At 42.3% G+C, this 60948-nt stretch overlaps 2 protein-coding genes across 4 annotated transcripts in view; both read right to left on the minus strand.

Moving 5' to 3' along the window:
- Positions 1 to 2493, minus strand: part of LYSMD2 (LysM domain containing 2) — a 12736-nt gene extending 10243 nt beyond the window's left edge. The window contains exon 1 of one of the 2 annotated variants that reach the window (XM_017805138.1): positions 2164 to 2493. In XM_017805138.1, coding sequence (XP_017660627.1) covers positions 2164 to 2361 — 198 coding nt within the window. In that variant the 5' untranslated portion in view covers positions 2362 to 2493. The remainder of the gene's footprint in view (positions 1 to 2163) is intronic. The other variant, XM_017805139.1, reaches the window with a different exon arrangement.
- Positions 2494 to 26479: 23986 nt separating this feature from the next.
- On the minus strand, positions 26480 to 60069 carry LOC108492618 (tropomodulin-2). 2 transcript variants are annotated; one of them, XM_017805137.1, is made up of 10 exons: positions 59973 to 60069; positions 49341 to 49549; positions 47473 to 47629; positions 36881 to 37003; positions 36261 to 36347; positions 33481 to 33611; positions 32746 to 32853; positions 32328 to 32471; positions 31862 to 32006; positions 26480 to 29939 (listed from the first exon to the last, which is right to left on the minus strand). In XM_017805137.1, the coding sequence occupies exons 2-10, from the start codon at positions 49464 to 49466 to the stop codon at positions 29905 to 29907; spliced, it is 1056 nt and encodes a 351-aa protein (XP_017660626.1). In that variant the 5' UTR covers positions 49467 to 49549; positions 59973 to 60069; the 3' UTR covers positions 26480 to 29904. The 2 variants fall into 2 exon arrangements, with proteins under 2 accessions (XP_017660626.1, XP_017660624.1); XM_017805135.1 differs by lacking the exon at positions 59973 to 60069 and adding an exon at positions 59671 to 59732.
- Positions 60070 to 60948: the final 879 nt, after the last annotated feature.

Below are 60948 nucleotides of genomic sequence, written 5' to 3' on the forward strand. Positions count from 1 at the left end.
CACTGATCTCTCTCCCCCAACGTGACATTTTCATCTGTCCTGCACTGTCTCTGCCAAGTCATGCCAAAGCAGGCATTGGACAGGATGTCTCTTGCTACAAAGTAACTCCCAGAGAGGAAAACCACAGGGGAAACTTCTAAAAACAGTGATACTGGAGGCAAGGGCAGCCAAAGATAATTCTGATGTTTTCATTACAGCAACTCCCACTCCTAGCCAAGGATACATGATGCAGGAAGCAAATGGAATGACTCTTTAGGGGAAGTGAGTCCTTGTCATTGTGTGCAACCACGATGTTCTTCATTTTGCTAAAAGCAAACACGTTTGCATACATTCCTACCCTGGGCTGAAACCCATTAAAACAGAAACACAATGGCTAATTTCACCAAACTTGGCACTGCTCTTAGGGACATTTCATGTCAGATTAACCTTTCTCAACTGAAATCTATAATGATGCAGCTCTGGTTTCTTAAGCACAATACTTACCAACACTAAATTGAGTAACCAATGACATGTTGGGGGAAAAAACCCCAATATTTATACTTTAAATGCATCATCAACACAGCAAAAACTTATTAAACTCATACTATAAACAAAGTTTATGGTTCATAACTTAAAGTTATTTGTACAGGTTTGATCCACAACTTCACTTTAGCTGAAAGGGGGTTTTAAATTGTTTAGAAATGACTTTTTTTCTGGAAAACTACTCTTTTAGTAATGTTTATATTTTTCACTTCTGAATGAGGGATAACGTGGCTAAATCATTTAGGCCAGAGACTTTATCCATAATGGAAAGTGCTGCCAAAAACAAAAAAGAAATCAAACATCCAATGTGCTGCTTTGCCTTCTTAGTGAGCAAAACTTCATTTTAATGTGGACCAGTGTAAGTCCAAAGTGTCATTAGCCCCGTTGCCAAAAAGAATCAGTCAAAAGTGGCGTAATCTTTCAAAAGGGAAGAGAAATAGACTTTTAACCCGTTCCACAACAAAGGTTGAATGCTATAAGGTGACAGAAGGCTTTAGTAAATCTTGCAGACCAAGAGAAGGAAAAGAAACTGTTCCAGTCAGAGCCTATTAGTTTGGGACTGTATTGTATCTCTTCTAGAAAGAGCCAACTGGAACGTGCTGTTTGCAGCTGATGTGAGTGTGACACACTGTGTACCAGTGCCATGCTCATCAGCTGCTTGGCCCCAAGCAATTCTGCATATTGGGACTACCAAAGATGCATATCAGTATAAGGGCCCCAAAAAAGCAGAGATGAAGGCAGAGTAGGTGAACTCTGGTCTGTCAGGAATGGTAGTGCTGGTAGACCCTACTGGACTCTGCATGTCCTCAGCTGCCATAAGCCTTTCAGCATTTTTCACAGAAATAAACTTTCTTGCTCCTTAGAAAGTAAGCAGAAAAGCAACACTTTCAAACCAGTGCCACTTGAGCCTCACCTCTGGGCTGGGAGGCAGATCACAAGGGAGGAATGTTTAGCCCTGAAGCTACCAGAAGAAAGTCTTTCCCCTTGTCACAGCCTATGCGTCAAGCTCAAAATAATGATTCTCTTCAAGATAAATTTATTTCTTTTTTAATCTGAAGCGAGTGTAGTAATGAATAGTTGCGTGGGTATAGGTTTCCTGGTGGAAGCAAGTGTGTGTCCTTTCCCAGGGATCTCTGTCCCATCCCGGGATCCCGGTGCTTGTCAGTTTGGAGCCGTGTCCTGGCTGGGGAGTGCGAACTTCAGCCCTTCGCCGGGTGCTGACCCCTCCGAGCAGGCCGTGAACTCAGATGTCACCATTTCAAATACCGAAACTAAAGCCAGAGCCGTACCACGGGGAGAACACCATTTTCTGCCCGCTGTGGGGGGGAAATGCTCTAAGGGACAAGTTGCTGTCCTCTCCCGGCTCGGGGCCCCACCACCGCTGCGGAGCCGGGCTGAGAGGGTGCTGAGGCACGGGCTGCCCAGGGATGCTCTGCACTCCCCATCCCTGCAAGCGCTCAAGGCCTGGCTGGATGGGGCTCTGAGCAACCTGGCCTAGTGGAAGGCACCCCTGCCCACGGCAGGGGGGTTGGAACTGGCTGATCTTCACGCTCCCTTCCAACCCAAACCATTCCATGGCTCCAAGCGCCGCTCCGGGCCCCTCCGCCCCTGTGTCGGCGCCAGCGGCGCTCCCTCCCTTACCGTGACGCCGTACTTGAGGGCGATGCCCTGCAGCGTGTCCCCGGCGCTCAGCCGGTGCTCCACGTACCGCTCTGCCAGCGGGGCCGCCACGCTGGCCGTGCTGCCGTACGAGCGGGCCTTGGTGCGGGCGAGCCGCTGCGACAGCTCGGCCTCCGACTCGGGCCCGCCCGGCGGCTCCTGGCGCAGCGCCTCGGCCATGCTCCCACCCCGCGCTCAGCGCCCGCGGCCCCGCGGCCCCGCCACCCCGGGCATCGCCCCGGCACCGGCCCGGCCCGGCGGCACCGCAGGACACGGCCCCGGCTCGGCCCGGAGGAGGCCCCGGCGCGGCCCCGCCCGGCGGGGAGAGGCCGCATGCGCGGGGCAGCGCCCGCCCAGCGGCGGCCGGGCCGGGCCGGGCCAGGAGGCCCCGGCGCGGCCCCGCCCGGCGGGGAGAGGCCGCATGCGCGGGGCAGCGCCCGCCCAGCGGCGGCCGGGCCGGGCCGGGCCGGGCCGAGAGGGAGGAGCGGGGCGAGGGCAGCGAGTGTGAGGGGCTGGCCTGGGTTGGGCAGTCTGCGTCACTGTGCAGAAACCCTCCAGAGGCACTCCCCGTTCGTCTTTGCCCGTTTGTGAAGGGGCCAGCGCAGAGCGCTGCGGGCTGTGGAGACTCCAACCCGCTGGAGTCTCAGTAATGCGGATTTTGTCATTGAGTCTGAGATGCGAAGAGAGAGTAAAAAGGAGTGGCTTCGGGCATAAGTGCGCAAATATGAAAGTGTAACTGAATGCTTTGGGTTGGAAGGGGACCTTGAAAATCGCTTTGTTCCAACGTCCCTGCCGTGGGCAGGGACACCTTCAACTAGGCCAGGTTGCTCAGAGCCCCGTTCCACCTGGCCTTGAACAGCTCCAGGGATGGGGCATCCACAACTTCCCTGGGCAACCTGTTCCAGTGCCTCCCCACCTTCCAGCTGCCTGTGCCTCACCCACCACTACAGTAAAGAATTTTTTTCCTAATATCTAATCTAAACCTACTCTCAATTTGAACCCATTCCCCCTTGTCCTGTCACTACGTGATCTTGCCTCATCTTTCCTGTAAGGTCCCTTCAGGTATTGGAATAACATTTTATATTAAAATTAATGTAATGACAGTGTTTTAAGTGGGTACTTCCCACCAAGAAACCTGTGTAAATTTTCTTGGAAAGCTGATTCTAACAAAAACTCTGTGTTACGTACGGATGGTGCACATTTGTGCATCCTGTACAGGCACGATATATACCAAAATACCAAGAATTGTCCAAAGTAACCTGCTCCAGGTGCCTGTGTTCGGGGCTATTGGTCAAGATGCCCCTCAAAGGTCACTTCCACATTCAACCAGGCTGGGATTCTGGGAAGTGTGTAGACGGAACATCTACTGCGGTGTAATTTTTTTTTTCTGGGAAGTCCTAGAAGGATAGACCTCTCTCTTAAACCTAAGCAAAAAAGACATGCATGTCATAACCTCAGCATTCCTCAGAACAGTATGTATTCACATAAGTGTTTCCAAAAATAAAATTCTTCAACCGACATAATATCTAGTTGTGGGGTTTTTAGATTATGTTCAGTGGGTGACTCATGGAGTTTCTGTAAGGAATACAGTGCAAAAATCCAGGCAGAGCTCACAAACGTTGCTACTCTGGCCACAAGTTTCCAGGCATAAATTAGGAAAATACAAAAGCTGCCCTGCAAGATGCACGAGTTGCTGATAAGGAATGACACATCAACACCCCATTATCACATGACAATCATGAACAGAGGAACTGTAAGCAATGCATAGGCAGATCAGGGAAGTACAAGAGACTCTATAAACTGATGGCAAGAAAATGTTCACTTTAATTTTTATGCAGTCTACAATAGATTTGGGAAGCTGGAGGCTCCCCTAGGGATGTGCAATTGAGTTTATATCAACTATAGAAGGAGATCACCCAACTGTGACACCTCAGTGCTTTCAATTCCTTGATCTGCTGAACTGGATCAGCAGTTCAGCTGTGACCCACCTAGCAAAAGAGCTGAGCTGCAGGTCAGCATTTATTAAAAATGTCTACTGTGTGTGCAGTGTGGAGCCATGGATCAGCTTCAGCCTTACGGCTGATTAATGGAAGTTGCAAACATCTGGATGCCTGCCTAGAGCTGGAATAACTCAGAAGAGTTGCTTCAGCTAAAGTGGCTTTTAGTAAAGGGGAGCTGCAGTTCAATAAAATGGAAATGTTGTGTAACATTAGTGATACAATGAGTTGAACATGCAATATCAATTAGTTTGAAAATGTGCTTGAAAGGTGCACTAATATTAGACAGTATTATTCCCTCTAATGTTATATTAAACTCTATATGCCAAGTGTGTGCAATACACTTTAAATCAGCTGTCACAACTCCGAGAACAGCAGAAGCACCCCTTGCATTAGTGTAAAGATACCATGGATATTTTAATGTTGAAAGATTTATTTTAGTAATAAACCTTTTCAAGGATATATGAGATTTTTTTTTCTTCCGGAGTTGCTGGACTGTCTTTTCCTTGCATCAGCAAATTGCGGAGATGCTTGTTTATTATCTCAAAATCCATATTATAGCCAGAGAGACATTTGGATCCTGGGATGTTGCCAAGATACTTGATCTGATTAGCTGTCTGCCTTTTTTCTACATGAAGTGAATACCTTCTGAAACAAACATTTAATTAGAAATTTGAGCCAGAACTTAAATTAGGTAACCCATCTTTTACCCGTATCTTTAATATGCATTCAAAATGAATTACAGAAGAAACTAGAAGTGTCTTGCTAATAACACTTCATTTTTAAGGAAGAAAATTGCATTACCATTTAAAATGTGGTGTCTAGGCTACTGAAATATCTTCATGGATTGGTCTGTGAAATAGTAGCTTCCCTGGGGTGTATTGGCCCTGAGTTGTGAGTTGCCAGCCCCCTGTCTGATCTTGGTAGAAGCTGGAGCTCACTTGCTTCACAGTGTCCCACTAAAAAGGGACGGAGTTGGTGTGGTGCAGACTGGCATTGTGCCAGCACTGCCAGCTGGGTGGGCTGCTCTGTGGCTGACTCCAGAGCAGTGAACAAGCTCCTCTGGCAGCCCCCAGGAGGGAAGGGTGCAGTGCTTACCTACTCCTCAAGGTGTGAGCATTCAATATCACAACATCAAACTTGCCACATTAGAAACAGTCCCTGCTATAACTGGGATTCTCAGTTCCCTGGAGCAATATTCCCCCTCCTGAACTCTGAATCAGCAGCTTATTGTGGGTATAAATATGTGGGTATTTCCTGATATGCAGGGGGGTTACATGGCAATTAGTTTGAGTTTATTGGTTTAATGGCTGATAATGACCTTCCTTGTTCAAGGAGTCTCTTGGCACTACTGACTCCCCTTCCTTTCTTTTTGTTCTTTCCTGTCTTTGCTGTTTCCTTATTACTGCATCTGTGACCTCTTTCCCCACAGTAGCTTCCAGTCTCAAGGAGCTGTACTTGCCCAAACTCATTTCTTGCTTTAAAATCAGTAGTGCAAGCATTGAAGTCATGTAACTGGGGGTTGGACTTGACACTCATCAGACTCACATGGGACAGAGGAGTTCACTCCTCTGAGTCATTGTCCCAAGGGTGGCTGCAGACATTGTAGCATCTGTTACTCACTTTGCCTTTGGGAGGTTATTGCTGCAGCTATAGTAGCTAGAAACATACTTTTAGAAATGAAAGCTTTAATCTCATAAAACTCAACTAAGCTTTATGGAGTGCTTGCCTGACCCAAGAGTTCCTTAGAGCTGAATCTGGAGAAGACAAAGTCCCTCTCTGCATTTTTTTTTTCCTTGGGGACATATTCGGACCTTGATAATACTAGTTTTACATTCTTACATAGAATCATTGTACAGGAATTGGATAATGACAGAAATGATGCATGGGAGCTAATATTATCGTATTTACTCATGCAACAGTGGTTAAAGGTAATTCTAATTAATTTTTCAGTTCAGGAATTGTCACTGCCTCTTCTGTCTTTATGAACTTGTTCTGAGGATGAGAGCTTTCCTTTCAGTAATGGTGCATGATAAATCTTCTAAATAACCAACAGTATTTGAGTCTGGACTACTTCTAGTTAGTATTGGATATCTAGCTGCCATTTTATCATTCAGAATCATTCATATCTAGATCAGTAAGTGCACCATGATCTTGATTTATTTTAGATATTACATGGTCAAGAGATTACAGTCAGCAATCTTCTAAAATAGAGATCAGTACCAAGTCAGTCTGGTTAAGGTGGGCATATGATTTAATGGCAAAGTAAGTAGAGAAGAGAATGCCTTCTGGCTAAATAAGCATTCTGTTAATGGTCACAGCTATTCATCACCTACTTTGCCAGTAAAGAAACTCAACTTGCTTACTAAAGGATTAAATGTAACAGCCAGCATTTCCTAACTTTGATGTTTATGATGATGCACGCCAGGGACATTACCATTTATAATAGTTGTACTGATGTAGAACAGGGATGTTTTAATTTCAGGAACAATAAAAAAGCTATCCTTGTGGGCTATATGTGTGGGCAGATTTGCACTAATTAGGATAGAACAGGGAAAAAGAAGGCTACCCTCTGGTAATGAGCCGTGCATCAAGCTCAACCGTCCACCTCTGCTCGTGTTGCAGCCTCTGACAAAAAAGAAGATGTAACATAGGACAAAGATCAGAGGCAAATCTTGCCTTTTAAGAATAATAGCCCTGGGTTCTTCAATTAATTGCAGCAAAGAGAGAGGGTCTTGCATGAATTTCAAAAGGAAAGTAGGATCATCTGAACTGATGAACGTTCCTTAAGCTGTGCACATCTTCCTCATCAAAATAAGCCCATTAAGTAGCAGGAGCAGCTGGGAGCCATTATTAATATTTAACGCTCCTAGCAGGGGTTACTGTGGGTTTCTGTATTAAGGTTACAAGACAATGTTGCAATATCATATGCTGTGGGTTTGCATTCTCAGAGCTTTGTTGGCTTTGTATAAAGCGCCAGTGAAGTTTTATTTATTCCTCTTCCCTGCCATTTGCAGAGGCTAAATATTTTTCTAATCAGGATTGTAGTGTGTGATTATCCATTCTTCACTGCCTCCAGTTTTACTTATACATCACCTGCTGACTTGGTAATGTGTGTTGCAAGTCCCATCCTGGTAGAAGCAACCTTGCACAGGAAAGGATGAAACTAGTTTGGGTCTCATAGCAAGGCCTGGCTTGTGCTATCACAGGTGTGTTCTGTTTCCTCCAACCATGTGGTTTTTGATGTGACCGCCTGGAGAGTGATGATACCAGTCACCCTCTTCTTCCTAACCACATCTTTTGACTGATACTTGTTTTCTACCTGTGCATGTTTTAAGGGCAGATAGTTATTGAGCAATTCACAGTTGTTTTCACTGAAAATAGGTGAGCCAAATATGCAAGATGGAATCACCATGTTCTGCACATCTGCATCTGAGGGGGCACTATCCATGGATGTGTTAGAACTTGGGAATGGGGCCAGCAGGCAGTGCCAAGCACAACATGGGGACATGGCAGACAGGGAGTTTCTGCTGACATTGCTTTAGAGGAGTGTGGGACAAGTTCTCCAGTGGCTCCTCAGGGACAGCCTCTGGCCTTCAGGCTTTCTTTTTGCTTGTTTTTTTGTTTTTACCCATTTTATTTTTTATCAACATTTTTTTCCTTGAAGTCATAAAATCCTTGAAATCAAGTTGTTTACAGCTCTATCTGGTTAATAAGTTATCAGGCAGTGAAGTCAACAGTACAGGAGGAGGAAGCATTTGGAGCATCATCATCACATATATCCTTTAACATCATAAACTATATAAAACACTATGAAACAGTTGTTAGGAAGGTGCCCTGGTACAGTATCTGCTCTCCTTCAATGACTTCTGGATTAAATGTATTCAGTTTAGAACTAAAATGTCAGGCTATAGCCTTCCTTAAATTCATGCCTTGCTGATCACATGTGCAACCTGAGATTATGTGTGGCAGATGGCTGGGTGTTGATCAACTTCATAATGCCTCAACTTCATAATGCCTCAATAGCACGGTCCCTTTTACGCTGTTTATCCAACATATTAGTGACAGCGGATATTGGCAACACATCTTTTACCTCCTAAGCTGGCTTATAGATTTGCAGGTGGAAATGCCTTGTGTTACTTAACTGTTGTTTGTGTAAACCCTGCTGCAAGATGATGGCAGCACATCATGCTCATTTTGGAAGGGGAGGAGTGAAAAATACTGCTGAAAACATGGAGGTAAATATGAGTGAGAACAGACAACTTTCTGAGTGACTCCTTTATCATTGGACCTCATGATACTATAGTTGATTTCAATTTCCAGGCTGAAATTAATGTCAAATTGGAATATTAGCCATTAGCTAAAGCTGGATATGCAGGATCCTCACCACTATTGCACTCTGCCATCACTGCTGAGCCTTCTGGTGCCAAGTTAAAAATAGCGTCTTCCTGTTCCTGCTAAATTCAAATTCACTGCAATTAACCTCTGCTTTAGCCTCTTTTAATTAAAAAAGCAATGAATACAGTAAATCTGGATGTAATAAGGATGTTAATGGCACCTTCACTGATGTGTAAACCCAATAATGAGCGTAAGAAAAACATCTCTGTTGTTTGGGAGAACTGTGCAGAACAGCCAGAGGGATGGCAATAAGGAAGTGACTTGTCTTCACCCCATTATGTCTGTGAGTGGCTTTTTTCCTGGCTGGAGAATATTTTATTGGAAAATCTGTAAACAGGTGATTCACCCCTAGAAATAGTTTATTCATACAGATTTAAAAATAAATAAAATCAATATTTATTCATCAGTGAGTGTTTTTTCTTTAAGTATCATTATGCACCTCATTTTGCCAAAATAGTTCCAGTCACATCTCTGTCTAAAGCCAAAGGGAACTTTCTTAATTAAGTGAAGAACCATAGAAAAAAAGACTGCTTTACTTATATATGTTATTACAATTCCCTTTTTAAGCTTATTTTTACCAACAGTTTTATATAACCTGTTCTAACAGGTCCAGAATGACTTCTTTATTTTATACATGCCTTTAGATTTTTTTTAGCTCAAGAAGACTTAAAAAATAATCAAACAGCTGTTTTAAGCCTTCCTTCAATCTTAGGATTCAGTTCAATAGCAATCAACTAGTGATTTCAAAGAGGTCTGTCCTTTATCAAAGTGTACCTCAAACTGCTTCAATAGGAAATCCAAAGAAGTTGTCCAGAAATTCCCCAAGAACATGAATGAAGTCATCTGATGTGCAAAAATCCAGATCAGAATATCAAGCTTTTCATCTCCATGTCTGCCTACTAGACTATACTTATTCTTCCTTTTCACCTGCTTATTGATCCTATTTCTCTTAACTGTCCATCAGTCCTCATTCTATATTTCCATCCTTTTGTTGCCTTTTCTCCTTCTTCAGGTTGGACCTGGCTTCATCTAAGGAGCTGAAGTAATCTAAGACAGAATCTGGGCTGCCAGTAGACTTGGTCTGTCATCTAGACTCCGGTTTGCTTCAATCCGTGGAGTCACTGGGGTGATTAAGAGCATAACTTTGAAACTCAAGCTGCAAATCTTCAGCCGCCTGCAGACATCCCAACAGTCCCCTGCCCACTTGAAAGACAAGTTAGGAGAAGCATATGGGTGCTTGCTTTTGCAGTGTGTGCTCGCAGGGTATTTGTGTGTCTGAGGAAAAAGAGCAGCGCTTCAAAATAAGGGGGAGAGGGCTCTGTTTGTGAATATTTTCCTTCAACGTAAAACAAAATTTAACTCTTGTCTGGGAAAGAGCGACTCAAAGGAGATTTTTGCTGTGAGTCACTTCTAAAATTACCTGTCTTCACTGAGTGCAGAGGCTGCCTCAAACTACAGCATCCCCAGGCCTGAAGGTGGTGGCCCTTGTGACGCTCCTCTGAGAGCAGCCTGTCCTCAGTAGAAAGGAAAGCTGCTCTGGAATAAGAAGACAAAACAACAACAAGGGTGCATTTGAAGCTGTGTCGCAACTTTCTATTCCAAGACTTCTCTTTGCCTTCAAAACAAAGTTTACTAGTGTTTATTTTCTTCCTGTGGGTACATATTAATATGACCTAATTGGCCCCGTAGCTCATATTGTCATTCAGTGTCCAAAACTGGAGTATGTTTTTTGCCTGTGATTATTTTTAGCTGGTGTAAATAGGGCACTAAACCTACAGCATTCATTTTATTACAGGCTTCTCGCTTTGGTTGGTTGGCCTTAGAAGTATTACAATGCTCTTATTGGAAGTAAGAAGGTGATGATGGACCAAGTAGGTCATTGTTTTGTGTCCTGACAGTTTCTAGGTGCTGTTCCTTAGCTTTTAAAGTGACAATGTACAAGAACTTTCTGTGATCTGATAGAAGACAGTTGGCTGATCTGAATGGAAACTAACTTTTTCCCCTTCTCAGGTAAATTGTTTCCATTGGAGGAGGGTGAGAGACTAGAATGTGGGTGTGTCTGCCTTTCTTTTTGGTACCTAAGACATATGCAAACTAAACTGTACATATCTGTACAGTCTCTGCTCAGATTTATCTGGCATTGACCTCATATTTCTTCACCGCTTACGCTTCAGTACTCTGCCACTCTGTTTAAATACGTACAGAAAGCTTTGAGATCAGCCTGCAAACAAAATCCTCGTGGTGAGCTGGAACAGTCCGGCAGTTTGATGTCCTTCATTTTCGTTCCGTCTTTTCTTTACTGAAATGCTGCCCTCGAGTGGCGACCAGCTGATTGATCCCAGCTGGAGGTCTCCAAGCTGTTAGTCCTGCCTGGCCGGTGCCCTGCATGCCCCTTTGGGAGGTAAATGTTCCCGGTGCCCGGGTACCCCGAGCACAGCGAGGCTCCAGAGTCAGCATCCAGCTGAAGGCACCTGCTCAGCCTGTTCTGTGCAGTAACTGATCTGAAGTTTCCAAGCAATGCTATGGCACAGCAGCTTGAACTCCCTGGCACCAACAGTATCCTCAGCTTTTACAAGAAAATGGAGAACTGTGATTCTGAAGGAAATGTAATCATTCAAGATGTTAATCTGACCACAAGACCTCTAAATTTAATTTATATGAATATTTCTTCCAATAACTCCATCTGTTGTGCTGTTTCTCTACATTAGTTCAAGGTTTTAATGTAGAAACTGTTTACAGAAGAGTGTTTGTCTGTGACAGGGTAAAGATCTCTGAGCTTGTCTGAGCAGTATCTCCACTGTGCTCTCTGTCCTGTATGAAGGTATCCTCTGAATGAGCTCCAGAGCACCCCAACAGTGTATTAAGTTAGAATATAAGATGAGAGGTTAATAAAGGGATAAAGTTGGCTTGTGGGAAAGCAGCTTGGGGCATTACTGCTTTGAGTTTTACTCTGTGTCTCTATGCCAGGGGTTACAGCCCTTATAGCAGCGTTGCTAGAAGCATAAGGACGCTGGCTCCTCAGCAAGTCATGGCTTAGTGTATTGGTATAACTAAGATGGTTGTTTTTCTGGGCCACTGAAAAGTGTGTCAGTATGTGACTTGTTTTACCTGCAAGGTAAAAAGCAAAAACAAAAATGAGGAAGGTTTTTTTTATGTGAAGGGAGCTGTATCTTTTAGGAGGACTTTGTTCTTAGCATTCCCAGGGTATTTGAAGAGTACTCCATGTTTCCATGCTTCACTGTAGACTAATTGTCCAAAGGGATATATAATCCTACCTGTATGTAATTAACTCTTCTGGCAAGTACCACGTGTGTCCTATTGGGAATAGTCTCATGTTCTCATCTTTTAAAAAGACAGAACATAGTGCTTTTCTTATGTACTGTAAATTTCTATCAACCTGCACAATATGCAAATACCATAATTTCTTCCTTCATTAACACACCTAATTAGGGACAGACTTGGTTGTTCAAGCATCAGTACGGTTTGCAGACTCAAAGTGAGTACATAAAGTCATGTACTTTCAGATGCAGAGTCCTTTCTAGGGAGTCCTTCAGGACTGGTTATTTAAGTGCTCGAGTCTCCCCTACTCCCCTACATTCCTTCAGAATCCCTTTAGGTTCCAGTTTGAGTGATTTTTCAGCTAGTTTCCCCCCCTGCTGCTCAGTCCTCATCCTATGAAGTACTTGCTGCAATGACCAGCTAATTCTTGCTCACTGTCCTTTGGGTGATTAGTCTTGTCAATAGCTGTTCCTATGTGTCTATGGATATATGAGTGTATGAAGGCCTCTGAGAGCCTCTGTGTGAAATATCTGTGTCAAATATTGTCAGTAAAATTGTCTCCTTGATGACTTGGCTCCGCTGAAGACTGCCTGTACTGAAAAGCTCTCTCAGAAATGATTTACATCTCTATTTCTAGCTGCTGAGAGTTCCTTAATTAAGATGCTGGTACAAGCCATAAGATGTGATTTTTTTCAAATGATCATAATAGCACCTCATCTACTTTTACCCAGCACTATCTGAAATCCCATCAAAACAGAGTAAAGTGTGGGAAGACTATCTGGGACAGTATTACCACAGGCAAGAATACAGCAAGGAAATGCCCAGAATATTATGGTAGTAAACCATAATAAGTAAGTATTACCATAGTAAGTATTAGTTCATGCTCTGAATTTGCAAACAAGAATGCCAGACTTGCAAGCTGATGTTACAGGCAGCTGACTCTAGAGTAGAAGTTAGTAAGCTCGAGTGCTTGAAGCAGTGGTTATCTCTAATATTAAACCAGTGAGATACTAAATGTCAGTGCCTGGGCTGTACATATATAGAGGTCTGGACAAGTATAGTTCCTGGAAACAGTTACTCTTCACTGGACTTGCAAATGAAAGTAGCCAGCTGGCCAGAGCTGCAACTAAAGGAGGCAGAGTCTCTCTTTCAGCTAGACTGTACTAGTTACATTAGGTTTCACATTTATTTACACTAAACAAGAATACATTTTGATACATTTAATCCATTCAGGTGAAACCTGACTTGAATAGGGACCCACTGATTTGCTTGCTGCTTCCATCAAATAATCTTTGCTTCCCTTGAATTTCAAATTTGGTCTTGTATCCTTGTAAAGGTAACTGGAATGGAAATTAAGGGAGAAAAATGGAGAACATCAGTTAAATAGGAATGCTTGCTCCCTTCAATTCAATGCAGAAAAGCATTTTTTCTTCCTTTTCCTGGCTGAAATACTCCATATACTTTTGGCTTTAGTTTCCAAGCTCAGTCCAGCATCCATTTTTTACCGTGCAGCGAATCTGTGTATGACACTAACTAGACATGGCAGCTCTTTTCTAAAATAGACCGTTCCAATCTGTCACTTTATTCTTTGGCACCAGGGATTTTCATTTTCCTGAGATGAACTCCGCTGCTGGCCATCAACCTGAGTGGAAGAATTGCGGAACAAACTGCTGCCATCAGCTAATTCACCTGGACAGAGCAGTGTGTGAGGCCTGCCTTGTCCTGTGAGAGTCCTGTCACTTGTAGCAGCTCAACAAATATTTTCAAGATGGCAAATGAGCCAATGGGAGGAATTACCTGAAAGAGCCCAGACATTTTATGCAAATACCTGTGCTGTTGTTAGTCATACAAATTTGCTGGAACTTGCCTCACATCAGCTTTCCTGTTAAGCAATTATTTCAAGCTGCTCTGAATCACTTCCTAACTCCATGCATGTGAAGACCCTGAAAAGGCATCTTCAGTTTCTCAGGATCAGTCTTCTGATGCTTCCTGGTGAGCATCCCTGGCAGGTTTTTCATTTAGGAAGCAATCATGGAATTAATTATCATTTAGTATCAAGGTTGGCTTTCTTGTAAAATTATGTAAACCCCCAAAGTATACTTGTTGGTTACACTGGTCACAGCTGCCACATTGCATTTCTCCATCAAAAAATGCATTGTGATCACTAACACGTCACCAGTAAGTGATGCCTTTGTTTAGTGTGTATTGCTCAGTATCTTGCTTCTAGAAAAGGATACCAGATGAAAAAGGAAAGAAAAGGTGAGGGACATAGGAGGTAAAGGAATGTCATCAGCAGAGCAAGGGGATCAGAAGTTGTATCTTGACCTTGTTTGTAGAAAACATGGAGCTCACTCACCTCTACAGCTCCATAGCTGGGAACAGAAGCTCAAGGACTTCAAGCACATGTCAGGGGTAGAGTCAGAGCAGCCATCTGGAGCCAGGGTCTCTGCAAAGCTGTGTCTGTGCCTCTCCAATGACTTTGTAAGGAAAAAAAAAAAAGGTTATTTTCATGCTTTGGGCCTCATCGTGCTTGGATGCTGAGGGATTAGGATGTCATTGTGGGATGGGTATTCAGACCCTTTTGTTGCCTCTGTTCTCTTCTGCAGCACAATGTGAGATAATTTGAATCTGCAAAAAGAGCTGGCTGGAGTCCAGGTATTTAGTTGTATAGATCAAACTCTGCAAGCTGACCACCAGTATTTAATGCATGAACTGAGGAACAAGAAGTACTGAATATATTAATCTCTTAAGTGATGTGACCTAGTTGCCATCTGCCTTCATTACTTACTGTTTTAATTGTCTGTCAGGGTAAGAGGTTAATTTTCCTTCATTAAAATAGAATTTCATACTAACAGTACATTTCTGCTCACTCATGTGACTGATTTGTATGAAATGTAAAGTGAGCACAAAATATGCAAGAAAGAAAGACCTTCTTTAGAGTAGAATATTACATTCTAATTGCTCTTTTGGTTGATGGAGATGTCTATTCATGTAATCAGTCCAAGTGAGTGCTGAGAAATACATGAAATGTAAGGAAAAAAAGGCTGCTAAAACCCTGTTTCTTGCAGAAAGATAGAACTATGGACATCAAGTGGCTCTGAGGGCATAATTTTTTTGAAGTTGTAGGCTTTTCACCTGTCAAGTGCACTTACTCATCTCTGTGAATATTTGTACAAATGGCTTGAACAGCATGGAAACTCTTGTAGTAAACAATTATATGCCTCCTAGGGCAATAATGAGTGCCTTAAAATTAGCAACAGTAGTTCTGAGATGCTGGCTGTGAATTAGATTCTAAAAAGGGAATCTTATTTCACAGTTTTGAATAGGAAAAATCTGAGTTTGAACAAGAACTAGGGGTTTTGGGGGTTTTTTTGGTGGTTTTTGGGGGGGTTGTTGTTGTTGTTGTTGTTTAACTGGCAAGAATAACATGCTTGAATGAAAAGGTGGTGTGAACTACACTTCAGCTGCCTTGGTTATGCAAAGGTTCTTCAGCCTGTTTTACTGAAATAAATTAATAGATGTTTAATCGTCCTGTGAATTGGGATCATTATTTTAGTGTAGTCATAACTACAAAGGAAAACGGTAATCACTGAGATTGGATTATGCAGTGACCTTTTAAATCCATGGTTGTTTGCAGCTATTAGACCTCCTTCAAAGTGGGAGTTGGAAAGCACTTTTAGTTGTGGGCCTCTTAGGAATAATTTAAATGTTTCTGTCCAAAAAATAACTACTCTTCCCCAAAAATGCTAATTTCTAGTTACTGATTTTTTTAATTCTTCATATAATCCACACCATGAATACACACGATGTTCTCTAGTGCCTCAGTGTCTGAAAAAAAAACCAGTTTTCAGCTTTTGTTTATAAACTTGTAAACTTCCTTTCTCCTTGGTTAAAAGGACTTGATATTTTGGTTTGGTATTTATGTTCCATCTGAAAGTGGAAACAAGAAACCCACGCTCTTTTAGGCAGATCTTTCTCCCCGGTGGGACTGCAGCTGCTTGTGAGTTGTAGTTCAGTGGGTGTGAAGGTGCTGGTCACCTGTGTGGGATTTCTGTGGGGAACACACTTGCAAACAAAGAAGAGTTTGTGTGGAGGGCAATGTGTGCCCAGGAGATGAGGAGTCCTTGCTCTGCTGCAGAGGCTGAGTGAGATCCCTGGGCACTCTGTCACGCCTGGGCACTGCTCCAGTCTGACTGCAGGGGCTTTCAGAGGTTCCTGGGCTGGAGGTCGCTGGAGAGACCAGAATACACAGAGGTAAATGCATCTGAGATTCTATATATTGGGTGCAATGGAGCCAGACATGTGTTTGTAATTTTGAACTCTGGAATAGAAATAATAAACCTGCTGGTTTAGTTTCTAATCTTTGTGCAATAGTAACTATGCTTTTGCTTGATATGTGGGCTCTGCATGGCACACTGGGGCCTCCCACTCAGCTGAGGCTGCCAGGCTCTGTAAATTATAAAGAGCTGTTACAAATGCACATGCATCTTTAGAGCTAGTTTTGTAGCTTTTAATTGACCCCAGTGATTATCTAAGCTACAGTGAGAGCACTACCTGAGCTGTTCCAGTGCAAGGCTTAGACTCATCTTCTTAAAAGCCTTTTTATGAATCATAACTCTTTCTGTCCTTGAATAACTTAAAATATAACAGCATTGCAAATCTCAAGATTAACAGTCCAAACCTCTTAATGATGGTTGGTTTTGATGCACATCTGAGGAAGCAGGTACCATTACTCATCCTCACTTGGATTATATCCCTAGGTCCATTTTGTAACATCCTGTAGTTCTGTCACGAACTCCTGACCTGTTCTGTAAACAGGCAGGCTTCTGTTGTTGAATGTTAAATGTAGCAAACAAGTAAATCAAGTAGAATGTGTACTCAGAGCTGACATTTCAAAGGTGAAGCCTATGAGGTTTAGACTAAGATTGAGTTTATTTTCACAAAAGTGATTACACCAAAACTTACTTGCACTGGATGATGTCATGCCATACTGGTAATTCACCCCCTTTTCTAACTGCACTCTCTAATCAGGAATTCTCTTAGCAGATGTTTTTCTTGCAAGGATTTCTGCTCATCATCTCTGTTACCAATATATTATCTTTGCACAAAATCTACCTTAGCTTCACTGACAGACCATAAAGTTTCATTTCAGGGTATCAGCTATTACATTAGTATATCAATGTTGGTCTCTCATGTTGTCTGTATTCTCTCAGGCTCTCTAGTCCTCATAAACCCACATCTTGGCAGAGTAGCAACATTTCCTTACAGAGACCTGAGTCTTCCTTGCATGTGGGTTTGTTTTGTGTGATTACAACTGGTTTGGGGATGAGGCTGCTGTTATTTCAGCTGTGCCATTACACAGAGCAGCGTAGTTGCTCCTGGATGGTGGTTTCTCTTTATGCTGACTTTTAGAAGGCTCAGGCCAGTCTGTCACCATGAACAGCATTGGGTTTTATCTATTTTACTGTTTCATCTCCTAACAAGAGCATGAACTCTGATTAGTCTGCGGTGTGACACAAAACAAAGCTTTCAAGTCAGTCTGAACTGTATATGTAAATGGGATGGAATCAAAGCAATGAAGGTTCCATCATCTTTATTACAACTGGACTGGTCATTTTGAAAAGCAAGTTTGATCTTCCATGGGTCATTCTGGTAACAATCCCTGTAAACAGGTTAGTTCTCCCTCATTAGCATCAACCTCCCTGTGTCTCAGGTATGAAATGCAGGACAAGAAAATGCCCTCTAATTGCAGAGAATATTTTATTAGTCATGTTTCTCCCCTGTACTTAAACAGATTTTTCTCTAGTACTTATTCAAAAGAAAGTGATGTTCTGGAGAAAGAATGTGTCCTGCTTCTTCCTGAGTCAAACTAAGTCCCCAGCACTTTAAACTTGCCTCAGGAATTTCTTCTGGGTAGTTTCATTCATTTTGTCCTTGTAAGGCAAGTTCATCGGGAGCCCTAAACCTTGAGTGTCTTCTGTGAGACAGAGTCAACGGCATCTGAGGAGTGGGGTAGAGGGGGAAGTCCAAATGCTGATTTACATCACTTGGTGCTGAGATTAAAATAGGGAGCTCCTCACAAGTCAGAGCTTTAACTAAAGGCTTAGCTGTATCTGGAGGCTTTTGTGTTATCTACATTATGGGCAAAGCACTTCAGACTTTGAACCTTGAAGTCAAATTGTAAAGTCTTGAAAGAAAAGAGCTGTGTTTGTATCCCCCACACTGCCGATCCTTTCTTGCTGTGGACATCTGGCAATTAGGGGGACAATGCTGGTCTCATTCTTCTGCTTCCAATTGCACACCTGATATGTACTAGCAGTACCATTTATTTTTAAACCTATTTTACATGTGTAAAGCAGATACCATCTTGAGTGCCTTTAGTTGCAGAGAAAATGGAGATTCTCAATGCAATGCAATTTACTGCTGTTAGCAAATCTGCAGCCCCTTGCCTGGCAGCATAAAAATGGTTGGGAGCAGCAGGCCTTGCATGGAAAGGCAGTGCAATGAGTTAGTGAGGAAATCTGGGCTCTGTAATATGACTAGAGACATCTTTTGTTCATGTGTCTGAAGATGGGATGAGCATCAGTGACCACATGCATATAGTTGTGGTATATGCAATGACCTTGTCGTTAAGAACAGATTATCCATCTTTCAGCTGTTAGAAATAGTCATCACCGAGCAGCCAGTCCTGAAAGGCTGTAATGGAAACTGTGCCAAGGCTGTGCACTCAGGGAAGGGTGGTGTTGCTCCACTCAGCTGAGCACAAGGTACAGCTGAACAGCTCTAAACTTACAATAAGTAAGTGCTGTTCTCACGACACAGTGACTTACAGATGAGTTTAAAAATGCTTAAATCAGACCTATGAGAATGTAGATTTTCACACCTGAAAAAAAAAAGGCAAATTGCTTCATGTTTTAATTTTATTGTTTTCCGAGTATTTTTTTTGTCTTCCTTGCACATTTAGTTATTCAGTCCATAGAATTCACAGGGCTGGTCTGTTCCTCCAGGCTGTGAATTTCAGTTCCTCATCATTAAAAGGGGATCATTATAGGAACTGTTGTATACCTTGTCCCAAGTTGATTTTTCTTTTTTAAAAAATTACTTTTAGCATCCGCTCTGGATTCATGTCTTCTCACATTGCATACTGTGTCTGGAATTTCCTTTGTTATACAGCACTTCAAAAAAGTATGAGGGTTAGCCTTCCTGTTGCCTTTGATTTTGCATCTTTTTTTTTTTTTTTTGTGAATGATTCCTAGTATAGACTTTTACCTAATACTGAAACAGTAAGAAACTCCCAGTATTTCTAACTATGTCTTCAGTTACTACTCTGTACTACAGTGGTTTCTAGCCTATGATCTTTGGATTTCTGAAGGTTACTGACCTGCTGTCCATCTGCCAGGAGACGTAAACCTGTTTGTGGTAGGTCTCAGTCATCCCACAGTGAGGAGAGGGGACAAAGCCTGACCTCTTCCTCCCATGATCAGTGATACAACCGAGGGAATGCTTGGGAGCTTCTGATGACAAGTAGATGTTTTCCTCCCTTGCTCTGACGCTGAAGGACTTTCTCAGTGTTAGAGGCTGACAGATGCTGGCAGTGAATCGTGGTCTTCTAGTGCTGAACATGTGGCTCTAGGCAGATATACCTGGTGTCCATCACCTTGGAAGTGCCCTTCCTTGGGGTAGCTAGCAACTGCACCCAGCCCTGTTTCATCAGTGCTCCTTGCAGCTCAGGGCTTTCCCCCATATGCTTTTTGGACCAACTGTTGTCTCAGCTGTTTGCTGTTTGTTTGGAATCTTTCAGAGGCTTGCCTAGGGAGTGCAGTAAATATTACAACTGTGGAAGAAAGGAGGGAGCGAGAGTCAAGCCATTAATTAAAGGCTGCCTAGTCTGAGTAACCCCGTGGTTAGAGCACAGTTGCCATGGCAGCACTGCCCCTGGATGCTCCAGCCTGAATCACGCTCCTCCTGCTCCCTGTGCCGTGCTGGGGTGCCTGGCTGCCGGTGTGCGGGGAGGGTGACGCTGCTCTCGCTCCTTCCCAGACAGGGAGCCAAGGCTGAGTGGCTCACGGCACAGTTCAGAGGGAAAGAAGCATTACTGCAGCCCCAGTGAGATCCACTGAAAACCAAATGCATGACTAATAGATGAATCTTCACTGACAGGCTGGTGGATCAGGATCTGTAGGAACTACTACAAAGAATATCAAGGGACATCTACTTTTAACGTTCTGTTGGGTGACTGGGAAAAAAGCATTGAATGTATCTGTGGCTCAGTTTCCACCTCTGTAGTGCTTGAAGGATATGTGCAGTAGTGCCTGTTTGAGTACTTTTCAATGTTTACACCAAAACTGTTTGGCAAAATGCAGTGAACTATGATTTATTAATGATTTGAAGACGGTCCAGAAATTGAAATGTCACTTGTACCAGTCAAAGGGTGAGTGCAGGTGATAGCCAGCCCTTCTAAAGCAGGTAATTACAAAGACTTGTTTTAAAGTGTAAAGTTGACATTGCAGGGGATGTTCTGAACATCAGTATCCTGAGGGGTAGTCATTAATGCCCAGTTTAGAGAAATATATAAAGACACATCACCCCAGCAATATTTATGTGCTTAAGATATTCCTCAGTTTTGCAAAAGTAGTGCATTTATAATGAGGCCCACACATTCAGCCCAGATCTCCTCCTGCCTCCCTTCCCTCTTCAGTTAACCATCCTGTGACTTCTCTGTTACTGGAGGCAAACCTGCTGTACCCTGTGCCTCTGGCAGAGCAGCCACCAGAACTGACCTACCCAAAGCCATGGTGGGAGAGAGGGGAGCTGTGCCGTGCAGGGCACTCCACTGAATGGCAGCACTTGTTTCAGAGCTTGATTTCTCATCCTGCTGCTTGTAAAACTTGCTGAGGGAAACGTCATTTGCCTTTGCAGTAAATTGATGTTAACTAATAGTAGGTGACTGTGGTGTTTCCAGCACAGTGCCTGCGTTTTCTCTGTTAAAACCCAGTTAAATAAACCCTGTTTTGTGACAATGAGCGGACAAGGATGAGCAGTAATTTGCTTGCTGCTTGCTTGGGCTGTCCCTCACAGTGTAGGAATACTGTTCGTGTTCTGTGCTGCAGATAAGAGAGGATTTCCAAATATAGCCCAGCCTAACAGCCCTGCTTATTCTGAGCTCCACCAGGTAGACACAGTCTGCTTAGGCACCATCAGCACACTGACAGTGCTAGGCATGGTCTGAGGGAAAGCAGCTGAAAAGTGCTTGCTGACTCCACTGGTGATGAGGTTAAACTCTGGCTGTCAGTGCCAGATCCGTTGGAGCTGGTGTGAGTTTTATGCTGTGTGAACCCTTGTGGTATCTAAATTCTTCTGGAGGTAAATCTCTCTTTAAGTTCAGGGCAGCTTTATTCAGGGGAGGAGATTCAAAGGGTCATCCAGAGGGCTGATTAGCTTGGCATGGGTTTAAACATTTTCAAGTAAATTAGCCTGCTGAGATTTCTTTGTTAAGTTCCAAGCAGAACAAATGATTGGGCTCAATGTGAACATCCGGAAAACGATGCAGAAGGTTGGTGCCAATGCTTTTTTAGTATCTCTGGCAGACCTTGTGTGCCAAACTGCATATGTGTCCAGAGGTAAACTTAATCACCAGCTCTGAGCTGATTCCCTCCACCCAGCTGAGCTGACGGAGACCTCAGGCTTTTCACTTCCTCTGTAGCAGGTGGATTTTACATTCAGCACATGGAAAATATCTGCATATGTCACACCTAATTCATTCCTGTCATTGCATCACTTACTCTCTGGAACACAGTTCTAGTGTCAACATTTTTCTTTTATTCTATATGATGCAAGGACTTGGCCTGATTAAATTATAGGCTGGGTCGTGGCATGCAATTTAAGGATATCAGATACACAAGAGGCCAAACTAGGTGACCCCATAGTCCCTGTCATGGAAAAATGAGACCCAGTGGAATTATTACAAAGCACTAAACAGTTTCAAAGCAGCAGTAACTCATGGGCAAAGCTGTGACCTGTCCCACCAGGTGATCAGACACCCACATGGCCTTTGTGAGGGCTTATATGGCACTGGTATGAGTGGCATAGCTGGATGCTCCAATCACTGTGTGCACCAGTGGAAAAACAATAAGCAAAACCTTTTGCAAGTGTCCTCTTGAACACCTAGATCTCCTTGGATGTTCTTGCAGTGATTCATTCTGACTCCAAGCTATCAAGACAGCCTAGTGAGTCCTTCACTGACCAGGGATTGCTGCCACTCTCAGCACTGGCTGTGTGCAGGTTTGAGTCCCTGCTGACTCCTCAGCGTGCAGGATCCTGCTGCTTCTCCTTGGAAATAGTTTTCCATTGTACAAATACTAAAAGTAACTTGTTATGACTTGTTCATTTAATCACGGAGTCAGTTTGAAAGCTTCAAAAGAGCAAAGGGAAATCATATTTTTAATTGGATTTTCTCACTGGTACGGGAATAGAATAGGAAATAACTGGAAGATATTAAGTACAGCTGTCTCATTTTAATGAAAAATGTATACAAAGTGAAAGCAAATGCATTTTTATTTAAATGTCATCACATATTTTTTTTAAACCTTCAGTCTTTCTCATCACGGAAATGATCTTTCAAACCCCATGAATCTCTAGTGCTGGAAGGGACTCCAGCTCTTGGCAGGTGGCATAACCACTTATGTCCCTGCTGGCTGGGTTTGTCACAGCTGCTGAGCACTTCTGTCCACTTATGACAATCAAACTTCCATTTCCCTTCTGTCAGGCACTCTAGTTTTTATCCACAAATGCATATGAGATCAGTACTCTGCAAAAAAGGGGGCAACTTAAATGTGAGGTAGCCAGGTCCAGCTTCATTAAAAGTGCTCTTGACTTTATTCCAGGCTCAGAAGAGATGCCATAAACTTCCCTTTGGTGCATTGAAGATGTCACAGTAGTTAACCTGGATCAACCAGCACATTTGGAGTGTAAAGGCAGAGGGAGTTTAACTGCAGCTTTAATCAGCAGCCACAGAGCAATTGGTTCTGCAGAACAAAATTTTAAGGAGATTCTTTTGAGGGGCTATCCTTATTTTCTAGTGAGCTTGATACATTCGATGACACCTTCCTTCTCCCCAGCCCCAAGCAGCCTAAACACATGCAGGAGAAAATGCAGGAATGGAAGAGTGACTGTGCTGCCTGGTGCTGCCGCCGGCGGCAGGGAGGGGGGAGCCTCCAAGCAGCTCCTGTTCCTGAATGCAGCGTAATGTGAACTGTTATAATGACAAGAAAACACATTAAATCTCTAAGCAACTGAGTCAATGTGGGTGATGAACACCGGTATGTGCAGTGTGCCGACATTGCTGAGCACAAACAACCAAGAATGCCAACGCCCCAGTTCACCAGACACTCGTACACAGTGACCTCCTTCTCCACCATCACCATCTGAAAGCTTTTCAAGCTAATTTAGATAGATGATGAGTATATAATTTTTCAGAATTAGTGCAAGATTCTCAGGGCTGGGGAGTTCTTTATGTATAGTGTTCACCACCATAGATTGAGAATCTAGGCAGCTTTTAGGTGACCTGCATCTGTGGTGGCAGCTGGGAAATAAACAACTTCACAACTATGAAATGTTGCTTCCAGATTCTCTTCAATATATTGTCAATGCAGTAATCATCAGAAAAGATTGAGTCTGAAACAACACATGCAATTGCTTTATCTGAGTGCCTTGTTTTCTCCTCCCTTGCCCACTGAATGAGTCTACCTAATGTCAGGCTCAATAAAGTCAGGCAGCTGGCTATAAGAAACAAACAGTCCCTCATTAAGAGAGGCCCCTTGTGCTGCTTTTGTTTGTGCTCTTCTGCTTTACGGGAATGGACAAGAAAAGCATGAATATTTAAAGCACTTTCCTGTGGCTGGGAACCAGCTGAACACAATTCTGCTGGTTTTTCCACCCCCCTTCTCTTCCTCAAAAAGGAAGACTCAAAGGCCATTAACAATTCTGCTCCATTCAGACAGATGTACATTTGCTATAGCTGAAACAGATCGTTGGTTTTAATGTGCAAATGCTGTCCTCTACTAAAATAGCTAAAATGTTGATTTGAGAGCTGCCCAGTTTTGTGGTTTCTGTCCAACAGCCTCATACCCAGCTGAGTCCTTGCCCTGTGGTTCCTCTCCCCAGCAGTCCTTGCTCTCCAGGAGCTGCATTTGCATGCCAGCCTGCTGCAGGTTTGGCAGCAGCTTGTGTTGGGCAGAGAGCACAGGGCTCCTGGCTGTGACTAGAGAGACACACAAGCCAACAGAGCAGAGCTACTGCAATGTGGCAGGAGGTTCAGTCAGCTTGCACTCATTCTTTGATCTTGTATTAAAACTCCCCGTATCACTCAAAACTGAGATTTTACTTTTGGGTAGATGCACAAACAAGGGACCTTCTGCATGGCAGCAGCAGGAGATGGATGGGCAAGGGGTAAATGCAGTTGGTGCAGTTCAGGCTGTCACTCCATATCACATTCATGGGGAGACTGACCTGGCATCCCTTGCACAATGTGAAGCACCTGGGGTTTGCACTGCTGTCACTCAGGCTTGGGAGAGGATTGAACAGATCAGGAATAGGAAAGATATGAAGATGGAAGCTGAGAGACTTAGAATAGTATATAACTCTTTGTAAGTTCATAGATTTTCAACTGTTTGCACACGAAATTTTAATTCTGAAAAAAAGTGAATGCAAGGGAAAAAGGTGATTCCTAAAATAAAGCTTCAGAGTGATAAGGTGGGATACAGCATCTGTGTTCTTTGGCATATATTGCATTCATAGTCAAAATCCCAAGGGACTTGAACACAACCCCTGTAATGAAAGGGATGTAGGACCCAAAATCGGTCTTTTTGTAAAAATTTTGTAGAAGTAAAGCTGTATCTTGGAGATAGGAAATGGAGTGTGTGACCTCATAAACTTCTCTGCAGCTGTATTCTCTGATTCCCTTATGACTGAGGATCTGGGAATTGTGCTGCATAGTTCCCATGAGCACTCCCTCTGATGTTAGGCTCTGCAAATCCCAGCAGAACCACATACTGGGACACAGATACCTCCTCTTCTTTCAATATGAGATTTCCTCATTTTCTTGGAAGAGTCTCAACCATTTATTGGCATAGATGAGAGGAAAACAAAGATATCGTGAGATTTCAGATTTAAAGTATTGACATAAGTAAAGTCTTAAAATGGGTAGAGAAGGTATTTTGTTCATTTGTGGGTTAACTGTGAACTTCTCTGGGGTTGTGGAGAGCAAATTGTCTGTCGGGAGATGTTCTGACATTTCCTTTTCAATTATTCTTATGCATGTGTGGTTATGTGTATTTTGCAGCACCTTTGAACGTGTAACATAGATTCTTAGGACCATCTAATTCAGGTCATGCCTTCAGGCACTCCACAGTGCACTTGAGTCCTTGAAGCTTTAGAGCTGTGCATACTGTGGAAGAAATTGGTGTAAGTTCTTGGAGTCAAATTCTAATGAGGTGCTATATGGAAAACTGCTGAGACACTGTGTGGAAAACAGAGGGCGGAAAATACAAAAAAATATCTCTACCTGATGCTCACAGAAAGCCCACTTTGCAGGCTTTCCAAGTAGAAGCTAGCTGAGGAGGTGTAATTGGATATAATGCTTCTGTTATGTTTTGGATCCTGGTTAGACAATAGTGGGTTTTATGCTTGCAACTGCACACAGTTAAACTGGATTCTAAATTTTGCAAAACAGTGAAATTTCTATCTTCCCTGAGTTAGTGATGAAGAAAACATGAAATCTAGTCTTTGGAGCCCCAGTGGCAGCAGATTTTTATAAACTGCACTCATTTTATACTTCAAAAAAGACAGCAGCCTACAGAGATCTGTTACTGTGCTGGCATGCAATTTCAAAATACATGCAGACTCATGTCCAGCTTTTCATCCACCAGTACTCCCAGGTCCTTCTCTGCAGGACTGTGGCCTTGGCCTTGTGCAACCCTAGTTCTCCAGCTTGTCCAGGTCCCTCTGGAAGGCATCCTGTTCCTCAGGTGTGTCAACCACATCACTCAGCTTGGTGTCATGTGCAAACCAGCTGAGACTGAAGCTGTGCTGGCTGTCTCAATCACCAACCTGTTCTCCTTGTGCCTCAGTACAACTTCTAGGAAGATCTGTTCCATGATCTTCCTGGGCACTGAGGTGAGGCTGGCAGGTCAGTAGTTCCCAGGGTCCTCCTTTCTACCCTTTTTTAAAAGTAAGTTTCCCTTTTTTGAGTCACCAGGGATTTCACCTGATGGCCGTGACTTTTCAAATATCACGGAGAGTGGCTTGGGAACTACATCAGCCAGTTCCCTCAGGACTCTGGGATGCATCTCACCAGGCCCCATAGACTGACTTTTGTAAACCTGGGAGCTTCTGTTAAACCTGTGAGGAGTATCCAGGTTTCTCTGCTCCCAGTCTTGGTTCTGAGCACACAGTCATTGTTCACAAAGCTCCAGCATGTAATGTGGGGGGAAGAGAAGGTGAAACCTAGCAGGTAATCCAGATGAGTGAAAGCTGCAAGAGCCACAGTGGAGAAAGCTGCTTAATCTGATGTCACAGCATCGAGGGAGGCTTGATTCAAGGCACAAACCCATGAGAAACTGCAAAAGCCGAATCCTTTATGAAGATTTATTTAGAAAAACCACGATGCTGGGGAGTCACTGTTACATAGCGTGATAATTCTCTTCCTCTTGAGTAATATGCACCACACTGTGCGCATGCAATTGCTTTTGTTCCAGATAACATCTTCATCTATACATGTACATACAGTCCTCAGTGCACACTACACTTCACATGTATGTTAGGACACGCACAAAGTTGAGCTTTTCCATGAAAAAACTGTATAAAAAATACAAACCAAACTGAAGCAGTCAACACGAGAAGCAATGTGCAAAAACAGTCAAAGTTACTCCTGAATGTTTGCTTAAGAAAAAAGGGCTCTTCTGTCCCTGTTCCCCATTCAGCATTGACAATGCCAGATGTTGCCTGAAAGTAGGATATGAAATAACTAGTCACATCCTGCCCCCCTTCATGTTAGTTGCAGAGATTTTTAACCAGCTAAATAATCCTATGTTAGTACGAAAATCTGCCTTCAGGCATCACCATCATGTGCTGTTGTTGCATTGAACAGATCTTTATATTGTTGCAATGTTTGACTGGTGATGCTCAAGGCCGATGACAACTGAGCCCTTGTGTGGAGCACACAGAAGAGGCAGGACAAAGATGTCCCTGGTCACTGAGGCCCCTGGCAGGGGCTGGCAGCAGCTGCCTGGAGAAAATGGCCAGGGATTAGGAGTTCTCTTCATGCAGGCTGGAAGGAGCCTGACCTCCCAGGTCCCCTACCATGCACAGCTCCAGGCCCTGTCTGCGAGCACGTGGTGGGGCTGCTGGTTGAGATGATCCTCTCAGAGTGCCCGAGGAATCCTCCCTTCAGAGGAAACATGGTGAAGGGATGGAGAGCCTGCAGGGCTTTTCCCAGCCAGGTGCCTTGGTCCATGATGGAAAACTGTAGCTGACATGGATGGAGCCACCTGGCTCTGTGACCACTCGTGTGGCTCTGGGCAAAGCTATAAAGGTGACATGCTGCAGACACCATGAAGCAGTCAGACCAATCCACCTTTGCAAAACTGCTGCATGCAAATACCAACACTTTAAATGGCAATTAAGACTAGAAATGGATTGCACTTGTTTCCCTTAAACACGTACCACCCTTAAAAAAAAGTAACCATTAAAAAGAAATCTTCAAAAAAGTGATTGATAGTTGGGATTCCCCTGGTTGGATCAAAGGAAAAGAAGAAGAAATTAGAGGCAGTATGATTCCTATCACTGAAGTTTGTCAGTAACATAATCTTTAGGTTTTGTGGATAAGGATTTTTCCTACCCATCAAACTCGATGCTGCAAAAGCCCAGTATTCCCCTGGTAAGCCAAATGGGTATTAAGGACTTCACTGAAACTCATGCAGAGTTATTACTATATTTCAGAACTTGTAATTTTTTTTAAATGGGATATCAAATTTTTTCACAGCCAATCCTGCATGGATCCAGGGAAAATCTCAGCATGACTCCCCCGTGTGTTATGTTTTCTACTTGCAAAGCAAAGATTTCAGTTTATTCTGAGGAAGTGAAGCAGTGGAGGAAATTGTAGAGACTGGGAGCTCTCAGGGAAGTAAACTGTGGCTACTGCACTTTACATCCCACTTTAGCAAACTATTTTAAGTAGGATTTACATCAGTGTTATTTACTTCGAACCCCAGTATGAAGACCAGTATCCAACAGAAAGAGTGTTGCCTTGGGCCTACTCTTTTCCATTATAAAAGGCACAGAGAGAGGGTTCATCCTGTTAGCTTGCACCCCAGCTCTGGTCATGAAAACATCACTCAGGGAAGTGTGTCAAACATTTACCGACTGCTCCTGGGGCTCCCCTGGTTTCTAATCCCTGCATGCCCAGCTGCACAGTGTCTCACAGCTCTCCCCCCTGGGTCAGGAGAAGCTGCAGTGACTGTGACCTCCAGCATTGTCCCAAGGAAGCAGTGCTTCATCCCTGCTCTCAGAGGAGAGGCCAGTGTGTCCCAGGTAATGGCACCAGCCCCAGGTGCATTTCTGCCCCTTTCTGGAAGCCTTGGTATGTGTGACACACCTGAACTGAGTGTCCCTTAGCTCTTACAGCATGCACACATGTAACCAAAATGAACCTCTGGCTGTCAGTCAACTGTTGGCAGTGATAAAACAGTGGCAGAGAACAGTTTTAGACTGTAAAATACACAAAATGAAACACCAGACTGAATTCTCACTAAAATTTCAACGCTGCTGAGCACTGGGTTAGCTGCTGCTTCATGAGTGTTATCCACTGGGTTAGGATTATGTCCAGCATCTGAGTTAAGGCCCTGATTTAGCAAAGCATTTGTGCATATGCTTAAATCTGCCCTTATTCAGATAAGCACTGACACAAAAACCCTTGTGCCTTGTGATATAGGGACAAACCTCAACTGCAGCCTATAATGTAGCTGTCAAAACTACCCTTTTAATGTTTTTTCCTGGTAGCACAGTGGTTCTCCTGGATTAAATATTTAATTAATCTTTATCTAAAAGGTCCTGAGAACAGTTCTATAATATACTAACAAATGTACATAAATACCAGAACTCAAAAAAGTCAAACTCATGGCTCAAAGCAAAACAAATATTGCTCAGAATACTTGTTTAGGTTAAGATTAGCTGTAAACTGTGCATTCTAGTAGCAAACAAAAACTTGTTGGCCTAGAAAAAAACTCAAAACATTCAATTGGCAGCACTAATATTACTTTACAATGTGGAGTAAGGATAAAAAACATCAGAGTAATGTTGCAAAATGATCCACCTAACCTAAGCTCATGTAAACAAGTACGCTTTGACAATGCTTGTACATCTAGGCGTGATCCTGCACTTGGACCTGGACGGGTGGAGACCCAACAAGGGAGATGGGTGCTGTTCCAGTGTGGTTCCAGCTGCCCAGATCCCACTGCAGGAGGAGGATCAAGGGTGTGAACCTGCAAACCTGTACTGGCATTACTAGTTCTACTCCAGGGAGCAGCTCATGGCAGGATTCAGTTCAGCAGGACTATACACATAAGTCAGGATTATTCACAAACATAAGGCATTGCAGAACTTGGCCCTAAAATTTCTATTTTCAGCAGAGAATCCCTTATCCATACACAAGGTCATATTTTAACATATCAAAAAGTGTCTAAAATAAGGGTCAGAGTCACTATAAGTTATGCTGAGCAACACAGTTAAGATGCTGCATATTGGCTTCAGATATTGCAAACCATTTTGTTTTCATTAAAATCAAACCAACGATGAACCTTTCTCATAAGAATTAAATTAACCGTGACAATTGAAAATGAACAGGCTCTGTTTTCAAGGTTAGAAGGAGACATCAACAGAAATGAGCAACTCCCACAGTAATGGTTTTCCAGTGCCTTCCCTTCAGACCAGTGAGCACTCTGAGACTGCAGTTGGTGGTGGCCTCCACTCTTGGCTTGTATCCTCCACGACGTGGCTACTGCCGCTCTCCTTCCACACGCTTTTTACGAACTGGACCAGGAAAACAAGAAAAAACCAACCATTATTGCCTTCCTGAGAGTCTAAGGACTTCCCTCACAGACACACTCCCTTCCCAGTAACATGGAGAAGAAGGAAGGAGCTTCTAATAAATACTCAGCAGGATTATGTCCATAAATACCATAATTAATAGATCTTAATGTCCAACAAAACAATTGTACCTAAGCTGCATTTTCTATATCACAAGACTGTAGAGTTTCACCAAGTGTTCATATCAAGCTTTAGGCATCGAAAATTAATAACTTTTGTAATTGCACAGTGTGTACTATAGGTAAGCAATAATCATATCCTTTTAGAAAATAATCTGAAGTACTCTTAAGTACTGATATCAGCGAATATTGGCAACAAGGAAAGTATCATATTGGACCTTAATTATCTATTTAAACTTCACATGATCCGATTGCATCAATGATCTGGGAGTAAGTTAGTTAATTTACTATGGAGTTTCACTGGAAACCACATAGGCGGAAGTTGCCATTTAGCAAATCAGAGTGGGAAGCTTTGTGTTATGGGCAGGATTATTCTGACAAGCAGCCCCATGTGATTTTTTACAGCACTTAGGATACATTACACCTGGAATAGAGCAGGTCTAGTTGAGCAGTATTTGCTACTCCGTACTCTAATAAAATCTACTGAGTATTTTCTGACTTGGCCAGATAAGATGAGTGAGGTTCTCCTGTTTGTGTGGTACAAAATTTAGTGTCAGGTCAAACTCTCCTGTCCTGCTTCTGATATCAAATGGCTGAAGTACAGAACAAAGCAGGAAAACTGGGTGAATCTCCACTACAGAAAGTCAATAACAACAACATATTACTACAAATGTCCCATTACTTTACTATCAGGAGTTTTATTTCATAGTGCTTTCTTGGCAAACAGACTGCATTATTCCAAAGCCTGCAGTGTAATATCAGTGTCTGCTTTCGGTGTTTTGTTGCTTCATCTATTTTATTTTATTGAATTCTTTAAGGAATTCTGTCCTACAGAATCTTGAACAAAGCCATACAATACAAACACAGGAAAATGAAGATTAGGACATAAGTCTAATGGCAACTGGTAAAATAGTGGGGAAAAAAGGGTCTTTCTCTCTTTTTAGGTGGGTTGTTTCTAATAGCATTCACTAAAGAGTTTCAAGACCAATAGTATATAATTGGAATGCTTAGGTACTACTAAAAATTAAAACTGCAAAACCCCAAAAGTATGTGTGAAATAAATAGGTTTTAGCTCAGCTGTTATTGTAGTTCCTACAAAGAGAAACCCAAGCTGAAGCCTGCAAAGGCATCATGGTTTGACATCCCAGCTTGAAGTAGAATTGATTAAAAACACATAGTTTAATATTTTCCTTTTTTCCCCCCTTCTTACTCTAAACTACATCCTCCTAGTCATCTCCTCACTCTGTGTACTGAGCACACAGGGCAGAGCGTGTCATGCTCAGGCAGAACTTGCAAAGCTTTATTGTCTTTGGCTGTACTTGGTCACAGAGGCAGGACAGTCTGTTTGGTTCCCTTGGCTGGGCAGGCTTGGCCAGTCATGGACAGGGCAACAAAGCCAGGACTTCTGTGTCCACTGAACAAACAAGATGGGTTTGGCTCTTCACTTATGGGCCAGAACAGATGATAGAGCAGCTCGAAATCCAGCATGTTCCATGGAAAAGGCTGAAGTAACTCCTCTTCCCAGAAGGAGCAGGAGAAGGAGAATAGTGGCTCCTAATCACAGTAAGATCTGTGCTGTTGCCTGTCTGTCACAGCCCTGGGGCTGTGCATCCCCCCTCACACAGAGCAGCTTGAATGTTGCACAGTCAAAATTCAACCTTATGTACAGACAGGAAAAGTTGTGTCTGGGAAGGTCAGGGCTTGGCTCACATAAATAAATGATGAATAAATGTAGTAGAATCTTACCCAGATCGTTGTTTTTAGTGATAGCTGCTGCTACCCTGGTTCTTGGACCTTGCTTTGTGAACTGGTATCCAAACTTGAGAATCCTTGAGTTCTCCTCCAGCATCTTGGCAATCTCCATCTCTACAGCTGTCCCGAGCTGCTGCCTCTGTTGGCAATGTGGTGAAATGTCCCCAGAAGAAAAGAAAATATTTGTTTTCATGTGAGAGAGAAAGTGGTTGTATTTCAGCACTGGGCTGCAAACTACAAAGAGAATCCCGTCCCTGGAGATTTCCCTCTGGGTTTTATATTTGGCTTTGGCTATTTTTATTTAGAAGTTTTCCACTGTTTGGTTGCACAGGCATGGGACATGAGCTGCCGAATAACTGAGCCACAGAGTATTGACTTTGCCAGAGTCCCCTAGGAGAATCCTCTGGGAATTCATATAAAAGGGAGACAAAAGTGGACTTCCTCAGTGGTCTCTCTTTACCTGGTTGTCAATTTTAATCTCTGTTAGGGATTCATTCTTTTTCAGTGCTTCAATCAGTGCCAAAATCCCTGTTCCAGTGATGAAGTTGGATTCTACATTCAGACTCTTCAGTGTTTTGTTCACTTTCAACATATCTGCAAATGCCTGAGGGGTCAAAAAGCAGGAGCATGAGATAACATCTGGACAGTTTCAGGGAATAACAGGGAATTTGCAAAACATAGCTTAGTACCAACAAGAAATAAAACATAAATATGCTTAGAAGAACATAGAGGTAGATCAGAAGAGATCACACTTCCATTTTGCATAGTCACAGGGAAAATCTACAAGAGAAAATGAAGAATGCATCCTAAAGCAGACATGGACCTACTCAAAATTTGTTGTGTTTTTTCTTGTTTTTCCAAACAGTGTTTAAACTTACAATAGCTACAGGGTCATTGCTTCGAGTAGCTGCAAGGCTGAATGTCTTCACATGTGTGTTGCTTTCCAGAGCTTTTGCAAATTCTTTTAGTGTTGGAATAGGAATATTCTATAATAAGAAGATAAATCCAGTAATCAGAAAAGCCAGTCACATTGCTAGACACTGATTTTAATTATTATCAAACTGATTGCCGAATAACCACAGTCTACACAATTTAAACACCCCTGATGCTTTTAAGAGTATTTCCAGTTCACAAAGCCTCCTCTGCACACAGTGGCCCCTGGAGCCTCATGGTTGCCTGTGCTGGGCTGTGATGTCAGTGCTGCCTGTAACTGGGTCAGGCCAACACAAGCACATGACCATCTCTGAGCTACTTTCCTATTTTGCTGCTGGTTGTTCAGTCTCCACGTGCCAGCTCCTCCTCGATTTGCACGTGTGGGCTAATTGAATTTGGCCAGTGATGATTAATAGTGCCCATGAGATATCTTGCTTTACAATCTGCTAAAGAAAGGCAGCCAAAGGGAGTCACCCCTTGGGCTTTTAATTGGCATTTAATTCAATATCAGGAATTGATGACCTTGGAGCCTCTACAACAGTTCTTTCCACATCCCTTCACTAGGTGTCCTGCTTTTTCTGAACAGTAAAGAGAGACAAAATTTGAAGATAAAGGCAAGGGCTTTGGAAATATTTTAATAAATCCTCCTATGATGACATAAATGAAACCACAGCATCTACCTTTATGTTGTTGAGATTGATTTCTGTGAGACTAGGATCATTTGCTTTTATCCTTTGTAAACTTGCTTCCACATTGGTTGGATTAGGTGGTTCCTCAAAGATGGGCTTGACCTTTTCACCTTTCACAACATCTGCAACACAAGATCTCATGAAATGTTGACCGAGGAACAGACACCATCACCAGCAGTCTGGCTTCTCAATTCCCATTTAGGTTTGTACTGCAGCATTAGCCCCATTATCCCTGCCATGCCCATTGCACCTTCTGTGGCCCCAGAACATGTCACTGGAGGCTGTGGTCACAGGCTGGGCAGTATCATCATGAGCAAATTCCTCCTTTATGTACACAAGTCCCTGTACAATTAATCTGAGCCAAAGCAGCTTTAAAGACTATTGCATAGGATGTAATATACTGCAAGGCCTGCTTTGTTCTTTGTCTAATATCTGTAACAAAAGGTGTGCTCAAAACTTGCCCATGACATTAGCAAGAAAACATCCCTGCACCTATGAATAGACTGTGTTAACATGAAGCAACATGGTCAGGAGGCCCCTCAGTTTCCTTCTCTCAGCTGATACTATCAGCCTTACTATAAATTCAATTAGCTCTTGTAAAATTGCAACATCTGCACTTTCTAAATGATAAAACTATCAAAGCACGAAAAGCAAGTCCGTCTGCCAGCACCAAGATTTATGAAATCTTTGAGTGTTCATGCTCACAGAACTCCGGTATTTAATGCTGGAAGCTATGAGCTATAAATGTTCCCAGAGATGCATAAAAATCATAGCTTAGAACACAATTAGTACTTCTAATTCCCACGCATGTAGTCATGGAGATTAATTTATAAACCTTGACCACCCAAGCCACCAGAGGCAAGAAAGGAATATGTTGCTGACCACAAGTATGTTTAAACCCTTGTATTTTATGCTGCAGACAGGGAGAGATTTTGAAGGCTTTTTTCAAGTCTCAGGGTACTATGCATTGCTGTTCAGTGCTATGGGGAAAGTTCATGCCATGTCACAGGCCAAAAAAACCCCACATCTTTTTTTAGAACTCATACTCTTAGTGGAGATGGTCATACAGAATCCTTGAGCTGCTCCCTTTGACACCAAACTTTATTTTTACTAGTCCCCTGAGAGACTTTACATATCCCCGAATAACACTCCAGCCTTCCTAGGGAGCAGGGAATTGAAAACTACAGGTAAAATTTAGAGAGAGAATTCACCTTGCATGCAAGGACAGAAAGGAAACAAAAAAAAGCAAAGCATTTTTTGCACTTGTGGCAACACCCTTTCAAACTGGGAGCTGGGGAGAGACAAGCACCCTGTCCTCAGGTTAGACATCACAGTGTACTCATTCTAGAGTTAGTAGTAATTTTCATTTTCTACTTCTTGTTTTTTTCCCACGAGTTTTTCTTGTTTCTTTAATCATGGTGCTGTTTTGCCACATTGATGGGCAACTTTTGAGATGTCTCCCTCTTTTACTGCAGCATTTCACTTGGCTAAGGAAAGGTGTTGCTTTTGGACCAAGGAATACAGTGATGTGATGGTGGTTTTCTGGTTCTTAAGTCTGTGATTGGAGCATAGTTTAGCTGACTCACATAGCTGACTTTTTGACTCAGTACAACAAAAATATTCTGAAATCTATGAGGATTAGTAATGCATGCAGTTGCCTGTTATGAGATAGATGGCAGCTCACACAGGGCCCCACTGGAGAGGCTTGCAGGGCAGCCTAATCCTGAGAAAAATGAAGTGACACAGTCTCCTGTCTACTTTCCCACCTCCCCTTTAGTAATGAAAGATAGAAATGAAAGTCCTTGGTAAAGATAGCTGCTGTTCTCACGGTCTTAGAGAAAGTAAGCATTTTTTTAGTACTGTTTCCCTAGAAAAGGACATTCCACAATTTTGTCTTAAAAAGCAAAGTTTAGCCCATTTGATATCCCAGAGCTCAGAGGTGACAAGTTCTGGATCAAGGTTTGGCAGCTCTCAAGAAAAACGTGGAATTCAGATGCACCCATTTCTCCCCCCATCCAGCCTCCTGTGGGGTTGTCGAGCTATGATCTGGTTCACCACAGGCCTGTTTATTTAGTGCAAACATTTCTGGATTTGTTTTTAGTAACTGAAGCTGTCTCTGCTGGGGGATTTCCTGGATGATTATACTTCCCATGTACCTGAGGAGCCTCAGAACAGGCACCATTTAAACCCACGGCCACAGGGCTAAGGTGGAGGTGGGAGATCAGAGAGAGCAGTCAAGGCAGGAGCACATCCATGCAGTCTTTGCCTCCCTGTGAATGCAGCTTGAGGTGACCATGGCCACAGACGTGACTCTGCCAGGGACTCTGATGCATTTGAGCCCAGTGGTTACAAGTCATTTTGCAGTTGTGTCAGTGGAGGTTCTCGGGGCAAGATGGCCTGGCCTGAGCTGTGGCCAACTCTTAGCTGCAGCTCCCTCTGTTTTCTGCCTGCTGCCTGAACTGAAGTGGAATGGAAATATATATGTCTTGGCCTCCTAAATACTCTCATCCTTTCAAGCACCTCTGCAGAGCTAGATACTGCTCTCTAGGAAAACAAAGCTCCTTAGGAATGATCTAATTGTATACTACTGTTGTCATGATAATGGACTTTAAGATTGTATTTACTTTTTAAAAGTTACCTCTCATGATTAATTAGATCAATTAAGGTTAGGCCTGATTATATTACACTAAATTAGACCAACTGACCAGGCCCATAGGTGTAGAAGTCCCTAAAGATGACAGCAGCCCACAAGAGAAAATCTGCTTGCTTACTTCTCACGGTTCCTTTTCCATCTTTACTGCGGGCTCCTGCTTCATTAAATTTTGGGTTGTTGACCATGTTGTGCACTCCAAGAACAGCTGAAATGTGTAAATACCAGAGGCAGGACACAATGTTAATGGCAGAAACATGGACTTCAGAAAAATATCTGTAGTTTAGTTCCCCAAACAAAACCCCCTTTATAAAATATTAATTGAGTCATGCCTGCTTGTAGGGAGAGTCTTTAGGGGTTTAAACTCTGGCGATGCAGACATTCTCAATATAGTTTTTGAACAACTGAGTCAATGTACAATGCAGTTCAAGAAACGCCAGCTGGAAGGAACCACTGTGGGTCATCTTGTCCAGCCTCCCCCTCAGGCAGGAGTGTTGCCAACATTAATGAGGTCAGCCATGGCTTTGTCTGGCTGGATCCTGAAAACATCCAGAGATGGAAATCCCACAATCTCTCTGGGTAACTTGTTTCAGGGCTACACTCCTAATCATTTTTCTTCCCTAATATTCAACCCACCAGAACAGCAGGGACTTGAGAGGTGATCATGAGACACCCCTGGTGGCAGATCTGGGCAAAGAAGAACTGGAGGTGTGAGAGGATCATATCTATGTATTGTCTCACCTGCAAGGTCATAGAGCTCAGTATCTGAAGCGCTGGCCAGGGCCTCTTCTAGTTCTGGATCCAGGGTCACTTTCTCTTCCGTACGGGTTTCTACGGGCTTTTCTTTAGGGATAAATATTTTTCCTGAGAGAAGAAAAGAGCCAGAGTGAGTAATGAATTATTGGAACAACTCCTCTGCCTCCTGGCAGGGATGGGAATAGGTCTGTGACAGTGGAACTGCTTGAAAATATTATCAAGTGCATGTTTTTCTCTTTCTTACTTGATGCTATCCTCCACTAGGATCTTAATAAGTCTAAAAATAAAAGGTGCAGACTTCTGCTCTGTGTTGGTGATTGTTATTTTAGGGAATTTGCTCTCAGGAGCAGTTACAGCTGGGATTTTTCTGAAGGTCCTGTGCCCTTAAATAGGCAGAATCAAGTCTACATAAAAAGCTCGCAGAAATTTTATCCTTATATTTAAATTAGGCACTAGAAGGAGTTAAAACCATCCCCCTGCAAGAACTTTTCAGTTCCATATGCGATCCTGAAAGCTCAGCAAACCTGTTCTCTTCCAGTAACTCAGTTTCATTTCCAGCCTCTCCGGAGTATTTTCCCTCTGTGTCTCCTGATGATCATTCACATAAATAGCCTTATTCTGATCATCTGTGCAGGTCTGAAAAGTCTGAAGTGAACCACATGTTGCCCAAGAAAGACTCAACATGTAGTAATAAACCAATTCACTTATCTCTTTCATACAAGTTTGTCTACAGCCATTTCTGTACTGTCAGCTTCAACAACTGAGGTCACTGAGTAAGCTCAGAGAAAAATTTTGATGGAAATTTCTGAAACTCTGGCAAGGTTTACTGATGCAGTATTCAAATTATTTACCTTAGAGACATTTTTACCAAGGCTAAATAACTTCAGAGTACAAAACTGGACGGAAGGTTATTTAGAAAGACAAAATAGTATCATGATATATTTTTCATGCAATATTTTAAGTAATTGTTTTAAGAAAAGGCTTCAAGAAGATAAAAGCCTTTGTGGCCCAAAGGTAAGAATCATTTTAACTTTCACCATGCATTGGATGACAGGAATCAAGGACAGCCATCCCAGACATATCAAACAGAAGTCAAGTGGAAATCTGGGGTGAGAAATACTCTGCAAAGGTAGATTAGTTGTGCTCTCCAGCTTTAATAGCAGCACAGGTGCTAAGATTTCAGACTCTTTCTGTGTTATCACCTAATCTGAAGTGTTGGATGGCAGCTTTCAGACACCACTGACCAAGACTTAACTTGACGCCAGCTTTAAGTAAGGAAAAAAAATCATTACTGTGTCGGAAGCTAGAAGACCAAAATCAATCAGACTCTCCAAGTAAACAACCAATAGTGAGGAGTACTCTCTATAAAGTGTTTTCCTTTCAGAACACTGGTGGTTCCACATGAGTTTCAAGCAATCAGTAGGTTGGTTGAGATTTTGAGGGAATCCTACTGATTTTTATCCTGACTGATATTACTATTCTGTAACAACTATCTCCAGAGTCACAGCTTGCACAAAACCTCTCCACCAGGCAGTAAGTGATTCTTCACAGACCCAACCCAGCCACACTTTTAACAAATACTGATGGAAGTCTGTACTTTCACACAGAACATTGTGAAGGCGACACAGGACCTTGAGTCTGGTGTAAACTGGACACAACATGTAGGGTAGTTGGTCTTTATGGACTTTGGATGTGTGAAGGCCAAGGATCTTGCACAGCAAGAAATCAAGGGGTAATGGAAACCAGTACGGGCTCATACTTTTTCTGTACAGTTCACATATATAGGAATACAATTTTAAACATTTGTTTCAGGCATATGTAATTCTTGGCTGACAGCCCAAACCTTTCTTTTTAAATGTGTGTATGATTCCCAATGATAGTTTCATTTAAAGCATTCCTGGCAAACGTTTTAGAGAAAAAATTCTATTATTGGTTATATGAAATATTTAAAGGGGCAAGGTCATGTCAAAGATGGTAATATATATCTTTAATATATGTGGGCCTTGCTGGCATCCAGTGGTGTTTTAAAAATACTCTTTTTACTGCTATCTAGATAAGAACATTCCACTGTGAAGAGATGCTGCAGCACAGCAGATGGAGGTTAGAAAAACTTGTGCATTTAGCACATTATTAGGAATTTATTACCTGTCCACCAGCTGCAAAACCGCGTGTCCGTGTTTATACATGGCTGTCAACCAGTTTTCCTTCATTTTTTAAGGACAGAGTTTAAAGATGCAGGAGGTCTCTCCTAGTCCCACATCCATACACTGTAAATTCATTATCCATTGCCATCATGGAATTCACTTGAAAAATAAAATATGGATTGTGGCCTCCTCGTTTCAATGGTCCAACTTAAAATTTATTATTTGGAAGAAGTCTTGGAAGAACAGCGAGGTTTTATTATTTTAAAATGAGATTTATGAAGAAAGGCAGCTGCTCTTGGTGCTCTTTATAGCCACACTGTATTTTAGTGTTCTGTGTGACATAATTAATGTTGGCTGTGTTACGTTTTGCCCCCAGAATATGCTAATGTTCTGTGCTAAGTCTTAATAGTAATAGTTTAACTTTCTACCAATGAAAAACACAGTGACAAAAGTTCTGTTTATACATAACTTGAGTTATATTGGTGTTAACAACACAAATATAACCACACTTAGGTACAAAAATAATATATTCTTTAACTGAAAAACAAAGTTCAATTCCAGTAAAACAATACTAAGTATTAAAATACATTTTTTTTTTTTGCATAGAAACCCAAAAAGTGTGGAATCCAAAGTGCTTTCTTTCAACATGAAATTTTTAGCAAACATCAATGCAATTCTCCCCTTCTTTCTGTCAGACTGGGATAAGTGTCTGGGGTGACCTGGGTGACAACTGAGGTAGCTTATTATAACCCAGGGACTTTCTGACTGTGAGTGCAGTGAGCAGAGATTTGTCCTGGCTCACTTTAACAACAGACCTATTCCTTTTCACACACTGCAAAACCTCCATTGAAGTTGAAATCTGATACCGTTCATGTTTTACTCAAAAGAGGCTAAATGGAAAAAAAAATCCATTGAAAACCAGAGGGAAGAAGGATTCAGTGAAAAGGAATACAGAGACACATAGAAATGTGGAGGAAGGTAAAAGGAAAACAAACTCTCTATAAAAAAGGAAATACACTGGGTACAATCATGAAACCATAGATGTAATTTTGCCACTTGGTTCAGCAATGTCTGCTTTCCTGCATTGTGCAAATGCCCTCATTGAAGCAATGTCAAGGTAAGGCAAGGAAATGAGATGTATCCCTAACTTCATCTCTCCATTCAGTAATAGTTATCTACATAACCACACATGCACATCTATAGGAAGATCTATTAACTGAGCAGGGAATTACTTCAAGTGTATTTTCTTGAAGTTTTTTTGTTTATTGTTACATAAGGAGGGGAAAAAAAGGAATTTCAATAGTGCAGTTGGTAGGATTTTACTAGCCAGTCCAGTCTAAAAAATGTTTTGAGGACTTCACATTCATTTACAGTTTACAGCATTTGGAACATCATTTTTGGTATGTCTTCTCTATTCCTTTCTTCTTTTGTCATTAGACTTATATGAATAAATATAAATTGCCACCATTTTTATTTAGTATAAATACTTAGTATCTATTCCCACCTTGTACAAGCCAAAACTGTACAAGCCAAAACTTGACAAAGAACAGAGCAATGGGAAATAAGCCCACTTGTATGAGCTGTAAAAAAATGCCCTTTTATTTAACATCCATTTTTCTAAGGATACTTACTTAATTTTATAATACAAACACATTTTCTGCTATAATTGTAAAATAATTATGTACTTTCTTTTCCTATAAACTGCAGTTCAGGTTACTGTACTTTCAAGAAAGTTCCACTTACTACTTCTGGTTCCACTTATTACTTCTCAATGAATCACTGACTGCAGTGAGTGCCTGTTTATTCTCAATTACAGAATGCTACACTGACCTTGGAAGTGAAATTCAGTGATCTTGGAAATCTGCCTTGCATAAATCTGATTCACTTTTTCCATTTTGCACTATTATTTTCTGTTGAGGCTTACTTAAACTTTTCCCTACAAATAATCTATGAAAATGGAGCTAAATTAATTCTTATCAAGAATAAACTTATACAGTGAAGAAGAAAACAGGCCAAGTTCAAATAAGAGTGAAGCTGAAAATTAGTAGTAATAAAAATGCAGTATTGTAATTGTTGCTGTTCTGTTACTCTTGGATTAGTGTCAGCATATTCTATGCCTTAGAAATTATGATAATGGAATAGGAAGGTTGCAAAGATAAGCTTTCCAAAGTTATTAAATCTGTTGCGCATGAACACAAAAAAGAAAGTTAAGTTGCACCAGCATCTTTGACTTTGATCAGCATGCTGTGATTCTGCCACAGTAGCAATACCCTTTACAGAATTCTCCTGAGGAGTATGCTTTCTAAAATAAAAATAAACAAAAGCCAACCTATATTTTTTACAACTGAAGGAAGCCCAGAATTTCATCAGAGCCTCACATGGATTATAACAACAGCTCGTATGCAGTCCTACAGCAGTCCTCTGGATCACCACCTGGACTTCCCATGTCACCAACAGAGCAGAAAGCTCTTAGGTCTGATGGGGAATGGTGGCAGAGGAGGAAGGGAGTCAAACTGTGCCACTGTGCTTCAGGTTCTCCTGGACACCAAAAAGCCTTGAAACTTGGGCAGAGCCATATTCCACACAATGTTCCTCTCTGGCCTCTTTTCTCTCATCCCACATATTCTTCTGGTTTTTCCTTACCTCATTGCCCCCTGTGCCTTCCCCATCCTTTGTGTCTCCTGGTTTTACACATCTCTGAATCCTGACCATTCCCACCACCACCTTTCCCTCTGCCCTCTCTCCCTCATCACTGCTCTCTCCTACAGCTCCTTTCCCTTGAGCTGCCCCATCAAGTCCTTCATCCTGAAATATTTATACAGCTCCTCAAAAGCTCCTCCACCTCTCTGCACCAGCCTCTCTGCTGGCTGTTTACTCTCTTTTTCTCCTTTACAAAGTGAGGGGAGCACTGTGAGAGCAGGAGGGAGTCTCCCTGCCCTTGGTCCTGGCGTGACAGTGGCCTCTCAGATTTGGAAGAACATCCTGCACAGCCCAGCGCCCCCTGACCAGCCACACCAGCCCTCCCTGGGCACAGCTGGGCTGTCACATGTGCTGTCTGCACAGCTCTGAGGACATGACTAACACACTGCAGGGGGACTATTTGGAGAACACCATAACAAACTGTATGTACAAGAAAGCACAACATTTTGAAGATGCCAAACTTGAGTGTCTTTCCCTGGGGATTCCCAAGGGCACGTATTTCAAGTCCCCTCTTCAAAGCATGGAGACACTGCAGGTCACAAAAAACCAGCTGGAAAAATTTACTCTAGATGGATAAAACAATGTGTTTTCTCCTAATCTTGTTCTTGGAAACAGCTAAGTCCTTTTTGCTGACACTTTCCAAAAATTCAACTCGAGGCAGCCTCTCAGCATGGGAAATTTCAGTGTGAACTGTGCAAGTCTGGCAAAGTCATGAGCAACTAAAACAAGGTCTTACAAAAGCAAGCAGTGAAAGGCACTGGCTAGAGGCATTACTGTCAGCAACTGCAACACTTTCAGTGCCTTAAGAGACAAAGATCAGCTCTAAATGTAAGCCCTAAAGAACAGGAAGAAGGTGGCAAAAATTTAAGCAAACCCTTTCAGCTTTGGGGGTGAAAAGATTGCCTTGGCAATTCAAGATACCGTGTCTCTACACTAAACCCTAACCTTTGGAAAAAGTCTGTTAGAGACACTGGAATTGGAACTCATTAGCATCCACTCTAATACTCTAACCTGAAAATGTATTATTACTAATGCTGTATATTGATACTCTGCTTGGCACAGCACCACATGCAAGATAAATGGTCTCTGAAAACAGGGGTTTGGCCAAAAGTTCTCTGGTGTAATGATCCTTATTTTCTTCCTTTTCCCTATTATCAGTTGGCTGAAAATGTTAGTATTTAATCACATACAAGCATGTTCCACTTCCCTTTCCAGTCACAAATAATAATAGCCCAATCCACTGGAGTTTTTCCATGACTTTGATGAGAACTGGATCAGATCCAAAATGCAATGGTTTGGCAGGGAGCAGAAGACCTTGAAGAAAACAGGGACAGTAGTGAAGGGCTGAAACAGCAATCCTTATAGCAACCCTTCACATCTAATGATATTTCACAACAGAGGAACTTTTTTTAATTCTGTTTCATTAATACCATGTAGCTAGTAGAACCCCTTCAACAAAGCAGAAACTGAGATGCTGTTCCCAGTTGATGTTTGTATTACAGTAGTGCTCAGCTCTTAACTGAGGTCAGATGTACACACTGCATTCCATGAGAGAAAACATGCTGTGCTGACTGTGCTCTTGAATATTTTGTGCCTGCACTGCCTCTTACTTTCTCCACCTTTTCTTTTTAGTCCTGGACCATTCATGAACTTGATAATGATACAGAGATGGAAGTGATGGAAGTCTGACAACCAGCTGATTCAGTATGTGTTAAGAGCAGTGGGTCAGCCTAAATAACTTCCGTAGATCATCAGGTTCTATGTAGGGATTTCTAGAATATCTATCCTAAGTAGGAGCTAATCCAGAAATACACAAAACAAACACTCACAAGCTGCCCATCACTATGGCCCCAGTTATCAGCCCTTACTCCCTGTACTGCCACTGCTCACTAATAACAAACAGCTGTGTTGCACAACAGTTCCTGAAAGCCACCAGATCATTTCATACCACAGTGGGAGCAAACACTCGCTGTGGGGACACTCAGATGACGTCCCCAGCCCAGACTTGTGTTGGGGAGGATGTGGGGTAAAGCAGTCTGAAAACACTTCTCGATGGCCAGTTCGGGTGTGCCTGTGACCGTTCTGGCCCTGGTTCAGGCAAAACTTGGGTTTCCATTGAAATTTGAGAATTATCCCATACAAGCTTAAAGCCTTTCTGTACAGCAATTAATAAAGTACGTTACCCAGCTGCAATGTGGCAGAGGACCAAAACCCTAATGCATGCCATACGTTCGATTGTTTTTGCCAAATATTTCCAACCTCTTGAAACCACAATTACAATCAAAAACAAGGCAATTCCCTGCATAATCAGCCCCTCCATCTTGGGCTCATATTTAACACTTCCTGTGTTTTAACCACTCTGGATATCCCTGTCAGCTCTGGAATTTGTTTTGGCTTGTTTTCCAGGACAATCAAAACTTTATTGTTGTTCACCATATAGAGACCAAAACAGGCAACTGAATTTTGTCCTTCAGCAGCTGCTTGGAATTGCTTTTTGGTCAAGAACTCTCTAATAAAACATTAACAGCAACAGAGAAAAAAAAATAGAGATAGACAGAGTAGATAAAAAATAATGATATATCACAGACTATTCTGGAAGGAAGACATTTTAAATGCCACCTTCTTTTCCACTCATCACTGGATTTTTCAAGACAGTTTCAACTTTGCATGATAACTGTAGGAACTGGTGGAAATGTCACTAAACAGAAGCACCCCAGTTTCGTAATTTGAAAAAATAAATGATTTCCCGGTGACAGACAAACATCATGGTACAAAACACTGACAAAAGCTGAAACAACACTTGGTATATTCTCATCCTACTGACACACAAGTATGCTTAGGTGGTAAATAGTGCCAAATGGTACACACCACCTCCCATTTCTAATCATACACAGCTGGATGCATTTTTGAGCTGCTCGAGAATTTAATTTTTAACTGCAGAAATAGTATCAAATTAATTTGGGGCTATCTACAGTAGGGCTACATTGCAATGCTTCTACAGTATAAATCAATCATTTAACAGGCATCTATATAAAATAATCATATAAATATTTACCAATCTGTAAATATACCTTAGAGACTAGAAGGTGAGGAACAAGATTTTCCTCAGGAGAGATCCTTCTTTAGATTCTTTTGAGAATATATTTTAGAAATTTAAATTATTTATCCTGAACTAATTACTGAGCTTTGGAAGAATACTAATTATTTTCTAATTATAGTGACTTTCCATCTAGCCTGTAGTATCATATCTTGAAAACGTCTTTGCAGGACTGCTTTGTTTCCTCTCATAGAAAATATCTCCTTATAAATGTAAATCAAGTAATTAATATTTTAATACAGCCATTCTGTTGTTATTTTTTTTTCAATTGAGAGTGTCAAAATAAGTAACACTGCAGTTAAAAGCAAGGATTCTAAGATCCAGAGACAGCCACACATGGACTTTGTGGAACATTCATCACATTTCACCAGATTCAACCAATTAGCAGGATCATCATACAATCCATGGGAAGATTTCAGTACATTTGGCAGATGGAGTTTTCAGTTATGTGTTTTATAACACTCAGATTCTGCATGAAGCCTTTGCAGTGCAGATCAAGGGGAAAGGAGAACAAAAAAAGGAGGGTGTAAAGCCCAAGTGCTGGAAGTCTGGTAGTGTTCCTGTAGGACATCACCTGCCAAGCAAGCCAGGGGCAGCAGGAGATAAACAATACAGGATATGCCAAGTTCAAAATAAGCAGCTTTTTTCTCAAAGTCAGTTATTTCCCTTAAAGCAGCAAGAAAATGACACCGTGCAGTCCATCAGTTCTCAATTGTCAAGGTAGGGGACCTCATCAGATCTCAGATTAATTCAGTTATTTCTAACTTACAAAGGGTATTTTCATGGCATTTGGCCTTTGACTTCGAAGGAACTGTAGTATAATTCTTTGTGTTTCGATTATAATTGTAAAATTACTTTAGAAATCACAGAACACTCACTTGACTTAATCTGCTAAAGACAATTCTGAGGATTTTGTCAGAAATTTGTATCGTACCAGGAATAGAAGAAATTAGGGAAATAATTCCTTTAGCCTAAAATTCTGTCATAACCTCATAATTGTGATAATTCTTGAAAGTGTAATTTTTGAAGTAAATGAACACAGTGAATCAAAAGCCAAATTAAGAATAGTTTAGAATGCTAGCAGAGCTGCATTCACTCTGTGCTGAAGGAAAAGTGAAATGTGTGGTTGGTTGTGTTTGCAAAGCAGTGGTATTTCCACACCAGAGAGACCAGGAATTAATAAGCTGCACTAATAAGCACCTTAAGGGCATCTAGAAGCAAATGTAGGAATAATACTGCTTCACCTTCATCAAAAGAAATCTGAACTGGAATAAATAGGCCAGTACACACAGTAACACTGTCAGGGACAATACAGGGACTTGTTTTGTACAGATCAAGTGCCAGTCCTATGAGTATATTTAATTCCACACACCCCTGGTTTTTGTGTATTTGCAGAGACCTGCAAGTGGTGAGTTGTACTGCCTTGACACAGTGGTGTGTAGGAGACTGGAAACAATTGATAATAAATCCCTACTACAATAAACCACTTCCCTTTCTGCACAGGATGTGCTTGATCACTCCTGCTACTGGCAGGATCTCTGTGAAGAGCAGAACACAGACATTGTGATGGACGAAAAAGTAGCTTAGAGAATACACTGCACGGTAAAATAACATCAGATCTAGCTGAAAAATATCTCATTTGTCTAAAACCATTGTTTCAAAGACTGAGAACACAATGTAATGACAGTAACAACTCCTCGCTCACTCCTAGTCCATAAAATGTTATGTAAATAACATTTTACATCTTTGGTAATGGTACATAAAGTAAAAAATGCTGCCCTTGACTTTCTTGAAATATCTGCTTTCCCTTAAGCAGAACCCATTGAAATAATGGCAAATCCATTACATGGCCAGAAATGGACCCAGGCATAGGAAGTTCCTCCTTGAATGAAGGGGTGGCCTGAGGTAGGCATTTTTATCCACTTTTTACAAAAGAGGAAAAGGAGGTAGTGTGGCTAAAGGAATATTGTTTGCTAAAAAATATGACTGTTCCTGCCCTAAGGTTATCCTACCAAAGTTTGAATTATTCAAATTAGGTTTTCCTGTTTTCCCCTTTTTTTCCTGTAGCTGTAGGACAAGGGTAGCAGGGAAACTGTCTGCATGAATAGCATTGCCAGATGTGCTAGTAAACAAGTGGAAAAATACTTATTTTGTGTAACTTTATTCCCTGAGTTGTTACTTACAGCAATTGTAGGCAAGACTTACTCAGGAAGGCATTTATCTGTTTCCTCCTGAACGCCTCCCCCACTGCACTACCCTTGCACGGCCTAATGGTTAACATGGGAATAGTCCCTGGGAGGTTGGTGAGGGCACCTTTGTCCATGCTTAACTGCACACAGAGGGATTTGCTGCCCAGGGAGCTGCTGACTGAGCCCTTTGCTGGACTGGAGCCTGTGTGTTCCCACAGCCACTGACAAGCCGTCAAACCTGCCATTGTAACTCCAGAGCAGTCAGACAGACCCCTGTGCAGCAAATAAAACCATCCCTTCAGCTGCTGCCACAACAGCTCCAGGTCTGACTCCTGAGCCTCACCCTGCTCAGTAATAGCCTTCCCCTCTTCTGTCCCAGTGTATTCCACCAAAAAGCTAGGCACCAGACAGTCCATCACTCAACACTGACATGAAGATGGACAGTACCTTTCTTTTCCCCTGTAAATGGCACAAAGTCTTCTCTGTCTTTGTGCTCCAGCGCTTGCTTCTCCAAGTACGAGAGCAGGCGTTCCCTGTCGAAAGGGCCCGTGGCAGCCTTAGTGGTCTGGTCCTTCTGCCGAAATCCCGCTGGAAGCAAAGCATTCTGTGGAGGAGAGGGAGGCAGTTTCACACAGTGCTCCAAATTTCATCTCAATGTTGTCAGTTTTTATGTGCCATCATTCTTTGCATAATGCTCTTTGGTGACAGCAGTAACACACCTTACCTAAATGTAACCATGAAAACCAGTATATTGTTCAGGCTTCTTGATTTACCACCTATTAATATTTTTATGAACCACATTTACAATCACAGCACCAAAGAACTAAGATCAGAGTCCTTTGTGTTACACATAAGACCACAGAGTTTGCAGTCCAGGTAAATCTTTTACACACTTCCTTCTATTCATTTGCTCTTCTTCCTCACCATTTTTCTCTGTCTCATAAGAAACAAAATTCCTTTCATTCTAATGCAGATGTCTCCTGGACTTCAGACATGAATGGCACGCACAGAAAGAGACTGGTAAATGATGTGGACTTCAGCTATTCAGAGTATGAGGAAGCAAGCAGATAAGTCCCACTCTCAACACGTAGCTGTGTGACCCTGTGGTTGCATCTTCATCCCATAACATAAGAAGACACATAAGGCTTCCACGTTTTAGTCCAGGAAATCCACATGTCAGTCCAGAAAAGCCCAGAAAGGAATACAGGTGTGTGGACTTTGCAGTGCACATGTAGTAAAGCCAACGTGTTGAGGATGCCTCAGAATACTTCTGAAACACTTCATCACTGACCAGAACATGCACAGTAAATCTGATCCATGGCAAATATCCAGTGAATTCTGAGTGCATCCAGTGAACTCAAGTCACTAGACATTTTACCTGTGCATGCACAAATAGGTAGTGTGACTCCAATGCACCATGGCCTGTTTAATTTGGTTGGTTGGTGTCCGGTTTTTGATTTTTTTCTGTGTCACCATTTGAGATTCCAGACACTTGAAAATACCAGAAAATACCACTGTAGAAGTGGCAGTAGTGAGGGAAGTGGCAACATGGAGGGAGAGAACAGTAAAGCCCACCCTTAATCTCCAGGTAAATTGGTGTTATAGAACTTAGAAACTATAAATCAATTGTGTTTTTCCAAATTTATTTTGCCTCCAGATTGAACAGATTTTATCTGCCAGTTTACCTGCCAGTTTTCAAACTCCTACATCAGTTTGAATGTTTTGGGGTAGGTACATTGAGAATTCCCAGCACACTTGAGACTGTAACCTTATTATTGTAGGACCAAGTGGTTCTCAGGCCAGAGATCTTTAAATTCTTTGTGAGGGTGTCTTCAAATATCCAAATTATCCTTACTCCCTAGAAAATGACAGTTGTGTAGCTGAATCTTACTTTTCTTAATCATGCCTAAAAATGTTCTCTTCAGCTAAAAATATCTGTGCTGAATGCCACAGTCAACAGATTTCAGAAGTTCAAAAGACTTGATCCTCACAAACATACGTTATGTTTGTTTATTGCTGTGCTCAGAAATAGCAGCCATAAAAAGCTTCTCATTGTGCCGCAGGGTACAAACATGATTAAAGATTTAGATTGCAGACAAGCTCATGTCTAAATAGACAAGGGATAGACAAAGGCTACAGTGACTTGTACCAAAGCAAGGAGCACATCACAGCAGGAATACAACCAAAGTGTCCGTAGCTGAGCTGCTCATACTTTAGGCTACACTGTAACAGAATACAAATAAAAAATGCTGCAGTACGTGGCATTTATAACACGGAACTCTTGAACTATGATCCCCCTGGCCCCCATCACTAACCTCGGGATCAAGGTCATCAAGAACATGCTCTAGCTGCTTCAGTTCATCCTCTGAGAGTTTGCTGAGTATTTCATCTTCATTGATATTCTTGTATTTCTCCAGCTCTTTTCGGAAGGGCAGAGACATGGCTCCTGCTGCACTGCTCCACTGATGCTGCTTGTCAAGATTTCAACCATTCAGGAGTACTGAGCTTCTTGTGGCCTCACTTGCTGTTAACAATAAAGCATTATGAGTATCTCCATTTAGCTGAGAGTCCTAGAAAGCCCACGTGCTCAGAGTCACATTGACACTTTATTAATGAAAACAAAGCAGCAACATGTCCTGGCACAGCAGGGGGGGTGTGGGAAGTGCTGGGGCTGCCTGTGCAGCAGTAGCCATGGAATAGCAAGGATTGGGTGCAGCAGCAGAGAGAAGCTCCAAGAATAGATAAGAAAAACGTTAGGAATTTTCCTTTTCCATTGAAATAAATCTGTTTCATTTAATTTGCTTGCAAACAGCAGTATCTGTTTGCTCTTTTGGCCATAAGCAAAGTGGTAGAGTTACAGACAACAGTCCAGCACTGACAAAAAAGAAACAAAATGTTATGCCTTGAAGTATTCTATCTTATCCCAGCTTTGCTGATGGCTGAAAGCTAACCCACATCATCTGGGATGACCTAAACATCTTTAAGGCTGGTTGTTAGTCTTATTTCAACATGTTGGGTTACACACAATAGCACTTATCATCAAAATAATTCTTGGAGTGAGGACATGCTACTCATAGCTCAGAAGATTATCTGTAAACCAGTCTGCTGCATGGGGCACCTGCAGGTGTTCAAAACACAGCCATGGAAAAAATACGGACTCAGTATTTCACAGACTCTTAGTTTTAAAACTTGAATGTGGTTCCCTATTAGATGATCCCAACTGATCAGGAACAAGAAGTTCTCATTTGCATGGTCACAACAGTCATTGTCATATTATTTGTCATATGACAATATGACAAAGGACTCTCTGTCTTTACTTGCTTTTTTTCTTGTCCAGAACAAATTCTAGAACCAGAATCAGCCTGCAAATGGACGGAGTGAAAGAGAATTAATCTATGATCAGAAACAGCATTATCTGGGGACTTTAATTGTGCTCCAGGCCCTCAAGTCTGCCAGGTTTCCCACAGCAGCACCAGCTCTCTCTGAATTACACAGCTCACTGTGCAGTTTTACAGCTGAGTTTTTGCATTCATGAATTTTGAAGTCATTGTTGATATGGAAACCAACCAACTGGCACCTACGACTGGCTTACGTATCAACCCTAACTCTGATTTCCTCTGACCACGTCCTTAGCAGTCATAAGCTAAAAAAATCCATGTGGGTTCTGTTCTCTTCATATAAGCTGGAAGCCTGATTTTTATTTTTCTTTTATTCAAGATCCAAATGAAAATATTTCATTTACTTAAGAGTTTCACTATTAAAATACTAAATATTAAAACATATATAATTTTTCTATTTATCAAAAAGACTAAAAATCAGTAACCTACAAAAGGGTAAGAGAATAATTAGCAGAATTAAAAATTTGAAAAATCTGGAATTCTATGACTACTGCAAGGCACAATGAGCCTTGACTTGAAACACTTAAACATTCCATTTCAAGAAAAAGCTTTATTTCCCTAACACATTCTCATTTTGTTCCTTATTATTGCTCTGTTTGGTGCTGCTGTTTTCCTGGCATGACATCATCAACAAGCCATTCCAAATGTCAGCATAGAATTCAACCATCCTTTAAACTGTGGGTCTCTTTCAGGAAGTTAGTTGGCATCTGATGTTTCCTGAAGTTACAACAGGTGTGTAATTTTCTTATAATATCAAAATATCATCATATGCAATGAGTGTGAGAGATATTTTGGCCAAAAAAGGTCCAAAAGAGCTACTGTTTTTGTGTACTTGGTGCTTAAAGAGAACACTAGTTTGATATGTGTTTAATCAATACAACTTAACAATACTTGTTAAATACTGAAAGAATTTATTTAAAAGTGATATTTGTGATATTGTGATATTTGTTTAAACTGTAAAAACAAATTGAGCTGCAGCACAACATTCTGTACTAAGGCAGAAGGTGCCTTCTCTAAGTTTCTTTGCATAAACTCATTACAAACATAACATTTCAGCTAGCAGCCATTAACTGAGCTGGAAATTTTCTTTGAGGGGATTAGAGCTTTTTAAAACTATTTAACAGTTTAAATGGTTATTTTATTAGAGTTTAATCACATCCCTGGAAAAGAAAGAAATATAATCCCAAGGTTGGGGTAATTAAATGTTGTTGGAAAAGTAACTAGCGAGAGCACACAACAGTTTCCCTGGCGGAGGGTCAGCAGTTCTGTGGTGCAGAATGCCTGGTACCAGAACCTCTCCCTTGGCTCTCTCCTCAGCACTGCACCATTCAGGCAACACAGCCAGGAATTGTTTTACTGGTATCAGCAAGGCTGTGTTTGTAACAGCTTTTGTTAAAAACTTTGCCAAGCTGAATCCAGGTGCCAGTGGGTAGGTACTGCAGAGTATGGTTTGTGTGCACCAGACACTCTGATTTCTTTGTGAATTGCCTACACGCTCAGCCATAAAGGGAAGATGTGCCAGGAGACACTTTTCAACAGGTGACAGTTCCAATATTGTAAGTGTTTCCTTTTAGTTGTTAGGAACAGAAGGTATCTGACCATGTGCAGCAGAGATACTCCAAAGAGAAACATAAACCCAGATATTACTGATGTATCAGCCTAACTTCCCTCATGGCATGAAGGACTGTATTGGATAACCCTTATTAGATTAGCAGTGGAAGAAACGGAAATCATGCTTTTCTTGCACGCACACATTTGCAACAGAAATTCCCTTGATATTTTCCCTTTCACAACAGAATCCTACTCTTCTGTGACTGAACAAAAGCACAAGACAGTGCCTAGGGAATTTGTTTGTCCGCAATCCCTGTAAGCAGTAAAGCTCTTCTGGAGCTTTCACTCTGCTGAAGAGGCTGCTGCAAGCTCAGCTGAAACGCCTGTTGCTCATGTCCTGGCTTTATGCACTAGACTGACCTTTCACCACAGTCACATTATCAGAAACCAAGGGAATGAGATAAATCCAACAATTCAGCATCATTCAGTGCAGGAAGGAAATGCTGAAGTCTTGATTCACGCACTCGAGAAACTGCTGTCTAATATGTTGATTACGATCTCCACCTTCCTAATTGGATTCCATACTGTTAATTTAGTGTATGTAAACAGGACCATATGCTGCCTGTGTGGCTTCTTACTGTGGCTTGGCTTTTCTGAGTGTGCACATGCTATTTACTTCTTATACATGATATCCACTGGATTTGCTTTGTTATGATCACTGTAAGAAACCATTAGTTAAAAAAGCAATCCTAATCAAGACTCCCTGCTACTGTTATTTTGAACATACCAAAGCAGATCAGGTGTCACGCAGTTGAAGGGAGATGTCCAGTCTAACTGCAGAGGAAATGTGCTGTTGAATGTTACACTGTATCAGGGACAACGGGGGAAGCGGAATGAAGGACCATGGGTAAGACTGTGGGGTTTCCTTCACATTTACAGGGAAGTGTGAAAGAGGAGATTAAGGAACGGAAGAACACAAATCCCATCTCTTTTTCTGCATTTAGTTTCAGTATGGAGCATCGTAGTTTCCCATGGGCCTGAGTCCCCACTCTTACACAGCAAAGCACTCTGCTGGGTGCCCAAAAGGTGAAATCTGTGCTGATTCCAGATAATGCAGAACCGTGAGAGGCAGCATTTCTGTTTAACCACATACTACTTTTAAATCTTTGTGGAGCACAGAGGTTTCACAGTGAACTTCAATGAACCCACTGCTATATTTTTAATTTTGTTTCCTTTTAAAGAAAGAAATACATATGGTTTTATTTGGGGCAGCTTCGTCACATATGTCAACATCAGGATTTGAAATGTGTTTCCAAAGAGAAAAAGGGTGTCATTAGTCAGCCTGCATAAAATCATTATTGCTCTATGTAGTCAACACCTGCTGTGATATAACTCCTCTATACCTTGCCATGTTCCATAAGTACTTTTTTGTTATCCTTATACATTTCTGAAAGGGCTTTCTAGAGTAGCTAGGCTGTAGTTTCCACTGATATCATGACACTGTCATAATTTTCTGTTGCTGATAAGAGATGTTTCTTTCTGAGAGTGAATCAGTCCTCTGCTGAATTAATGTTGACTGTCAGAGCGGTCCCACTCACATTTGCTCAGATTCCTTGGGAAGTGTTGGGACAACCTGAACTACAGAGCCTTCTACGGACCAGCAGCTACAAAGGCACTTTAGACTCTTGCTGTCAAAACACAACCTGTACACTTACAGAAACATCATGTCTCTGGGTTCTGTAGAAATGAGAATACCGTGATACCGATGATATGAATTTTGAGCTTTTGATAGCGTGTACAAGCTAAGAAAGAAGCTGCTTGGCAATGTGCATTTATGATGTATAGGGAGATGTGCTGAATAGGAAGTATCTAACACAGTTCTTTGCATTTTTATTGGGAAAAAAATACCTTTTTATAATCAGATTTGAGAAATTGTTCTCATTTTTTCAGATCATTACAAGTGATCTTTAGAAAGGAAATCCTGCTGCACGATCTGCTTCAAACTATCTCCCTAACCACAGTGGTGGATATTTGTGTTTTGAAAAACAGTTGTGAAACTGATCTGTAAATGTGGAAAAATTCTTCCCTTTATTTAAACAGACTGAAGCAGCTAAACGTGGAATTAATCCCAAGTTAAATTGATACGGGACCAAATAAATAGGATTGGGGCCATTATGATTAAGAGCCGTGTTTGTGCAACACAAGCAGATGCTCAGCAGAAGGAGGATGATTGTCCTGCACTGTCCAAGCAGTGGAATGCTTCCACCAATACATTTAATCAAGTGCCAGATAGGGAACCTCTCTGCTTTCCAGGAATGGCTATGGAAAATAAGTCTGGGCAGTTGAAAGCTCAAACTTAAAAAAAAAAAAAAAAAATTAGAAATACTCCATTGTTTGACATGGAAATAAGGTTCCTTTTTAATTTTTATACTTAAAATGCAAGACTAATGTACCAGTGTACTTTCCAACCATGAATATATGGGAGATGTATACTCAAGAGATCATGTTTTGAGGTAGGAGGTTCAGAAATCTCAGAAAAGTTAGAAAGAACACATTAGGGCCATCACAGCATACAGGTGTGACAGGAACATAGAGGGAAGCATTATGGAACTGAGTTCTGTGTGGGTAGGATGAAAACAGTATTAGCTACAGGTCCTGATGCAGACACAGTAGACATGTCAAAGGAACTCACATAGGTAGCAAATGGAAGAGAGACCTGTAAAGAATTTGGTCTTCTAGAATTCCCCAACTTTTCTGTCTACTTCCCCCCCAAAAAAACTTCTGCAGAACTCCACCATAAGAAGCACTGAACTGTTCCAGTTTAGTCACCTTTTCTAACTCTTTTCCATTCATGACACAGCATGGTCACTTGGTGGATCAAAGCAAACAACCTGTTTGAGGTTCCATAGAACTGGATTCTTCAAGAGCGTGTCTAGGGCTGGTGGGGAGCACACTCAGTTGCACTTGGCACTGAGCTCAGTGCTGGGAGAGCTGTGATGTGGCCAGATCTCTTCTATTCCCAGACTAGCTTGCCATCTTTTGTCATCCTGTAGCAAAGAATCCCTAAAAATCCTTGTATATTTAAAATGCTGGTTTTTTCCAGGGCTAATGCAGGGTTATTTCTTGTTCTGTTCCTAGCAACTGGTTTAGTCCTACACAGAGACCAGTGAATAATCAACAATTATGTTGTCCTAATACTAGACTAGGCCTGAACTTTTAAGATAATCATACAGAATCAGAAACCCCACTTCATAATTGGATGAGCCCTTCTGAACCTTGGTAATGCTTATGCCACTCTGTCGTTTACATTACAGTTGGCTTCCTAATTGGAGGACTGATAATTTCCATGCAAATAAAATGTGAGACATCAATTCACTTTAATGGGAGTTCAGACATGCCCTTTATAAGAAAATAACTATCATGTATATTGCAAAATTATCCATATGAATGTACTGTTATTTATAGAAGACATAAAGGGATGTACTCCCTTTGATTCAGATAACATGAAAAGGTTTTCAGTGGTGATTAAAGAAAGATGAGACATTAATGCTTCTCCTACTGATGCAAAATAATGTTATGTAATAACTAATTTCTGATTGTTTCTAAAATAACATTAGTGGTATTACTCATAAGCATTCAAAACATGAAACTGAGTCCTGGGAAGGAAGTATTCTTTACAGTGCCTGATGAATTTGCAATTTGTTCCTAGGTATCATCATATTTTTAGATCATAACCATTAGAATTGTTCCCATACAAAAATGATGACAAATTATACAGCGACCATATGATGATTTAAGCCAGTCTTACTCAATAAAAGCAACCTTTAAATCACTCAATTCCTACCCACAGGAAGAGGATGACAGAATGAACATAAGCACTGCGGATATCAATGGAACTGTTTGTGGTGTTCTGACACTCCAGTGATGTATCTAGTATAGGAAATGGAAAAGACCAGACACCTGTCTGTCTGTCGGGTCTCCTGCAGATGAAGACTCCCCTTTGCTTTTAGAAGGGTAAAGTTTAGTTATAAAATAATGAAACAATCTTTCTGCTCACGGCAACAGTAATTTTGTGGAACTGGAAGGTAGGTTTCTTCCGTTTTTAGAACTCCAGTGATGATTTGAAAATTTGTGCAAGGTTAATTAGTTTTTCTAAAATAAAAACATAACACAGTTACTGTCTGAAACTGAGGGTGGTGTGAAGTGCAAGGCTGAAAATCCTGCAGAACAGAGTCTTTTTATACAGACAAAATAGACTATGAAGTGGCGGCTCCACCCACAATTTGTCATCTATAAACTCCACTCTGATGTGAACAGAACACCCTCCCGCTGAGCTGTACTGCTGGTGGTCAACTAACAGCCCTTGGATGAGACTGGAAGTGTCCATTTGACAGCAACTGGAAGAAAAGGGCCTCATTATCTTCTGTGAGACATCAACGACATTTCAGCCTCCTTCAATAACTACCAGACTCTGCAGGTTTGATTCTGCAGCCGGGTGCTGATTTACCTTGGAACAAGAGGCTGTACCTGCCCTGGTCAGCAGAGTCGCAGAGCAGACGTGCTCCCAGTCTGTGACACAGCAGCCCATGGCTCTGCAGCCCCCAGATGAACACAGACCATGCCCATTACAGTAACAGCTGTGATGTTTACAAGGTGCTGTTTTTATCCAGTTCAGTCTCCCAGACTGTGTCTTATGTAAAGAACTATAGTTCTGTAAACAGCACATCCACCAAGAATGCAAAGCAAAGCACACATTGGGGTATCAGTTATCTGCAGCTTTGTACAAAGGCATCCTGGGGAAGCCAAAGGCCAGGGTCTGATATCCTCATTGATCAATCACATTTACATGGAAACAACGGTTGTTGTGCCTTAAACACCATCAGCCACATGACAGCCTTTCCATGGCCCTGTCAGGGGAAAGAAATGCCTTGTTTAAGGTCAAATGGGAAGTCTGTGGCAAGACAAGGAATTGAACCATCTTTCAAGTGTCAAGCACTGGACAGCTTTTCCTTTGGTTATGGGTCCCTTCTTCCACAGACAGTCTCATTCACTGAAGTGGATCTTTTAAATGAACAATATTTGCCAAGCAAAAACACAGCAGAGAGAGACCCAAAGGGAAGGTAAACAGCATATACTACTGACCACAGAACTAGGATCCTTAATAATGATCACTGGTAGGTACTTTCTATAAAAACTTCTTTCTGCATCTTTCCCAAGCTGTTTTTTTCTTTTTACAATGTACAGAGACATTGTAACTACCTTACATTTTTTGCATTTTAGCTATAAACCAAAGCCAGAAGCCATCCCTGATGTGCACATCCTGATAGCTGAAGCAACGAACAGGAGAATAAATTGTACCTGGAAACAGACTTTTTATTTTTACAACAAAATAGATCAGGCCAGCCCTGGAAAAGACAACACTAGTGTTTGTTTTCCACATGTTGGAAACATTGATAGGAAAAAAGGACACTGGGTACTATTAACAAGAGTATTGTTCCACCTGTGCTGCCAACAGAGAGCAAGCGGTGTGCTACCTTTTTGTCACTGTTCTCAGATTTCCCTATTTTTGCACAGCAGCTGGACTTTCAGTCCCAGCTGCTCTTTGAAAGAAGGATTTAAAAACTGTTTAAAAAAAGTTTACAGAGTTTTGTGGCACCAAATAATGGTGGTCAAACTCCACTGTTAAACAAAAGTCACTGCTACACTTGTGTGCTGTGGTCAGTAAACAGAACATAGACATTCACCCCAGTATTAACCCACCACATGCAAATACCTGTGGCTACAGGATGCTACCTGGAGCCTCCCAGTGCAAAATCCTGCACAGCCACCTCAGCCTCAGTCAAAAGGGTACTCAATTACAGGAAGGCACCAAACTATGAGCTTCAATAATACAGGAATGCTACCAAAAAAAAACAACCCTAAAGCAGATTCGTAACAGCAGAAATGTTGTCTACTGCAGAAATGCTTGCCAGAAGTTGTAAATACTGGAAATAATAATAATTTTGCAAAGAAAGAAAAGTTATGCAACAAGAGAGCAAAGGGCACTATTTTGAACAAAATTATTTAGGTTATCAAGACGAGAGAGGCTACTGGCTAAGTTCAGACAAATACAGCCAAGCTGGATGAGTGGGAAAAGAGACACATGTGGAATTAAGGTTGGTGAAGTCACTAAAATAACTCGCATAACCATCTTCATTTTTTTACAGAGTAGTAAAAATTTAAATATATCCATAGTGGAAACCAGTTAAGAGCTGTACAGCAAAGAGCACCACAGCAAAAGCAGGCAGGCTGTTAGGCAGCAAATGAGTGCAGAATAATGCATAAAAGACTGCAATATCGATAGCATAACTCAGTGAGACACTGCCATGCATCCCTGAGTATGAGTTTATTTTTCTAATAATTGTATCCCTTGCATAGAACTAGAGGGTGTGATCCCTGCAGTACTAGGTCAGTTGGTCCCAGGTGTTTCTTTCCCATTACATGTTCCTATCTCCAAGAGTGGAGGGCAGAACAGAGGAAGTTCAAGGGCAATTTCTTAGAATAATCAGTTAATGAAAAGCTTTCATATGACAAGAAATTGAAATACTGCATCTATTTACTACAAATAGGCTACTCAGTAACTTGCTGAATATTTCCTCTACTGAACACTGTCAAAAGTATAGATCTATACAGTGTACCATTCATGGTATAAAAATATAATTGCTTCTTCCAATTATTTTTAAACTGATATTTGATATCATTACATTTCTGGATTTCTTTCTTCATTAATGATGTCAAACTGTTTCTTTCATAAGTTTATGTTATTGATAAGCTCAGGATGGTCACATGAATCTAACCAGTTATCATTGATTTTTTGGTATTTATAGTCCTCAGATTTCTCTACAGGTTTCTCATCGATCAACTGTGGATTTTTACTCTGGCAAAAGAAATTACCCCAAAGCTTCCATCAAAGCAAAACCCCTTGAATTAGGCCACCCTGATATTTTTTTATTTAGAAGATGACAAAACAGGGCATGTGTGATATCTAATGTAAATATGCAGGGGTTTAGGACACATTTTGCATCTCAAGACCTTGGAAATGCTATTAAATTCCCTAAATCAGCATCCTGTTCCCGAACCTGTCGTTGGCCCGTTTATTCTGACCTGCTCCCCGGCCGCCGAGCAGAACCACCCCCCGCCGGTCCTGCCGTATATCTGACATACAAAAGACAGATCTCCAAGGAGGGACAGCTCATCTTCATGTACAAAAAAACCCACCTCCTTTTCTTATTTTATTAAACCGCTCCATCTGATTTCTGTCATTTCACGCCCGGCGCGAAGGATGCGAGCGCTCCGCAATAAACACGCACGCATTGCCCTGGAAGGCGCTCGGGGAAAGCCGCCTCCGCCGAGCCCCGGGCGTGGCGGGGCCGCCCGGCCGATCCCTCCGTGCCCCGCATTCCCAGGACGGTTCCCGGCGGCGATTCCGCGGCCGCGGGTGGGGTCGGGCCGGGACCGGCCGCATCCGAACCCCGCGCCGGGGATGCTCCGCCACACGCCGCCGCCCCGCCGTGCCCATGGCATCGCTCCGCTCCGATTCGCACCGCTCCGCATCTCTCCGCTCCCCGCCCGCTCCGCATCGCTCCGCTCCGCAGTGCGCGGAGCCCCGCGGGGCCGCCCGCGGGCGATGCCCCGCGCCCCGCCCGGGCCGCCTTACCCCGCGGTGTGTCCGGCCCGGCCGCCGCTGCCTCCGCGCCCCTCCGCGCCCCGAGCCCAGCGCCCGCGGCGGCAGGTGGGTGCCCGGCGCGGCGGCTGCGCACCGCCGGCCTGCCCTGCCGGGCACCATGGGACTCGTAGTCCGGCACCACCGGCCCCGACAGCGGCAGCGGCAGCGCTGCCAGCCCCCGCCAGCGCCAGCTCCGCCAGCAGCATCCCTCCTGCCCCCACCTTCTTGGTCCCCCCACCCTCTCTCAGCCCTTTCCGCCTCTGTCTGCTCCAAGCCTGCAGGTGGAATCCCACCTAACCCATATCCGCGACAGGTTTATTCCCCTTCGCCTTTGGCTTGGCGTAATGCAGCCGCAGCCTTGCCCCTCTTCTGGGTGGCCCGTGAAAACAGACTGTGGCTTGGATGCTCTGCCCCCTGCAGCCACCGCCCCTGCCCCACGCACATCTCTAAGCAGTTCCGCACTCGCTCCTTGCACGCCGTGCACGGCCTCACCAGGAGATGCGCTGGTCAGTTCTGGGCGCACGTGTAGGCAGCCGACCCCTAAGAACGTGATTTGCTTCTCTCACACACCCGCTGCAAACTGAGCCAGCCAAACAGGGCCTGCACCGGCCCTCACCCTGCTCCAAGATGTGTTGCCCCAGGGAGTCAATTACGGAGTGGAGGGTGCTGCCCTCTGAGATCATTTTGATGTTTTTCCTTCATTCTTTTAATTAGTGTTGACAATTCGATTTATATTTGTTCTATTAATCTATACTAAAGTTGACCATTGGTCAAAATTATATGTAGTATGATTTGAATGTACCACTAGTAATTAAGTTTGTCCATAATTTAATCTATCAGAATGTTTTCTCTGGATGCTGAGATTTAGTTGAACTGAGGCCATTGGTTCTGAGCACTAAGTGATGAGTCACCAGCAGCAGAAAAGCTGTTCCCATGACTGGGATGTCTTTAAATTTCGTGACACATTGGCAGGAAAACAAGACATTGCCTTGTTAAGAAGCAGATGCTGCACCAGAGATGAATTTTCCTGTGGAGAAAAAAGAAAAAAAAGTACACCTAGGAAATACAATGCCTTCACTCCACAACCTGACAAATACCCCAGGTCTCTGTAGCAAGACTTACAGCAGAAGAATCAGATTTATACCATGGGCATTTTGCCACTGCTGCTCAGGAAAACACCTGTATTCACAATAATGAGCAGAGTGCAGAAAGATGCTCCAAGCTGCAATTATCTGCTTGCAGCCTCATTGCCTCAAAATTCTTGTGAAA

The sequence above is a fragment of the Lepidothrix coronata genome, unplaced genomic scaffold (genome assembly GCF_001604755.1).
Source record: "Lepidothrix coronata isolate B3197 unplaced genomic scaffold, Lepidothrix_coronata-1.0 Scaffold11, whole genome shotgun sequence".
Taxonomy (NCBI): domain Eukaryota; kingdom Metazoa; phylum Chordata; class Aves; order Passeriformes; family Pipridae; genus Lepidothrix; species Lepidothrix coronata.

What these genes read in the sequence shown, in the direction of transcription:
- LOC108492618 (XM_017805137.1), bottom strand. Translation starts at nt 49,466, where the DNA reads ATGTCTCTGCCCTTCCGAAAAGAGCTGGAGAAATACAAGAATATCAAT. An exon ending in GCAATGACCCTGTAGCTATT is followed by an intron (nt 32,472 to 32,745) that starts GTAAGTTTAAAC and finishes TTGACCCCTCAG; the next exon opens with GCATTTGCAGATATGTTGAA. An exon ending in AGATTAAAATTGACAACCAG is followed by an intron (nt 32,007 to 32,327) that starts GTAAAGAGAGAC and finishes CATTGCCAACAG; the next exon opens with AGGCAGCAGCTCGGGACAGC.